We start from the raw sequence: 72,089 nt of genomic DNA on the forward strand, positions 1-72,089 counted from the left end.
GGATCTCCAGGCTATGTCAAGATTAGGGCCAACCATAATAAAATTTTAAAACATCGTAAGTTGAAATAACCATAGATGGTACTACTGTTTCCCTTGAGACTCTATTCCAGAGGGGTCACCCCTCTATTCCAGGGGGGTCATCCCTCTATTCCAGGGTCATGGTCTCATGGCAGCATCATGTGACCTATGGGGACTCCCCCCCCCCTTCGCTAAACCGTGCATGGGCATGGGCAGTGCATGACGCATCCGACCAGGGCCCCGGAGTTCGACCTCTCTGCTCTATTCCAAATCCCCATATGTTAGGAAGGAGGTGTAAACTAAGGTTCTGCAAAGTATCCCAAGTGATTTTTCATAGTGAATATTAATGGGCATGTAAACTTAAAGCTATAAACTTGTTTTTTATAATGTATATTTCATTTTTGCTTTGATCATCTCTATTTTTGTAGTATTTATACATGTGCATATATGTGTATGTATGAACACACACACACACAATGCAACAAAGATGTTTTTGTATTATTGAAAGCAATATATAAACATTTACCATTTTTGCACATTTCACAAATTAAAATCCAAACTGCTTTTTTATCCCTTGGCTCATGTTAAAATCTGTCAGCAACATTTGCTGACAAAATGCACTTGTTTGTAGTTAAATTAAGACAACTGGCCTGGGCAAACCTGCTTTATAGGAAGCGACATTCTAATCAGTTGGACTTAGCTTGAGAAAATATACATATAATTCTGAATCAATACGATTCAATCACATAAACACAAAGAGTAGAATTGAAAAATATTCTGTGTTGCTTTTTGTCCTGCGAAAGTTAATAACTTGGTCATAAATATGTTTAACAGAATTAGAATTTTAATAAGATATGGATGAAGAGTACTAAGCCCATATCTTGCTTCATATATCTAAATAGAGCTGTCGTTTTCCCACATACGTAAATCCTTATGCAGCATCTAGAAAGAGAATTCATGCACATATAGCTATTATTTTGAAGAAGATTTTTCTTAGTAGTGTTCCTTACCATGTGTCAATGAGTTGTCCACCATCAGCATCAACAAGAATAGCAGTAGTACCGTGTTGCCTATGTACATGGCCTGGAGGTATCTCACTTCAGGGTCATTGTGGAAATGGAAGGGAATCTGGGGAGCAGAAATATTGTTTTTAGCATTATTGGACATTCTTAAGTCATCTTTGAGTGCTCATAAGCAGCGAGATCATGAGAAGTGAAAGAAAGAAGGCGGTGGAAAAGGGCTTTATCTCACACGAAACAGGTTTTTTTTTCCAGCCTAGATCTTCCTGCAGTAGAATTGCTGCTCTAGGTTTCCAAACACAACCTAACTGTTTTGCTATTGCTATCTTTTAGCATCTTTTTCCACCTTGTAAGAGGAACCACTGCCGAATAAAAGGAAGCAAACCCAAATCAAAGTAGTATCTGTGTAGTTTCAGATAACTGTTTAAAGGTATTTTAAAATGTAAGGCTAAAATGGTTTAAAGAATTGCTGCAATACTTTGCTGAGATGTATCCTATTTGTTAAAACTTCATTTCAGGAGGTTCAGTATAAACTCTGGTGGTCAATGCCAACAAAATTGCAGCTAAAAGGAAGTTCTGAAAAACAAGGCAGGTATATCAGCATCTTCCAAATCCTCAATTAAAACCAAAGTGAGAATTGATCGTGCTTGGTGATCCAGAAATATTGACCAACATTTGTAAGAGAAAATGTCTATCCATTTGATAGAATACCTGAACAGATTGGGTGATGAAATTGATTTTTGATGCTGTGCTGTGGTCCCACTGGAAAATGTATTAACATACTACCTGGTGCACACATTGTATACACCTATTATTTCTTTAATCATGTTCTATTAAACAAAACACAACAGACATGAAAACCTACAAACCATGGTTTAGAAATCACATTAAGGATTAGCATGTTGCATGAAGCTAGGCCACGGAAAAGAAACACAATGGTTCAACAAGATACAGTAAGACAAATGTCTTAAGAATTGTTCTTAAATAACCTTCCTTTTGGTCTTCTCGGTAGATTTGGGAACTGAAACTTTTGTTAAGGTAGCAAACCTAACTACTATTAATAACAGTGAAAATTTCACAACTTACTGTTGTTCAGCAATCATCATGAGCCCATGTTCTTCATCTATTCTTCAATATATTAGAGGACGTTTTGGAAACTTGCACAAAAAAAGAGAAAACTGAGGAAGGAACTAGGTGCCCACAGACAATCCTGATCTTTTAATCACAGTTGAGGCTCAGAGGTATTACATCAAGATTATGTTAAGCAAAAAGGAGAGTTTCAGACAGAGTGAGCAACAGTTTCGGAGCATCGTGTTCAAGGTTTGTGGTTTCATAATTGAAAAAAAATAATAATAAGCAAATGAGACATGATCAGTCAGAAGATATTTCTACTGGGTTTTTCCAGACAACTAGCCTTATTTGCCAAAACTTCTGAATTCAGCATGACAAATCCAATATAAAATGTGCACAAAATAAATATGGGCTGGATCAAATACTTTAAGAGTATTTATCTATTTATATACCAGAATGCTATTAATGAAGGCATGTTTATACGTTTCCAAATCTAGCACATGGAACTGTCAGCCAGCTGTTGCTTACCCTTTCTGAACTATACCTGAATTCAGAGTGTGGTCAGCAATCAGTGCTTTCTTCCTGGCCATTAACGGGATATGTAATTCTACCTTTGCTGTTCCGTGCTTAAACACACATCTCTTTCCCCACTTCTCAAAAATAAAATAACAGCTGTTGTTTTGTTGGTCACATTAGTAGACCTCCATTGTCTTTCAAACTACTAATGCTAATGCTAATGCTAACTACTAATGCTCTTTTACCTTAATTATACCAACCTGTTCCTAGGAATTGTACAGTACTTCCAGCCAGAAATTCATCAAAAGGGGACACAAACACATCAAGCACAAGGCTTCCATATTGTATAGTTCTGCGCAGAGGTGGATTTCACATAATTTTGCCACCAGCTCAATGCGCACCAAAATCTGAGCACACATGCATGCTCGCTTCCGTGTATGCATTTTGCTCATGAGCACCTTCCACACATGCTTGTGGCTTAGAAAACGTGGCTAAATAGGACAGCATTGTGCTTTCCTGGGCCCACCTGCAGGTCGCCAGTGCCGGTTTGCCTGAACTGGTCCGAACTGGCTGAATACCACCACTGGTTCTGTGCCCATGGATATAATGTCACTTGTACAGGAATGAATTACAACAATTTGTAATTGCAAGCCTCCACTGTACCATTAGTCATTTCATTGATTCACTGTGTTAGTATTTCCACATGGAAGGCTGTCAGTTAGAAGGGCTAATGATAAAAAAAATGCCTTCTAACTTCAAAATAATTTTTTTCTCTAGATGGTACCACCTTCTTCCAATAGAAATCTCAACTTTAATTTGATTAAATATCAAATGAATGAAAGTTGTGAGCCCTTCATCTTTGTAGATTTTTAAGAAGAGACTGGGAAACATTTGGTCATGGCTAGTTTAAGGGATTTTCCTGTACATTGCAGTAGGTTGGCATAGATGATTCTCTTCCAACTTTTCAATCCCCAAATTCTATCATTACAAGTAAAATCTGTCTGCATGGCATTATGAGGATGCCAAATATGTTGTTATTATCAGCTATGGGAAATGGTTCACCATCTCTATGTACAGTATATACTTAGATACGAAAGGTGTTGAGATGTATTGCCTAAAACAGCGATGGCGAACCTTTTTTCGCTCGCGTGCCATAGGTGGGGGGAGTGCAAGGGGGGTCGTATGTGGGCGTGCCACACCCATAATGCAATGCACGACCCCCCCAGTGCGCATGCATGCACTACAGGTACTCCCCCCTATTTTTACATGCTTTTTTCGCCCTCCCCAGGCTCCAGAGGCTTTATAGGAGCCTGGGGAAGGCGAAAACAGCCTCCCCCGCCCCCCCCAGACGCCCTCCAGAGCCGTCAGGGAAGCCTCTGGACAGTCCCTGAAGCCTTCGGAGCGCTCAAAATGATCTTCCGAGCAAAATGGACTTCCGGTTTGCTCGGAGGGTCGTTTTGAGCGCTCTGAAGGCTTCAGGGACTGTCCGGAGGCTTCCCTGCGTCCGGGGGGGGAGGCTGTTTTCGCCCTCCCCAGGCTCCTATAGAGCCTCTGGAGCCTGGGGAGGGCGAAAAATGGCTTTTAAAAAGGGTGAACTCAGCTGGCCAGCCTGCGCATGCACGCTGGCCAGCTGACAGGGCCTCACGTGCCCTGACAAATGGCGCCGCATGCCACCTGTGGCACGTGTGCCATAGGTTCGCCATCACTGGCCTAAAAGTTCCAAAGGAGGAAAGTGAAAAGGCAACTACTGTATAAGGGAAAAAAAACTATTCCAAAACTGAAAGAACAGATGCTTTCCTTTGGTATTTTTATGTATGTTGCCAATTACATAGAAGAATATGTACATACATTCTTTTATTCCTGTCTATTATTAAAACTTTTCTCTAGGAAGAGCAAATTGTTATAGTCTATCTGAATATTGAGAATAAAATGATGAGGTTAGAAACTATAGAAATGACAGGAAAGAATACAGGGATTGAACATGGATGAAAGCAAAATCTCATTTGCATTTTTTAAAAAAGAGTTAAGAAATTGCTGCTGCTACACAAATTGCATTGGTTGCCAGTCGGTCTCCAATTGCAATTCAAGATGTGGTTATTAATTATAAAGTCCTGCATGGCATAGGACCTGGCTATCTGAAGGACCATAGTCCTCTCAAGGGAATTGACAAGCTACGTTATATGAACTATTGTCACTAAAACAAATAAATATTATTTTAAAACAAATGGAAAATGTTTCTAGGATCCTTTCTATGTGGGGATAATTTGCAGGAAGAAAAAAAATCCATCTGCGAATCTAGGATCAGCTATGGACATATTCTTTTCACGCTAATGTTGTAATACTACAAGAGGTAAGTTTTGAAACTCTTTGCATAATGTGGCCTTTCAAATAATTTCATACTGGAAAAAGGAAGTCAGTTCAAAAAAAAAAAAGTGCAATTAAAATGAAGACATTATTTGGAAAACAGTGCCCTCTATAGGCAGTTAGTTATAATTTCATTCATTTTAAAAAAAAATCTTCTGTGAAGGTATGCAGTGTAAAATGCAGTGTGGAATTTTCTGTGCTTTTTATTAAAACCCCTAGGCTAAAAATTGCAGTTTGAAGCTAGATAGTGATCTGAAAGAATTTGGTCTCAGGGAATCTGATATTTATGGATTTTTTTGAACATGTGAGAAATATCCAAAAACCAGGTTGCTATTCTTGCTAATTCTTACAATGTGCGGTAATTACAGGAATGTGCAAATAATCTCTATTTCATGAATAATCTTAGATATCGTTGTGTTCAGGGAGAACCACCTGTTTTCAAGTTTCGAGGAAACTAGGTACTTTCCTTTGGCTGCACATGTACAGACCACCAAAAGCTTCTTGGCAGAAAAAAAAGGCAATATCCTCAAAATAGTATTGCTTTCCAGAGGAAGGGTCCTTGTTGGCCATGCATAATATTGCTTCTGTTTACTCTTGCAGCAGTTGGTCTAAGAAGGAGGCAATGGCAAACCACTTCTGAAAAACCTTGCCAGGAAAACTGCAGGGACTTGGCTGGGCAGTCTTGGAGAAATGGACACAATAGAGCAGAAGAAAAAGTAGCTACCACCTTCAGAGAGACAATTAAAAAAAGAATTTAATGTTGGGCTATATGAGAGGTGGTATTCTACCGGTTTGGACCGGTTCTCACGAACCGGTAGCGGAAATCATGGTTGGCCCATGTACAGCATTCCATTTAGGCCTTTTTCGCTAAAAGCACATGCGCGGAAGGCTGTGCGCATGCACGGAGGTGGCATGTGCGAGCGAAGAAAAAGTGTGTGCATGCTCACATTTGCGAACCGGTAGGGAAGTTAGTACCACCCCGGGCTACATGTAAGGAAATCCGTGTTCATGCCTACTTCTTTTTGAGGCTCCCAATCTGCCTCAGACCAATCACTAACTCTCAGTCTAATATTATAAAAATAAAACTTGCAGAGCACTGGGATGGAAAAAATCCATACATATTCCCCTGAACTATTTTTTGAAGGAAGAGCAGTTTTAAAATGCAATTCAGGGTAGTGTCATTATATTCAATAATTTGACAACTTTTTCCTCATGTAACGAAGCAAAGCAATTAATTATACTAAGACATTCATTCTTAGTATAAAGAGCAAAAAGCAACAGAAGAGAGGAAAAAAATATCATTAGTACGTTGATGCTTCTGAATATAATATTCCTTCAAGCGGTCTTTGCTTTAAAATGTTTTATTCTGTAAAGTTAACACAGAGCATTAAAAATATAAAGACAATGAATGCTCAACATGCATGAGCAAACCAAAAAACCAACCAAACAAAAGAAAAATCAACCTAGCAGCAAATTCAAAGATAGAATAGTAAAAAAGGGTAGCAAGGTTATCAATACAATATGCATCTATAAATTAAATGCAATTATTACATTATAATTATATTCCTTATTTTGTTCAAAGGAAAAAAAAATGTTACCAGAGAGACACAGAATTAAGAATTTAGCAATTAAATTTTGTATGGTTGCAATCAATTAACTCTTAAAAACGTAAGTGTTAAAATCTTGGATGTTGTTGTAAGAACATTCCTTAGCTAGAAAAAGAAATACTTTATATAATAAACTAGACTGATTTTTTTCAATCCAGTATTAGGATTAAAAATTGGCATTAGAAATTAGTTTTTTTTAAAACAAGATAATCAGATAGGCATCAAATATTTGAAGTCCAATTCAGAATAGTTCCATATGGAAGGAAGCTCATCTAAATTTATTGCAGCTTAATTCTCATTGGCTATACTTAAATTCTATTGAAATTAATGTGAAAAGCAAACAATGACCAAGATCCATTGATCTTCGGGGAGTAAAGCTAAATCTATATTCAACAGACCATTATTAGTATCTTTATTCGCCCATTCAGGATATTTTGAATCTGATGTTTATATCCAACATTGATTATGAAATTGCTTCATTCAATATATTTTCAAAAACCCTAACATTTGTCTTTCCCACGCAGATGTGCACATATGCACCCACTTCAGTTCTAAGAAAACCTGAATACAAGTTTGTCTTGAACACATATTAGAGTGAACCACCATAAATACTGAGTTGCCATTTATAGCCTTATGCCTAAAAATTACATTTATGTAGCCTGATTTTATGCAATTTATTTAGAAGCACGTTTTACAGAAAATCCAAAACAAGTTACTTTCAAGTACTCAAGTAGAAGACTGCAGCCTTGGCTTTTTCTGTCCATATAGTTGCTCAGTAAATCGGTTTTAACAATATTGTATTATCTTGGCTGGATAGCATTACTGATTTCCTTGTTCACTGTATATGCACAAATTTTATTAAAATAATAAAAGCAGGAGCCTTGTTTGCTCCTCTGGATCTCATTTGCACATTTAAAATTGTGATTTTTTAAAAAAAGTGTAAGATATGTGGACTACTGTTCTGTACGTTAGCTGGAACAGTGAAAAGAAAACATACAAACAAACACAAAAGGCTTGTGCTGATATGTCCTTCTTAATGTACAAGATGGCAAATGGAAGTAGCGATGTAGCAGAATGATATAATCTTATGAAATTTAAAACATGTATTTTCCATTGCATTACATACAGGGCCTCCACTCTGTTACTAACCTTCATACAAAACAGGCTTATGAATGAGGCAGACAAGAAATACACATCTATTGATGATAATGCATTACAGTCCCCTATTTAAACTAACACACAAATTTCATTATATAAGCAAAGAAAAATCTCTACAAAAGTAAATATCAGTTAAGTCTGCAAAACAAAAACAAAATCCTATATATTGTTTAGATAGCACTCTTTTAGATAAAAATTGTGACATTTTCCTAATTTTAATTTATTATAGCGAGCTTAGTTTGTAGGAAGAGGCACTCATCTAATCCTAAATTTTACGATGACAAGGCCTGTTTATAAAATTGAAATGCACTTCTGCAAATTAATATAGTTATGGACTATATTAAAAAATTAAAACTCAACAAGTATGGTAGTCTTAGGAATTCAAAAAATACCACTAGCAGGCCTTGTTTATGCTGCCATATGACTTATGCACGCTAGCACTTTGTTACGGAAATTGTGCTTCAGGTATAGGTAATTAAATTAAGGCTTACTAATGTTTAGCTAAGGAAGAACAATCTCATTTCCCCCCAAGCTTTGATGGATAATTTGAAGCAATTTTACATTTTTGCAAAATTTAGAGTAACTTGACAAGAAATAAAAAAGCACAAACCGTAGAAAAGGAAATGTTTTTTTTGTGAAGAAAGCTAGAAGCTTCTCCAAAATTAGAAGAAACTTTAGGCGATATTCAGACTTAATAATACTTACAAACAAAACTATTGAAATTAAAGGATAAAAAATTAATGATGACTTATTAATGACTCATTCCACAGAAAGACTCTTTCTGGGGTTTACTCTTACAAAAAAAGATCTGCTCAATTTTTGTACACAAATCTGTCAATTAAAGATGAAAGTCGCAATTTTTAATATGCCAAGCAGTTCCTTGGAAAAAGTCAGAGAACAATTTGTATAAGCACCAGACTTTAATAAACCAAGTAGAGCTTAGACCTTTATTAATTTTAAGCTTTGTTATGAATTTGATGGACATTTCAAATGTGCAACAGTGTAGCAGCCTAGCTTCCTGTCTATCAATTTGAATTCAAAGAAAGATAAATATGCAAGACTAAGACAATAATGCATGATCTAATTCAAATAGGATCTCAATAATGAAAAGTTCCCTTGTATTTTCCCTCACTGGAATGGAGCTTGCATTTCACTGTAGTACTTGTAAGCATACCAGTCATAAGAAACTGCTCGCTTCTTTTGCTAATTTATTATAAAGTAAAGTGTTAATTAACTGGGGCATGATCTTAAGGAACATTAACTTTTTAAAAACAAAATTTAGCAGATATTATATAATAATTTAAATCATTAGGCTTTAAGCACTATTTAAATTAACCATGCTTAACTTGGGCAAAATTATACCTTGCAGCTAAGTAACACATGAAGAACATTTTAATCAAGAGTTAAATTATCAATAATCATATGCTCCCAGCATAGAATTTCAAACAAGAAAAGGAAACATGTATTTAAGTAAAGGTTATCAGCAAATCTGTTTCACACATGTATTTACACAGATCCAAACTGAAGCAATGTTCAAACATTCAGTATTAAATATTCAAATGGATTAAAAATATTCAGGACAATTCTATTTCCTAATTTTAAGAAATAGAAACAGCATGTCAGAAAATAACATTTGAGAGAGGCGTTATTTGCAAACCCCCTCCATTGATAAGAAACTGCTTATACTATATAATGCTGTTCTCGGAGCCTATGACTTCTTCTGATTAATTATAGTATTATTAAAACCTTGCAAAACCATTCTTTACTCCTGCCAAGTGCCTAATACATTTTTTCTTTCAGGAAGTCCATTTATATCCAAACAGAGGTCCATGGAAATAAAAATCTAAATGCAGGTACTTTGCTTTACCTTCAATGTAAAGTGCATTGGCACTTAGGTGGGTTTTGCAAGAGTGAATTACTTTACACTGTATGGAATTACAGAGAATCAAACAAAAAAGCAAGCTTTGAATAGCCGTTTGCACAGCAGAACTGAGACAACTCCACTGGAAATCAAAGTTCAAGAATACTGCAAAAATTCTAAATACAGTTAAAATGAAGATAAATTTATACAAAGAACATGGGCCTAATAAATAAGACACATATAAGACACCTTTAGTACTAAAGCCCTAAATTAAACACTTGGGGGGTAACCATAACTAATTTGTTCACTTACAAATATACTGTAAAAGAAACAATGGAAGTTTTCTACGGTATTAAGGACTGGGATTACAAACTAAGCAATATGGCACCTACTTACCACTTCCTGCCCGCCCTCCCCCCTCAAAATTCAGCAACCTCTTATTCTAGCCATCAACTCTTGGTTGAACACCATTGCATTCCGAGACAGATTGTCATTTTACAATACAAAACCTATTGCAGGTGCATGAATATAAAAATAAACCACATCACTGCTATGCAATTGTAATACTTGACACCTAGAACCACGTGGCTTTCCTCTCAGTGTTCTTCAGATTTAATAAGCTGATTTGTAAACCCGTCAGACAAGTAGATTTTCCTCAACTGGTCAGCCTTGGGTATGGAGTTCCCATTCTTCACATGGCGAGAGAGAAATGCTCGTACAGCGGGGTGATCAGCCTTCTCAAGGGGAATGCTAGCTTCCAGAAACATTTTTACAAAGTCCTGGACTACACTGGGTTTCTCTGTCTGGGTTGCGCTGTTGCACTGCAGAGAGGCAGTCAGGGTCCGTGGTTTCTTTCTGACACTTTGCTCTTCAAACTCTCCCTTACGTTTGGTGTGTGTTTTGGATTTGAGATGATCATTGATTGCAGACTTGCGGACATGATTCAGGACTACATTGCAAAAACTGCAATAGAGTTTCCCCCCGTCTTCATACAGTTCACTGCCAAATTCAGTCACACGATCCTGAGGGGTGACATATAAAGCAGTCTTTGAACGGCTCCGGGAAGGAGGTGGCTTTACATCAAATCGTTCCATTGCTGCTTTTAATAAACTGGGGGGAAAAAGAGAGAGAGAGAGAAAGTGCGTGGTTTTGCATTTATATTCAATTTGTACAATAGAATTTAGTCATAGTCATGTGAAATAGTAAGTCCACCCTCTTTGAGTTCTATGGTTTGACGTATTATAATAAAAATCATCTGGCCTTAGCAGTTCTTAAAAGTAGATAAATACAACTATAGATGAACACCACATGACATACAACAGCAACACCATGTCATCATTTATTTTGTAAAAAGAAAGCCAAAATGGAGAAGCCATGTGTGAAAAACTAAGTACACCTTGTGATTTCATAGCTTGCAGAACCACCTTCAGCAGTCATAACTTGAGGTAAATGTTTTCCGTATGATTTTATCAGTCTCTCACATCGTTGTGGAAGAATTTTGGCCCATTCTACTTTACAACATTGCTTCAGTTCATTAAAGTTTGTGATCATTGGTTTATGCACAGATCTCTTGAGGTCCCGCCATAGCATTTCAATAGGGTTGAGGTCTGGACTTTGACTGGGCCATTGCAACATCTTGATTCTTTTCTTTTTCAGCCATTCGGATTTGCTGGTGTGCTTGGGATCATTGTCTTGTTACATGACACAAGGTTGGCCAAGCTTTAGCTAACAATCAGATGGCCTCACATTTGACTCTAGAATATTTTGGTATATAGAAGAGTTCATGATCGACTCAATGACTACGAGGTGCCCTGGTCCTGTGGCTGCAAAACACACTCAAATCATTACCCCTGCACCACTGTGTTTGATGGTTGGTATGAGATAATACAATACAATCCAATAGTAGAGTTGGAAGGGACCTTAGAGGTCTTCTAGTCCAACCCCCTGCCTAGGCAGGAAACCCTATACCGTTTCAGACAAATAGCTATCCAACATCTTCTTAAAGACTTCCAGTGTTGGGGCATTCACAACTTCTGGAGGCAAGCTTTTCCACTGATTAATTGTTCTAACTGTCAGGAAATTTCTCCTCAGTTCTAAGTTGCTTCTCTCCTTGATTAGTTTCCACCAATTGCTTCTTGTTCTACCCTCAGGTACCCTCAGGTGCCTTGGAGAATAGTTTGACTTTCTCTTCTTTGTGGCAACCCCTGAGATATGGGAACAATGCTATCATGTCTCCCCTAGTCCTTCTTTCTCTTAAGCTAAACATACCCAGTTCCTGCAACCGTTCTTCATATGTTTTAGTCTCCAGTCCCCTAATCATCTTTGTTGCTCTTCTCTGCACTCTTTCTAGAGTCTCCACATCTTTTTTACATCGTGGCGACCAGAACTGAATGCAGTATTCCAAGTGTGGCCTTACCAAGGCATTATAAAGTGGTATTAACACTTCACGTGATCTTGATTCTATCCCTCTGTTGATGCAGCCTAGAACTGTGTTGGCTTTTTTGGCAGCTGCTGCACACTGCTGGCTCATATTTAAATGGTTGTCCACTAGGACTCCAAGATCCCTTTCAGATGCTTGTGCTGATATGCTATGTTTGGTTATTGACAAACATGGCACTGTGCATTAAGGCCAAACACCTCCACTTTTATCTTGTCTGTCCAAAGGACAGTATTCCAGAAGTCTAGTGATTAGTTCATATGCAATTTTGCAAAACGCTGCCATGTTCTTTTTAGAGAAAAGAGGCTTTCTCCTGGCAACCCTTGCATACAAAACATTTCATCTGTTTTTAATTGTACTGTCATGAAATTTAACATTTAACATGCTGTGAAGTCTGAGATGTAACTTGGATTTTTCGCATTTTCTCTGAGCATTGCACAATCTGACTTTGGGATGAAATTGCTGGGATGTCCACTCCTGGGAAGATCAGCAACTATCTTGAATGCTTTCCACTTGTGAGTAATCTTCCCCACTATAGAATGATGGACTTTAAATTGTTTGGTAATGGCCTTATAACTCTTCCCAGTATGATGGGCAGCAACAATTGCTTCTCTAAGATCATTGCTGATGTCTTTACTCTTTGGCATTAACACACACTACAATGCTGGAGACCAGAAAACTCTAAAACATTGGCTTTTATAGAGGTAATCACACCTGCTGATGATCAATTGATCAAAGCCCTTGATTAGCAGCACCTGGCTGCTACTTAGTCTCTTCATACATATAAGGGTGTAAGGGTGTACTTTTCCAATTTGGCTTTCTTTTTGTAAAATAAATGATGACATAGTGTAATATGTCATGCATTGTCCATCTGCGGTTGTATTTACCTACTTTTCGGAACTGCTAAGGACCAGATGGTTTTTATTATCTCTTGATAGATGAAGGTGTACTTTTTTCTTCACATGACTGTATACTATAACTGATGCTTCAACCAAAGTACAGATAATACATATTGATACCATTTCCTGTGATGAAACAAACAGAATATTAAAAAAAGGACAACACACAGCAAAACAAAAGGATTGCTTTTAACTACTTTGCTTCAGATATGTACAGTTTCTTATTGCCTCCTCTTTTGTGTTTGTATTTTCTATTTATTGATGTGTTTTTATTTGACTGTACACCGCCCCGAGTCCCTTTGGGGAGAGGGGGCGGTATAAAAATCTAAATAAAAGTAAAAAGTAAAGTAATTGCTAAAGTAAGGTATTTCAGAAATATTGTTTTGTCCTTGTGTAGACAGATCCATTCTTCCTTGATGGAGGAAACTATTTTCTAGTGGAGCTTTCCTATTGAAGACGTAAATTTTACAATTTAACTCTGCAGATTGCAGAAAGGAAGGGGAATTGGTGAAAGTTGCCTTCTCCCTCAATTTGCAAGTTCAGTGAGTTCCACTGTATTTAAAGACTCAACCCATTATTTAGTATGCTGTACGTATGTACTACATGTGCACATGAGTTCTCTATTGGATCTTTTAAAATCATGGACAACCAAAATATTTCATTTCAACCCTTACTTGAAATGCAAGAATACAGAGCTTGAATATTTCATGGTATAATATGAATACTATCAAAATACTCATAGAACTGCCACGCAAAATATTTTTCTTACCTGATACAGATCAAAACATATTTTGTACACAACTATGTGAAACTAGTTTTTATTTTTAAACAGCTTGTAGATCAACCATTTTAATCACAAAAAAATTACTTGACTGGCACCTTCCCTAATTGGTCAGGAAGCACATATCTTTAAAGCCTGTCATGTCTACTATCATTGGATTTCTTGGTTTTCTTGGGAGAAGAAGTTTTTTCCCCCAAAGATCATATAAGCACAAATGGCTTAGATGTTCTAGAGTTCTTTATCCTCAAAAGACATTTCTGTTCAGAAACAGAATACAAATAAATCCTAACAGAGAGGTTATTATTGTACTGTGCTGACATCTAGTAAAGATGTGAAGCCTAGAAAAATTAAGATGAATAGGGGTCTTTTTCTTACTGTTTTGTCCTTATGTTTCACAGAATTTATTGAGAAGCTTTTTTTTTTTTTTGCAATTGTGTGTATGTTGTTTTAGAAATCACATTTATTATATTAAAACAAAAGATAAAAGATCCCCACTGAAGAAACCTTGGAGGAAGAGCACACCTATTCTGGACAAACATGAAAGCGTGACAAAGTGTTGAAAAAGGAGTCTTCATACAGTATCAGCTTAAGTCCACTCAGCTGTCAGATCAAATTTCAGCCTCATAGTAAAATACCAAGCAGACATTTTTGACTGCTTTGAAAACCTAACTCACTCTTCTTTTTTTGGAAAATTAGTACTAGAAATTCACCGCAGCTCAAACATTGTCAGATTACCTTCTGATTTATTACATAATTGTTGCTGTCAATTAAAAAAAAATACTTTTATGAGCTAGAATTCTAGCATGTTTTCCACAGAATCACCATCACTAAATTTTGTTACCTATAAAATTAATGGAATATTTCAACATTTTATTTTATAAACTATCTATATCTTAAATTGTTAACTTCAAATTAAAATATTTAATGATTTGGGTTTAAATGGCCCAGACAAAAAACTAGTTTAAAAATTATTGTATTAATGGAACAATTTTGTTTGTTGAAAACCTTGCCAAAAGGGAAGAGAGGTTAACTGATGAATTAGGAAGGTTGAAACAATGTGCCTTTCTAGTAGTAGTGGAGATCTCTAAAGTCTTATACTGATTCTTGATCCATTAGCAGCTGCATGTCCAACTAACATAGACCACCAACAAAGGTGCTTTAATAATATTATGATAATATTAAGAAGGAAAAAATCATGCCCAAAGTGAATATGTATTTTAATTTCTAGTTTCTCAATAGCAGTGCATACTTGCCAAATTTTAGAGATAATCTAATTTTCCTAATGAACTTTTTATGGCTAGCTTTTAGGCAGGAATCAGAGAAGATAAGCTCTTCATAGCTCAATTAGTTTAGTGTAGGTATTTAAAAAATGCATTTTAGTACACCTAAAGTGATTTAAGAAAGTTCAGAATAGTTAACTATGCAGAAGCTGTTATCATTTCTGGTATTTATTATAAAATTTGTGATCATAAACTTGAAACAACTGAAACCACCTGAAGATTGTGTATCTGTCTCATCTCTTCCTGAATTTTGAAGAACTTTTTTCTAGAATGCAACCACTGTGGCAATATCAACTATAGATAAATATGATATTAATCTAATCATTTATTTTTCCTGGCAGTCCCTAATTTAAATTTGAGGTCAATTTTTTTTATACCACTCCCATTTTCTTTCCCTATCTCTTCCCCATCTCTTTGTAGATGCTTGAAAACCATATTTTCTACATTTGATGTGTTAATTACTTGATATTTGGGGAATATATGCTTAATACAAATACATAATCTCTTACAAATTAAAGCATGCTTCTATTTAAACTTTGTGATTTGATAAATCAGATTTTGTAGCAAAACAACACAAAACTGGACCATTAAAAAAAAACACCATGGTAAAGAAGTTACTTGATCTGTGGAAAGTATAAGGTTCTCTGATGATTGAGGATATGTTTTTTCATTAATGGTCATTCAACCTGAGGGTATATTTTGTTGTCAGTTAAAATCAGGAAGATTAGGGGTACCCAACCAATGGCGTCCAAGCACTTGGAGGACAGTCTCTCCAAAATCTGTGTTTTTTTAATGTAACAAAGGAGAAAATTTATTAAATGCATGGATATTAATTATGCAAATTACCTAAAACAATTTAATTTTAAAGTGAAAAACCAAACTTTGTCACACTTCTTCTAGGTTTTGCAGTATATACTTTGATAGCCCAAACTCTTATTCCCAAAATGTAACAAATCTGTTTTATACATTTTCAAGAATGATATTCTAGAATGGTATACAATGTTTATGCTACAATGTGCACAAGATCAATTATAATGTGTAAAATTTATTTCACCTGTGAGGCATAAAAAGACTATTTTAACTTGGTGTATGATTGCACTGGTGGATCCCACATTTGGCTGGCTAGAATGAGCTATACTTCAGATAGGATTCATTCAACTTTCTTTTGAATTAAAATTGAGTCCTCTGTGCAGTTATGTTCCAAGCTTTATCAACATCCCTACCTGCAAAGTATGTGAATTGTGGCTAAAGGTGAACTATGGTTTAAGCAAACACAAGTGGAAGTCCTATAAGCTTTACTACCCAACATGATACACTCAAGAACAGCAAAAGTAGGATCAGTAGGAAACCGTTTTTCTCGGTTTGTGTATTTGACAATAACACAGCTTCTTGTTTGAACAGTGGGGGATAATAACAATTTTTATTTTGCAATATATGAGTAACAATAAGGACTGCGTCCCAAAATTAATCTTGGGCTAGAAACAATTAGTGGCATCTAGTGAAATAAACTATTGGCATTTAATTTTGGTCACAAAATAAAGGTGGATACTCTAGAAAGAGTGCAGAGAAGAGCAATAAAGATGATTAGGGGACTAAAAGCTAAAACATAAGAACAATTTCAGGAACTGGGTATGTCTAGTTACTAGGGGTGATGTTATAGCAGTGTTCCAGTATCTAAAGGACTGCCACAAAGAAGAGGTGTTCAACCTATTCTCCAAAGCACCTGAAGGCAGGACAAGAAACAACAGATGGAAAATAATCAAGGAGAGAAGCAACCTAGAACTAAGGAGAAATTTCCTGACAATTAGAACAATTAATCAGTGGAACGACTTGCCTCCAGAAGTTTGTGAATGCTCCAACACCTGAGGTTTTTAAGAAGAGATTGAACAACCATTTGTCTGAGATGGTGTAGGGTTTCCTGCTTGAGCAAGGGGTTGGTCTAGAAAGCCTCCAAGGTCCCTTCCAACTCTTATTCTTTCTTCTGTTATGTAACATTAATATTGATAATCAAATTATTATTAATAATCTGAAATTCAGTATTGCAGATTCAGAACACATACTCAAGCATATTTGCTCAGAAGTTAAGTGGGGCTCTCTTGAATGGCTCTTATACTTAGTAAGAGCATTCAGAGATGCAGTCCTATGCACATTCCCTTGGGCAGAAGTAAAATTGAAGACAGTGGGATTACTTGCCAGAATACATACCTATTCTGTCCCACACTGTTATCTACCGGGAACGATCTCAGAATTGCATCTCTACTTTTCCTGTATATTTAAGGGACGGCCAACAAAAGTGTGTATAGTCAAGGCTATGGTTTTCCCAGTTGTAATGTATGACTGTGAAAGTTGGACCATAAGAAAGGCTAAGTGCCAAAGAGTTGAGGCCTTTGAACTATGGTGCTGGAGAAGACTCCTGCAAGTCCCTTGGGCTGCAAGGCAATCAAACTGGTCAGTCCTAGAGAAGATCAACCCTGACTGCTCTTTGCTCCTGAAGATGAAACTCAAATACTTTGGCCACCAAAGAGAAGGAAGGACTCACTGGAGAAGAGCCTAATGCTGGGAAAGATGGAGGGCAAAAGAAAAAGGGGATGACAGAGAATGAGGTGGCTGGATGGAGTCACTGAAGCAGTCCGTGTGAGTTTAAATGGACTCCAGAGGAAGGTAGAGGACAGGAAGGCCTGGAGCAGTGGTTCTCAACCGGTGGGTCACGACCCTTTGGGGGGTCGAACGACCCTTTCACAGGGGTCAGCTAGACCATTGGAAAACACATATTTTCAAAAAAGAAATGGAAAACATAAAATATTTTTATGGTTGGGGGTCACCACAACATGAAGAACTGTATTAAAGGGTCGTGGCATTAGGAAGGTTGAGACCCACTGGCCTGGAGGAACCTTGTCCATGGGGTCGATGGGTCAGACACGACTTCGCAACTAACAACAAAAAACAAAAACCCCAAACCTTCGGCTATTCTAAAACCAGATGAATCCTTTCCCATGTACTTTCAAGGTGGCAAACTTATCCCCCACCCCAATCCCAATGTCTCTATAAACCCTGATCAGCTGTACAGTTGGCTGGCTCAGAAATGCTCATTATATTCACAGAAAACGTCCCTCTTACCAGGCGCAACCCCTTTCAAGCTGTGTCCCCAGCAGACACTCTGCCGTCCCTCCCCTCCTTTCAAAGGAGAGCCCTCTCCATCGACTCTGCAAGGCTTTTTTTCTCCATCACCTGAAATTTTCTGAGCCCGCTCCCCCTTTCTGACATTCCTCCCAACCCCTCTCTCTCCCCCAACTGAGTCTCCTTCCCTCCCCATCAATCTCGTTCCACACAACCGAGACTCGTATTTCTTCCCCGCCTGGGGGAATGCGGTGGGTGGAGGGGGGGAGAAGAGAAGGTGGGTTACAGTGCTGCACTTGATGCAACGAAAAACGTCTCTCTCCGACTCGTCCTTACCGATCCTGACAGCGCGGAGTTCGGCTCCCACATTGACCGAGACCAAACCTCCGATCTGCTCCCGTGCTTGCCCCCCCAAAAAACTCCGCGATGGCGTGGGTCAGACTTGGCGGAGCCGCCTGCCAGACAGACAGGCAGACGGAGACGCGCGCAGGGAGGGGGGGGCGCGACGGCGGATGGTAGGGCTGAATAGACTTGTTTCCTCTCTTTGGTTCGTCGAGGAAGGCGGGATGTAGCCCCCTAGCAACACCTCTTCCAATGAAGGCGTTGCTAAAAGCGAGTCAGCTCGTGCGAGGGTAGAAAAAGTGAGCGCCGTTCTGGGTGGCTCACGAGGAAGAGAGTGACAAACCTTCCCACCACTCATGCGAAGGAAAGAACGGAAGTTGTACCGCTAATTGTGGCCCACTGGCAAGGAGTGGGCGGAGATGTTTACTTTGAAGGATGAAATGTGGGCCCAATCGACAAGGGTAAAGGCGGGGCTTAGCTCATTTTATCGATAACATTCTCCACCAATCAAAAAGTGCTGCCGAATGTTCAGCTTCGAACAGGGAATCCAGCTCGGCCAATCGGGGCCTCAACCACCGGGGTTGGCTGGAATGAAGGTTCTGTAGGTCAGAGGATGAGGGATCGGCGCCTGACTGACAAGCGCGCGCACCACTAACAAGGCACTGCGGGGGCGGTGCCGGAATTGAGGTATGCGGCCGAGAGGGCGGGTCATCCGGCAGATCGGGGCGGGGGGAGGGAGCTGGGACTCGGTACGCGCAGGGCGGCCAGAGCAGCATGGCGGAAGACGAGAGCGACCAGGAATCGGAGAGACTCGGCGAGGAACTCAAGGCCATTAATGAGCCGCACCTTCCCGCCGGATTGTCTCCTGCCCTGAGCAGCCAGTATTATTGCTACCGCTTCTGCCAGGTGAGTGGCTAGTCCCGCCCCCTGTAGACTGACACTCCGGGACTTGCGGGGCGAAGACAGCAGAGCGATGGACGCCAAGGAATTTCGGACCGATCTTTCTGCGGCGAAAACGTCGGAGGCTCCCCTCCCTCCCTCTCTGTCTCGGCCTTTTGCAGAACTAGCGGCTGTAGGGGAAAAAAAAAAATAAGAGGGCGAGCGCTCCCAGAGGCGCTTCCCCCTTTCTCCGGGCGAGGCGAAGGAACCCGATTTTCTTTCATTTCTGCCTTTTCTCTTCCTTCGCTCCCTTCTAGGGAGAGCAGTAGGACAGTCGCCCGTGGCCGAGCAGGCGGCTGTCCGTCAGGGGGGAGTTGATTTTTCGCGACGTCAGTTTTCCGTTCCTCGAGCGCTCTCTCATTTTGTCCTTGTCACTGTCACCCTTGGTGGCTTGGAAACTGGCCCTGGCCCTTTCCTTTTACCTCACGGTCTGACGGAATTGGGGGTTCTGAGGTGCAGCAAAAGGCCTCTACCCCGTCTTCTCGCGGGCCGCTCCATTTGCTGTTACCTGGGTGAGGGGCCTGTGGGGAAGGGTCCGTTCCGAAGCTCCAGGAGTTGGTGGCCCTCTCGGATTTTTTTTAAATTGACGTTAAAAGTCTGTGGAGATTCTCAGTCATCCATTTCATGGTTGTCTCAGTGGTGCTTTTTTTCAGGAGGCAACTGGACTTCCTTGCTTTTTTTTCTGTGAAGATGTTTCGCTTCTCATCCAAGAAGCTTCTTCAGCTCTGACAGGATAGTGGGGAATGGAAGGATGTATATTCCTTGCAGACAGCTTGTCATTTGCATGAATGTTGAGGCAATAAGAAAAAGCTAGTTCTTTAAAGGGGTTAGGGGAGGAGCTCAGTTCTTCCCAGACCGCCGCCTTCTGGTCTTAAAACTTTGCATTTGGTGAGCATGAATGAGGGTTGCGGAGAAAACACCCCACTGTTTATTATCTCGTTGCTGCCTTATTGCTATTACCGGTAGTTGTTCAGTTTCCCATTAAGAACCTGCGGAAGATATTTTGCCAGTGCATATCTTTTTCTGATGGGATGGAAGCTGGAGGGAAGATCTCGATGGGTTGTTACAGGTGTGTTGACTTCAGTTTGCCACTTCATTCTAACCCTGCCATGTATTACTTTGCTGGCATTTTATTTTATAAGATCCCATGATCTTGAATTCTATCCAACATGGCTTGGGGAATTTAAAGGTAGTTCTGTGACGGGGTTGGAATAAAGACCCAAATGAAAATTAAGATCATGCACATTTACCTGAATTAACATATTCAGAAAAAAGCCACATGTTGAAGTGTTTGGCATCTGTGATGTATGAAGAATCTTCTGATTATATCATTGCTTTCTCATGATTTTTAAATGGTGTTTAATTGTTTATGTTTGAGAGACTTAGAATATAAGTGAACTTGTCTAAACATGATTTTTACTTTTATGCTGTGCTAGCCTTGTGCATTTCTACATTATTTAGGTGGAATCCTATCCTTACCTAAAAATAAGTCTGATTAAATACAATTGTTTTGTGATTTTTTTAGTGAATACATTTGCTTTGTTATTCAAATAAAATTGTACTAAAGCAGTGGCTGGATTCATATATCAAATTAACCATTTAGCCATAGTTTATGACATAAACCACAGTTTACTATATTCACACAAAGCTATGCCATAAAGTATGATTGAAATACCTCAGTGTCTGGATCCCTTTACTGTATCACATTTACACAAAATGAAGAGAATTATGATGTAAATTGATGTGTGGTTCATATTGACTTTTGATTTAGAAATAATATATTATATATGTTTCATAGGTTAAAGTATATCTCTATAATACTTCTGAGAATTATTAATATTAATGTATATATCTGATAGAAGCTTACCTCTGTGGCCATATACTGGATGTTTTTCTAAATCCAGAATAGGAAATACACATAAAAATCTACAAATAAAATCCTGTGTAAAAACAGGTTTGAAAACATAGTATTGTTACATTTTCCATGCCACCGATATAAAGACTTCATTCCAGTTCTCTATTCCTGGCTTTTTAAAAAAGTCTCTTAATTGAATTCAAAACAAACATTTTGAAAAAGAATGATTTCATACAGAGTACATATTAATAAATTTTCATATAAATATAAAAGTTCTACATAACTTTTAATGAATGGTAACTATATTTTATTATAATTATAAATATCTTGATAAGTCATTTATTGATGACTTGCTAATAACAAACTGCAGTTTAATGAATTGGGGCATATATTTTTCTTTCTAATACTGAAGAATCTTTTGGTTATAAGTAGAACATGGAGTACCCTTTTCTTTGTCCAAGCTTCAGTTTCCATGCTGTAGGTATAATTCAGTGGAATATTTATATCTGAAATTATTGAGTCTTGTCTCAGAATAAGATTAATATGTGTAATAATTTTCTTCCTAACTGAAACATTTATAGAACGATGAAAATGAAGCATTAATTTAATTGCGTGTCTAAGTTTTTAGTATATAAATGCAATGTAATTTAGTAAGTCTGAAATATTTTTTGTTGAATAAAATGTACTATAGTCTAAAACCTATTAAAGTTTTTGATGTGTTAAAATTAGGAAGTAATTTTGGGCTGTTTTAGTGTCATGAGATGCATAGATAAGATGTGTCTATATTTAAAATGTAAGTCAGTATATGCTGTAAATATAAACGTAAATAATACCACTAAGTTATTATGCAGATAATATTTTTATTTTACTGCAGAAAATTATTTTTAAAAATAATATTTAATCCTATAAATGAGCTGAAGCATTTCCAACACATTTTCCTTACATATCAGTTTATCCCAAGAAAAGAGTCAAAAGCCAGTTCCTACAAATCATGTATCACAGTTTTGAAATCAGTGTGATAGTGATTAAAAAATAATATAGAGCTATCCAAAATTGGTTATATTTTGGTGTCAGCAAAACAAAAAATAAGAATTAAGATTTAGGGTTAATTTATTACTCATAATCATAATGTGTTTTTGAACTTGACTTAGCAAAAAGTGTAATAATCAGCCATTGTTGTTTATTTAGCAAACTGATTTTGTGTATACATGCAGATAATGTATTTAGATTTGTGTGGCATTACATTTAACTACCTTTCTGATCTTCCTATTTTATATTAATCATTTGTTTTTAATTTGACAGTGATGTGCCTCTCTAATCGGTGTTTTACCTTCCAAAGTAAGGTGCATTTTAAAAAATATGGAGAGCATTTCATGTGAATGACTTGCTAACTTTGAATTGACATAAGTGTACTCATACTGTAATCTTACGAATAAGTAGTTTTTTTAATGGTTTGAAGGTAAAGATGTGACATTCCAATTTTTTACTATAACTTGGGGTGTAAAGATAAATGTAATATTTCACTTAGACATTTCAATGGGAGAAACAGGTGTAATTATCAGCACGTTGGAGTGAAGTCTGATGTTATATACATTTATTGACATTTGACAGCTTTTCCAGTTGAACAGATCCTTTCATACAGGGCAAGCACAAGCAGTATTTCTTTTATTTCTTGTAATTTATAGTTATATACTGTTTGGTTTGGTTTGGTTACAGTGTAAGTACATACTCCAAGCTTTGATTTATGTATTGAATTGAATGCTATGTGGCAAATATCACATTGATTATTGATGATTAATCATAGGATTGTGATTAGGAACTGGTTTTTAATTTTGGGACACTTAACTTTTTAAATAAAATTTGATACTTAAATCATACTTTTATGGATATTTTTCTTTGCAGTTTCCCCCCCTATTATACCAATATATTGGGAGATGATGAGTTCTAGGCCTTTCTTAGGCATGAACGCCACCTGGGTAACTTTCTCAGTGTAGCATACCTTACACAGTAATTGTAGGAAAATAGGAAGCAGGAGTATTAAATATGTTTAAATATATTTACCATCTTGAGTTAATCAAATATATTATAAAAAGGGATAAAATATGATTTAATAGATGGATTAAAATGCCAAAGCTAGTCTAAACATGTAGCTAACTGCCACTGGGCCTAATAATGATAATTATTAATAAAAATTCAAAAACATCTGGAGCACCATTTGAACACCATCAACATTGAAAACTATCAGTCAGTTGCAATAGGCAGCTTCACTTGGACCAGCTTACAAACTGTGACAATACCTTTAATATAAAGCAACAATATCTACTTATTCCAGGTCTTTGGGAAGGACTCAATAGATGAATTAAAATGCTGGATCTAATCTAAACATCTGGCTAACTGTGCAACCAATCATAATAGCTAGTAGCATGTTGATACTGAGGCAAAAATCCTTATGGCAATTGTATTGTGTATCTTGTTTCTAAGTAGATGCTATGTTTTATCTGTAAATCAGAGGGCTAACAGGCCTCTTAAATTAGGAATGTTTTGAATTGTAATTTTCTATTATTTCTCAGACATGAAATGATGCTACTTTTTTTTCCTTTTAACAAAAGTAGATATACATTTCTATAGCATGAATTGTTTTCTTGGGGAGAAAAATAAGGCTAGTAAATCCACATTTAGCCATTGCAAATGGGAAAGTCAATTCAATTGCTAAGCAACATGCCAACTTATGATATCACTTCTGCCTGCAGTCAATAAGCAAATCACCTGTGGTTAAGTGCAACATCATGTGACTGCAACTTATGTCTTCTGACGTTGACTTTATTTGTTGGAAACTGGCTGTGAAGATTGTAAATTGTGATCAAGTTACTTCCATATATTGTGACTATTATAAATGCATGCTGGTTGCCAAGCATCTGAATTGTGATCATGTGATTGCAGGATGCTGCAGTGATTGGACCTTTGAGACTAGTCATAAAGTTCCTTTTTCAATGTTGCTGTAACTTTGAATTGTTGTTAAGAAATCAATTGGTAAGCGGGGACTATTTGTAGAAGCAGATTGTAAAGAATTACCTTCGCAGTACTTTTGTTAGCTGTATCAAAGATTTCTTTTCTCTCTCTGAGAATCTATTGGAATTAAAAGTCAAGTAGGTTTCCCTATTGGAAATTAGTCCTTACTGAAATAGCAGTTCTTTAAGTTACATGATTTTGTATATAATTTAAGAAGGTAATCTAGAGATCAGACTTTAAAACGTTCTTTCATGTAGTTTTATTTAGTGTAATTCACTAATAGTTCTATTTATATAACTTCATTATATACTGGTTCAAATAATCTTATGTATTTATATTTTCTCTACATATAAATATGATATACAGCCTTTCTGCCACGTTTAATTGGTGTATCTGTAGAAATACCGTATATTTATTTTTTTAAGGAAATCAGCTGATTTAAAAGTTACCATTACTTCTTATTAGACAATTCAATTTAGCTTTTTTGTAAATAAATCAGTCACTGTCGTCCAAGGACAATTTCAGAATGTAACATTTCGAAAGTCAAAATGATGGAAGTATGATAATCTGTTTTATAATAAGATGTTTTAAGTTACTAATATAAAACAGGTTACTGTTCTTGTACATGGTCCGTCTAACATTTTGAAACTTGTTTTCTATTATTTTGAATGTGATAGTTCTGGAGTGAAATAAAAATTCTGTTTATTATAAATCCTGAAATATAACCATATAAAAATTATTATAAATCATAAATTCCTGTTTATTGGAAAAGTTCTTGCATATTAACTCAGTGTAAGACATACTTAAATACACCCCTTTAAGAATTATTAAGGTATAATACTGAACATATTGTTTACTTTTTAAACAAAGCTTGAAGCCAAAATCTGACAGCTAATCTTGGAGGAATTTAATACATATAAATATACATAGGAAACAGACTTTCAACTGATACTACAAATTAAGGTTAAAAAGTTGATGAGCCGGAAGTGGGATGCATTATATGTGGGTAATGATAGAGAAATGTTAGGATAAATGATGAAATAGATAATAAATTGATTTATTTCCTTGTATGCTATATTCCTGCTTATATGCTGTTTCAGATCAAGTTTCATGTGTACTGTTTTCTCTCCAAACAGGTTGTTGAAGATTATGCTGGAAGATGGCAAGTTCCTCTGCCACAGCTTCAAGTACTCCAAACAGCTCTCTGTTGTTTCACATCTGCATGTGTATCTTTTCCAGATGAATGTGAACATGTACAGTATGTGCTAAGTAGCCTAGCCTTGTAAGTAGACCATGCTCTTCCTATTGTAAACTCTTTAACTTTCTGGATAGTATAGGATAATTTGAAAAATTAATCTTCAAAGATATTTTTTAAGCTTTGGGAATAAGACTATTGTCATAGTTTTCCAAATGTATAAAATGTGAGAACTGTTTAAGAATTTGTGTGGAGTACACTAATGGACATACGGGCTTTATAAAGAACACTGCTCCAAACTAAGATATCTTTGTTTAAACAATTATTTATGGGATAGGAATAATTACCATATTTAAAACAAAGTTGTAAATGATGTTACAATTGACAAAATAAAATATAAGACATGAACTAATTTGTATGCTATGGCAACAAAACATTTTCAAATTGAAAAAAAAAGTTTTAATCATTTATTCAAACTCAAGTCTATCTTTATACAGACTCCGATACTAGTTTGAAATATAGGAAATTCAATCCAGACTCTCTTGGATATATATCAAATAGTGCATTGGCCAGTGCAGAATACATATTTAGGCCAGTGCAGAATACATATTTGGAATCTGACTGGAGGCAAGTATTCTTATCTAGTGAAGGGCAGGTTGCTGTTGGGTATCATCATCCTTCATTTTTAGGCAAGTCAAAGGGAAAACCGCATATCTATATTTAGGCAAATCTTGCCAAAGCAATTCCCCAATATAAAAATGTAATAAGTTGCAATTATTTGCACTCAGCATGGCTAGTGTGGTATTATCATCAAGCTGCCTTTTTATCTAATTGTTTCTACAAACATGGGAAATAATTGTTAGCACACTTATACATAAATTACTGCAAAATCTCTCAGATCTTGTGGAAAGATTTGATAACTTCATTTAAGGCACTAGACTTGCAAGCTCTAGTGAAGGATCATCACAAGAATGCTGAACAACGGACTTCCGGTTCCGGCTGCGGATCGCGACGGGCATGCCTTGCTCGCCCAGCGCGCTCCTGGTGGGCTCCCCCTTGATCGGGGGGGGCACAGGAAGCCTTGTAGGGGCTCCTGCCGAGGGGGATGCTTGGCGGGGGACCCCCTGTGTCGGCGGCGGCCGGGGGGGGGGCTCCCTGCATCGCCCTAGGCATTGGGAGGCAAAAGGGGAGGCGCTTCTGCGTCTTCGCGTTGAGGCAGCTGGACGAAACTAAAGATTTGAAGGACGCAGTTACAATGTGGTGAGATGGAGATTCCCCCCGTTCCCTTTTATGACTGAAGGAAAAACAAAAAGACTGTCAGCTCTTTAGAAAAAACTTTCAACTTGTTCCTGGGAAGTGTGACTGGAGGGAGGGGGATTTCCCCCCCCCTGGATAAGCGGCTCTAAACTGCTTTCTGCCCCCTGAGGGGGAGGAGGGGGGGAAGCGCTGGAATGAAGTCACGCTCATAGCAAACAGCAGATTTATTTTACTGCAATTGTGAAAATGAGGTGGTGATCTGTTTCTTTCTGAAAACTTTGAAAACTTTTGGTTTGTTGCCTTCTGATCCCGGAGCTGGCAGGGCAAGATGGCACACTTCCGTTGTCACTTCATGTACTTTGAAATTTGACTCCACCCACAGAAACTGCTGGCATTTTGTCTTTGTCTCCGTGACACTCAGAGATATCTCTTGTTACACTTTATCCTGGACTTGGAACAATGGATTTTATTGCCTGGACTTAGAATTGAGAAAAGGTCTTTATTTGTCTGGACTCCCTGCCTCGCGATCTCTCTTGGCTATCCACCTTTACAACTGTTTCTTCTCTGCACTGACACAGTCACCTCTGAGCTCTTCTTACTACAATGCCACCCAAAAGACCACCACCGGGGAAACCGGGTTTTGCTGGCTCCGCCCCAGCTTCTTCAACGTCCAGCCCCAGTGGACAACAAACATTAACGTCTTTGTTCCAGCCTAAGCCCCCTGAGGTGGACTTTCAACAGATGTTTCAACAACTCTTAAAGGGGCAGGAAGACTTGAAAAACCAATTGAAAGAAATGAACGAACAGCTCAGAGAGAACCAAAACCGAACGATTCAAAATTCACAGAGACTGGAACTTTTGGAGGAGGGGACGGCTGAGATGAGGGGGGAGGTGAAGGGGGTTCAGAGAGGAAACCAAGAACTTGAGAACCATCAGATAAAAATGGAATTTGAAAGGATGTCTTTTTTTCTTAGATTTCAAAATGTAATTGAGGCTGATGATGAAGACCTGAGGGATATTATGACAAGTTTACTGGCTGAATATATCAAAAAAGACAGACAACAGTTGGGGTGGGATATTGACCTGGTCTATAGAGTAAACTCAGCATATGCCAGAACACATAACGTTCCAAGGGAGGTCTACATTAAATTTCTCAGAAAGACTACAAGAGATGAGATTCTGAGTGCACAAAGGGGGCAAGCATTAAAATACAAGGATAGAGAAATAGCCATTCTGAAACAAATCCCAAAGAAAGTTAGAGATAAAAGAAAAAATTATTCGCTTCTAGCGAAGAAATTATACCAGAAAGGGGTGTGGTTCAGATGGCTTATGCCAGAGTGTATGCTAATATTCTGGGAGGACACGAGAGTTAGAATCAACACAACTATGGAGGCTGAGGCCTTCATGGAAAAAAAACAAAGTCCTCCTAGATAAACCTGATGACACTACACGGGACATACAGGACACGGGAGGTGCCGGAGCTCTGCTGGAGGGGGGAGAAGAGGCAACATCGAGAAAACTCAGATCACAAAAATGAACTAGAAAATCTGTTTGATATAAAATGATTGAAATTATTTGAAGATAAAAGGTTATATGCTGACAAAATACTACTAAGTAGCAACAATTTAATGTATTAATAAATGAAAGTTATGAGAATGGGGGGGAGGGCCATTTCCTGCATAATGTAACTGTCAAAATTTGTAACTTTATCCACCATCCCTTTCCCTGATTATTTTTCTTAAAACCAATAAAATTTTTGTTTAAAAAAAAAGAATGCTGAACAACAAATAGCTAAAACCTCAGGGTATCAGAAATTAGCACCCTCATACATATAGAGGTTCAGTTCTGATTAACAACAATTTTAATTTTATCAAGCCAACAGTTGTAGACTGGGACTTAAAGTTCAGTTTCATTAGACTGCTTATTTTTTTTAATCTAATATGGATTTTGAGAACAATCCATTGTCTTATAATGATGTGGAATAATATGCATGGGTACAAAAACTGAAAAAATGCAGTGTTTACTGAAAAAAAACCTTGCTTTCTGTTTGGAGATAGAAGAATTAGCACCAACTGTTGGTTCATCATTTAAATCCCCTTGAATTTATAAAGTATTTCTTCAATTATATGATATGGAAGTTTACATAGACTCTATAATATACTAAAAATCCACTAATATATAACATAACATACCACTTCAATATTGTATTAGGAAGAATATCACTCCAATATTTTACCCTGTCAATAACTTTCTATGCTGCAGTACAATTAAATGAGCTTGCCTGATTGAGAATGCACAGGGCTTTGTCAACATTGCTCCTTCATTTAAAATTCTTTATTGAAACCTGTGACGTAATATGCTTGCTCTGCTTATTTTTTTTTAACTTCAAGTTGCTTTGATTTATAGGAGCTTTTTCGAACTCTTGCTATTCTTTGGAAAAGATGAATTCTATGAAGATCCTTTAAAAGACATTCTTGGATCAATCCAGGTAATTTGCTAGTGTTCAAATAATTAAGTGTTAACAGGCATAATGCTACCAGTTTACAAGTAGTCCTTGATTTATGACCGTTTGTTTAGTGACCATTCAGAGCTTTGAAAGCACTGAATGAATGGTAGTTATATAGCTGATTTGCAAAGTGCCAACCATTCCAGCACCCCCTTGGTCACATGATTGTGATCTGAATGGTTAGCAATCCATTCATACTTATAACTGGTTCCCAAGTGCCCAATGATCATGAGTGTCATTTGCAATCTTCCATCTCTAGAAAGTCAAAGGGGAAGCCAGCAGAGAAGACTGCAAGTTGCTGGGGCAACTCTCCTACTTGTGCATCCTCCCCCAGCCTCTTTGAATTTGCACTGCACTGGTCACTTGGACAACCCTGTGCACATTCCCTGACCTATGCAGTGCCTATCACAAACCCTCACACACCCTTCCTGACTTATTTAGTGCCTTTCGTGCAACCCCTCCTACACCTTCACCCACCCATCCACCCATACTCATGTGGCACTTTTCGCAGATCTTTACACACACTGTCGTACCTATTGTGTACCCTTTCTGATCCTTCCCCACAACACCTTTCCCTTTTCTTCTTCCCTGATCCAGCAGAAGCTGTTAACTTGCCTGTGAGTGTGGGAATTGTAACTTCTGCTGGCTTCCCCCATTGATCTTGAAGCAGCAGGAAATTGCCTTGCCTAAAGACCATGGGATTCAGTTAACAACAGTAAATGGGATTGCAGGGATTGCTGTTGCCAAGCAATGTGATCATGTTTTCTGATGGTACTACTTAGTGACAGGAAATTTTGGATCCAGTTGCTGTGGCGTCACAAACTACCTGGATAAGGAACTTTATCAAAAAGAAAAAAATCAGTTTCTAAATAACTTAAAATTTAAGTACGAAATTCTGAGTCAATGCATAAGGCTGTGAATTGTATATAAATAACATGATTAATTGTTAATATCAAATTCATGTAGGAATCAGTTTGTGACTTTAGAGTCTGTTATTGTATCAGACCATCTCTCTTCCTTGCACTCTGTAGATGTTCCATAAATGTTTAATGGCAGTTGACAAAATGTTAATTAGTAAGGAGCAAAGCTACATAATCCTTGCCAATTAAATTCATAAACATTTTCCTATAGTTTATATTTCCCCTGTTGAAATTTTCAGTAGCTCTTGGCCTAGTGCCTAATACACTATTTTTTAAGTACTTCTTATTTATGATATCTATATACTACTAAAATTCTCATTGTTAAGGACTTAAACTGGATGAAATGGTGTGTTATAGGGCAATAGTTTTTGAAGCAAGGTAAGGTAAATGGCTAACATACAGGATGTGTCTAAAATCTGGGAGCCATGACTCCCAAGGGAATCAATTTTGGGGGAGTTGTGCTTCATGCTGCTGACTGCCTCTGTGCTGCTGCAGTCATGTTATCTTTGTTTTCATGTTCTGTGACAGTCACCCAGCCAGTGTCTCCCTTCCTCATCCAGCAGCAGCCCTTCCTTATCCAGCAGCGGTCATTTATTTGCCTGCTGGAAAGAGAAGGAAGGAAAGAGGAAAATAGCAGAGGGTAGTGGAATAGAAAAAAAAACAGGAGAGATCACAAAGTATCAAGATCTAAAATCAAAATTTGTAAAATGATAGCATAAATTGGCCACGGTGATCTCAGTGGTTATTAACACACTGGGTGCCATACCAAACATACTTGGACAGCACTTACAAAATCTGTGAATTGACAAAATTTCTATCTGTCAATTGTAAAAGGTTATGTTGCATGGATCTGCAAATGTACATAATGACATCCAAGGTTTTTGAGAAGAGGTTGATCAATATGAAGCCCAACACCAGATAAAGAATGGCAACTATGACTTTGTATTATTGTGAACAGATAATAATTATATTCCAAATTAGTTCATCAGTTACATTTTCAGTTCTGTTCATTTTACTGAATTCTTACTGTGTTTCCCAGAAAATAAGACAGGGTCTTATTTTCTTTTGACCTACAAATATGGGTTGGGGCTTATTATTTTGGGGTTGCGGGCGGCTGCTCTCTTGCAAGCAGGCTCCCAAAGAGCCAGGTACAGTCTCAGAGGCCAACGGTTGTGTTGCTCTGTTGCAGCAGCGCAACCCAGCAGCCATGAAGTGACCATGCTCACGAGCAGCCACCTGGCAAACCCCCTTTCAAGCCGGGTACAGCACCATTCAGTGACCTAGGGATATCGCCAAGCCGCGTGAGCGCCTGTTTGCCGCCGTTCAGCTCCCGCAGCTTGGCGCCTTCGAAATGCCAGCGAATGACGCTCTGCATGGCTGGAGAGGGGGTTGTGCAAGCGGCTGCTCCCCCTCCCGCACCTCCCAGCCTTACGATGCCCTGGCCCAGCTCTCCCTGCAGAGCCAGAGCACCTCTGCTGCCGCCACTATCCAGCATAGCTTTTTCGGCAGCTTCCAAACTGAGTCTTCCGGCAGTGGCGGCTCTGGGCGTACGCTTTATGGTTGTGGGCCGGCTGCCGGTAGAGCGTACTCCCAGAGCGTACAACCATACAGCGTACGCTCAGAGCGGCTACTGCTGGAAGACTTGGTTTGGAAGCCACCGAAAAAGCCATGCTGGGATGGTGGCGGCAGCGGAGGTGCTCTGGCTCTGCAGGGAGAGCTGGGCCAGAGCATTGTGAGGCTGGGAGGCGCGCAAGCGGGAGCGGAAAGCCGCTTCCGCAACCCCCATCTCCAGCCGTGCAGAGCACCATCACTGGCATTTTAAAGGCGCCAAACTGCGGGAGCCGGGCAGTGGCGAACATGCGCTCACGCAGCTTGGCAATACCTCTAGGTCAGTGAATGATGCTGTGCCCGGCTGGAAAGGGAGTTGAAGCCATCAGCGTGGTGGCTTCATGGCTGCTGTGTTGTGCTGCTGTGACAGCGCTACACAGCCGTTCACCCCTGAGGCTGTGCCTGGCTCTTTGGGAGCCAGCTCACAAGACAGTAGCCACCGTTAACCCCCCCTCTCCAACTGGGCACAGCACCACTCACCAACCTAGTAGTATCCTGAAGGTTCTAAGCAACGCAATCACCTTTGCCCCGCCCCCCACGGTTCCCACGGCTTGGCACTTTCAGGATACCGCTAGGTTGGTGAGCGGTGCTCTGCCTGGCCGGAGGGGATGATTGTCCAGGAGGCTTATTTTTGGGGGAGGTCTTATATTTTTGCCCACCCGAAAAATGTGGCATGGCCCTATTATCAGGACATGTCATATTTTCGGGGAGACACGGTAGTTAACTCTCCTCAACTTTTCACTTTTAAAACATTTCCTTTGGGACAAGTAATAAAAAAGTATGGTGCAGTCAGTTTTGGTACCTTTTGGCAAATATGCAATTAGTGCTGTTGTAGCCCCTAACTTTATGCTAAAAATGGTGAAATCTTTGCTTTAGGTTAACTCCAGGCACTACTGCTCATATTCTTAAAAACTAAGAAGTATATGCAGTGTACTGATACATTCCCAGGTACATTCTAAGTACTTTAATGTTCACTATTTATTCCTCCATAGGATTGCCAGAATCGACTCAGCAGATACAGAAATGTTAACTTAGAATTGGTGACTCGAATTACCAAAGACGGTGGACCTTGGGAGGATCCTGTATTACAAGCTGTTCTTAAAGGAAGACCAGCTTCTCAGGAATTAGGTACAAATAATTTTCCATATGTATTGAAAATAGCAAAATTTAAATTAATGTTAAATGTAGGAAATTTTTATTTCATTTCTTTATAATTGTTTCCAGGCAGTGAATGTTGTAATGTATTTCTTAATAACAGAATAGAACTAATTCAATTAGAGACTAAAGTTAGGCAGAACGATAAGAAAATTTAGTGTACAACATATTATGGATTTTGAGATTATTTCTTATGCATGGAAAACAATTTACATTGATTTTATAGTTATTGGTCCTGAGATGGGCACAGGATTAAAGAATAATTTTATGTGTGCATCTTGTTACATCATGGACAAAATTTATCACCTTGCCAAGAGTCAAGCTGACTTGATGGCACATAATAAATCATTTTATTGCAATTACAGATATGTTCTCAAATAAAATGTTGTGTTACTTTCATAGGAATATATTATGAACTCACTGAACAGCATTCTAATTTAAAGTATTTACGGTCTTAAATGAATAGTTTCAAGGATTAAATTATGTGTGCATATTTAGGAGCAGTGTTAAAGAAATGCTATTTGTTATTATTGTAGAAGAAGGTTGCACTTCTTTACATTAGGATTTACATGTTTCCATTTTGGAAGGAAGTTGTAAGACTCATAATGGGTGAAATGGCTATCTTTAGGATATGTCCTTGAAATTCCCAAGTACTCAGTCAGGAAGAAAGATCTTAAATTTATGGTCTCACTCAATTGGGGCGGGGGAGGCAGCAACAAAAGGAAGATAGTAAACTGCATTTTTTTGCATTGGTGTCATAGTAATTTTATACTGGCCACATTTTCTTATCCATGTTTTTAAAAGAAAACCTACATAGATTATCCACTTTTTAATTTTAATAAGTTTAATATAATGTTTCCAATATTTTGCAAAAGTGATTTTATATAACCTACTGTTCATATTTTATAACTGAATTATTTGTTTTCTTTTACCAGTCAACAAATATTTAAGCTCTGAAAATCCACTGTTCTTTGAATTACGTGCCAGATATCTTATTGCCTGTGAACGCATCCCAGAGGCAATGGCTCTTATCAAAGCTTGCATGAATCATCCTAATATTAGCAAAGATCTTTACTTCCATCAAGCATTTTTCATGTGTCTTTATATGTCTCCGCTAGAAGATCACCTATTCCAAGAGGTACAGTTTGTCAGCTTTAATGCAGTTTTATGATACATCTTGATAAAGGGATAGAAATCTAATTCATATTAAGCAAAATAAACTACAATTTCTTTTAAAAAAATATTCCTGTATTATGACTATATAGATTAATCACAACTCTGTATTTATTTTTTGAATATTGGACAACTATTTCCTAGTATTAGGATTTCATTAACCCTGTTCTAAGATTGCCAAGTAACAAGTAATGTAATGGGAAATTTGGTCATGAAAAATAGGAGTAACACTAACTATTCTGTTCAAATTAATAAAAAACAAATATGCCATATATAAATTCCTGTTATTGTATATACTTCCCTTCTCCCTTGTGTTATTAGATTCCTATATTGGGTAATACAACTAGTAATAGGAGCTAAGAATTCCAATTATTGTAAAAGGTTAGCTTCTTTCTTACTACACTTGCCTGAGTTATCTCATTTTGATTGCATAGCATTTGCTGAGGACTGACTGCAAGAATGGCATTGAAATCATCTGCAACATTGCAAAAGAAGGGAAGATTGCTGTAGCATTGAATCTTTGTGAATTGTTTCTTATTCCACAGCTCAAAAAAGGGGATATGTATTGCATCTGGTAAATCTTTTCTTTCAATAATACTGCTTTAATAAAAGTAAATTACGAGTAAATTATAAAGGAATGGTCAGCGCCTAATTAATTATTAAGAATAAATAGTGCTTCAATGTAATTTCATTGACAGTAAAATCCATCAATTCAATATATTAGTGAAAACTAAGTATTGGATATTTTTGTATTGTTATAAATTGCTTAAAATATTGGATAATCTTAACTGATTTACTTAACTGACAACTAGAAAGTAACTTATTTTTTTCTAAGTTAATTTCTTACAACTTCTCATTTATGGCTGGGGCTTTTATGAAACTTGATCAAAATTTCATTAATCTGTACAAACTATACCTTACATTTTAATTGTTTAAAAAATTCAAAAATGGAGAATTATCTAAGAGAGTGCAAAAGTGCCTTAAGCTGACTACCTAAAAATGTCACATAGATTGGTGAAGGCTCTAGAGCCATGATGGCGAACCTATGGCACCCATGCCTGAAGTGGCATGCGAAGCCATGTTGCCTGGCACGCACGGCATCACCTGTTCCTCTTTTGGGTTTTTGGTGCGCATGTGTGTGACAATCAGCTGGCCTTTGTTTGTGTGGCAGTACCAGAACTGGAAGAGCTGGTCTTCCGGCATGAGCTGATCGTCGCGGATACATGCGCACAAAGTAACCAGAAGACTAGCTTGTGGAAAACAGAAGTTCATTTTACAGTGCATGCATGCCCTCTGGGCAGCTCCTCTTCCGAGTTGCAGCCCCAACAAGCGTACACACTCTCTTTTCGGCATTTGGGGCCCAAAAGGTTCGCCATCACTGCTCTAGAGATTTGGAGTTTTCCTGTTACATTTATAGATGCTGGAAATTGAACCTTTGGTCTGCAGACAAACTAGGCTCAACCACTTATTTATGACTTCTCTCAAATAGCTTTTTGAATAATATAAATATATTGATAATATTATATACATCCTCATGTAGAATTTGCATACAGTGAAAATTTATTTTAATACACTAATTGGAGGATGTGGCTGGTTTTAATAAATGGCCATTGAATTGGAGAGTGCATTTCCTAGTTGATTTGCATAATAGTACCATTATGCAAATGACACAAATTATGTCATTATTTTTATAACTCTGAATTATATCTACCATTGATATTAACATGATAAATAGCATATGATTGGTATCTTGGTTCCTAAAATAATAAGCTTCATTTTGTTTTACAGGGAGCTGATCTTTATTTGGAGTAAACTGCAACTTAGGTCTAACCCATCAAAGCAAGTATTTGTAGATCAATGCTACCATCTTTTAAGGATAGCTACAAATTTACAAGTTATTTTCCCTTTCATGAAAGTCATTAGGGATGAAGTAAGTAATAGCATTTGCCTCAGATATGTGTTTTAAAAGTACCAATATTAAATGTTGTATAAGTTATGTTATTATTTAGTTAAAGAATATATTGATACTATCTAAAATATTTTATTTGCATATTTAGCATAGGAGAACAGTAAATAGTACCCTAGCCGTACTTATGAAGTTTGGGTTTTGAAGTTTTATTATAGGGCAAGAATAAAATGTGCTGTATATAGGGATCTGCAGTACACAGGAACATTGAAATAGCAATCTTTTTATAGGGCTCATGCAGCTGCTTTGGAAACTGCTTCCAATTTTTCAATTTGTGTATTCGTGAATTGCCATTTTCCTAGATACATTGATGTGGAGGTACTTCGAGCACTTTCCAAAACAACTTTGCAAGCCTTTGCATTATTTTAATCATTTGAAAAGGAGTACTTGTTTATGCTCTTGCCTGAACCTTAATTTAGTAATTAAATTACTTTTAAGAATTACAACAAATTCTTTGTCCTTGTGTTTTAAAAGATATAATTATATGTTGCACATGCTTTAACTGTATTTCGAAAAAATGATCAAAATTTAGTCTTCTAGAATTGAAAAAGCCTCCATTCATCAACTGGCTTGACTCAACTGAGTGAACGTACTGTTATAGGAAAATATAATGTACAATGATAACAGTTTAAAATGAGTGTATATTTTAAAATTTTTGCAATATTGTCTCTTTTCTACATTGACATAATGCAATACTTTTAAGAATATTTATGTCTGTTCACCAATTCTCCTGTGTATTAGGGTTTGGGTTTTTTTGTTTTATATCCAGTTTCTCCCTAAAGATGCTGAGAATTGTAACTTTGGAATCATTTCTTGTATAACTGAGCTATAATTTTGAGATATGAAACTCTGTGGAAGGAAATGCAAAGACTCAGTATTCTGAATTTATTCTACCTTTCCTTTCTTTCTCACAGATTGGCAAGGAAGGTCTACAGATTTGTGTAGAGATCTGTGGAAGTGCTCTTCAGCTAGATCTTCATGATGATCCAAAAATGAAATGTTTGATATACAAAACCATTGCTCACTTTTTGCCAAGTGACTTAGAAATAGTGCGAATATGTGCTCTTTCTATATTTTTTATTGAGCGCACCATGGAGTCCTATTATACTATTGAACAGCTATATAAATGTACAGATGAAGACTACAATGAACAGATAAGTTCAGTTCAGAATCGTGTACGTTTTGAGTTGCTCCCAATTTTGAAAAAGGGATTGTTTTTTGATCCAGAATTTTGGAATTTTTTGATGATCAAACAGAACTGTTTAGCACTGCTAAGAGAAAAAGCCTCAGTTGAACTGACTGAACGTCCACGTGAGCTTTCTTCTGCAAATACATCAAAGACACGTCGAGTGCTGAGGAGTGATCAATCTTGTATACCTGAGATAAACAATGGAGATCTAGGTCATGAAGATACTTCTGAAGCACAATTGGAAAATGATGGTAATTGCAAAAAGAACCATGTAGTTCTTAATTCATCTAAAACTGATCACAATGTACCAAAACATCGTTGCATATTATGTAACAGAGAATTTGTTGGCGGCCATATTGTGAGGCATGCCCAGGCTCATCAGAAGAAGGGCAGTTTCTCATGTGTAATGTGTTGTAGAAAATTCAGACAAAAAAGTATAATGCTTAAGCACTTAAAGAATCACATCAAGAAAATGACACTGCATCATCTGACTGCAACTTCTGTTGATAAAGAAACTCTTATTGTAAATGAAATGAACTGTTCTAGTGTTGATGTTCCCCTTCAAAATGGGGTCTTGGACAGTACTAAAGAAAATGAAGTGGAGCTAGTCATTCCAAGTACTAATCAGGAGATGCAGAATTCTGAACTTGCACTGGATGTAACCAAAAATCATGTTAGTAGCCAGGATGATGTTGTTGAAAATGGTAGTTGTGATAATGATTCAAATAATATTCCTGAGGTGGAAATTAAAGAAGGATCACCAGAAAACAGCCTGAATAGAGAACTCCCTATACTTCACAAAGTAAATGGTGCGTTCTGTCCTCAAAATGATTTTGATCACACAAGTAATTTCAAGTGTCCTGCAGATGGATGTATTAGAGTCTTTAAAAAAATACGGTTTCTGAATAAGCATGCACGCAAGGCTCATCCTACTGATCTGAATGTGCAAGAGCATATAATGAAATGGAATAATGGAAAATGTAGATTTTGTCAGAGAAAATTTTTGGATTCCCATCATTTTATTGATCATCTGAAACAACATGTTTATCCAAATGTATATTTCTGTTTGCATTTTAACTGTAATCAGAGATTTAAGCTGTCTACTGAGCTTGCAGAACATATGAAAAGTCATACTGAGTTTAAAGCTCAGTGTAACTTTGCAGAGTGTTGTAAACTTTTTGATGACATTTCATTGTTATATGAGCATGAAGCTCAACATTACTTAAACAAACCAAATCCTTCTGAAGTCAGTGAAAATATTTCTTCAGTTGTTTTGGAATCTGAATGTGCTATTCAAGAAATAGCAGATAATGGTGGTGAAAAGGAGCCTATAATGGACTTGCCAGTTCCTACTTGGAAAGCAAGGAAAGATTCTCTAGAACCAAAGACTTATATCCAGACTGAGAAAAAAGTAAATAGTCTAATCCAGAATGGGAATGAAAATGCATATGGTAGTGCTATCACAGTTGTGAACGTAATAGACCAAAAGATACCTGAAGAAGAAGAGCCAAATTTAGAAAGCTGTAAACTTAATGATCAGCTAGTCAATGGGCATGGTGAATTGGAACAAACAACAGCCACACTGGATGCTGATTTGGAAAGAACGAGTGCCAATACTAGGACAGAAAATGGATCTATTCTACCTGTTCTGCAGAACTGTACAGATATATCAGATACTACTCTTGTGGATTCTCAGACACTTTCTAAACCAAATCAGATAACAGAAAATACATCATACGGCTTAATTTTAACAAAGCCTTATATTAGACCATTGCCTCCGAGTTACCTTGATGAACGATATATTAGCATGCCAAAACGAAGAAAAACTTTGACTGATAAAGTAGATGCACATTCAGAGCAAGGCAAAACGTGTAGCAAATCAGAGAGACTAAGATGCAGCAAATGTTTGACCACCTACTGTAACTCAGAAGCACTTCAGCGTCATCTTGCACAAAAGAAGTGTCGGACACTTTTTGGATTTGATTCAGATGATGAAAGTAAGTTTTACAATTTTACTAAGTATAATTTTAGGTATTTGTACAGCAATAAAATGTTAAACGAGATTTAAACAAATGGATGCAAATACTGTTAGGTAAAGGATTAAAAAAACCTTAAAAATGTAATAAAATTATATTACATATAATGTTAAATAGTAGCATCTAGTGTTGCCTTAGCCCAGTAGTATGAAAAAGCATTATATTACACGTAATAGAATGTTTGCTAGTTTTGACAGCACTTAACTGCAACATTGTTGAAATCATTACTTGACCAGGTAAAATTATGAAGCTTACTCTACAGTGTTTCAATGTTTTCATGAAGTCTTCAGAAAAAAAAGGTAACTACTGTATTTTTTCAGACTATAAGACGCACTGGAGTATAAGAGATACCATGATTTTGAAGAGGTAATTTTTTTTAAAAAAAGGTTTTGTACTCTGTAGGCCTCCCAAGCTCTCTGCACGCCTCATTAAAAAAAAAAAAAGACACGCAGAGCTTTGGGAGGCTTGTAGAGTGGTCCTGGGGGCTGGGGAGGGGGGCAAAAAACAAGCAAAAAACGCCAGTTTTTTGCTCATTTTTGCCCTCCCCAGCCCCAGGAGCATTTTTCAACCCTCCCAAACCCTCTGCACGTCCATTTTTGCAAAGGGGGCAGGGTTTCGGTAGGCCAAAAATGCTGTATTCAGAGTATAAGACGCACCCAGATTTTCACCCTCTTTTTTGAGGGGGGACGACGACAAATGTGCGTCTTATACTGGGAAAAATAAATCAAATATTGTTTGATCTCACTTTTGTTTAGGAAAAATAAATGACTGAATCTCAGTATGATATTAGATTCCAAAGGACTAACCAACTTAATTTTTTTTGCAGGTGCCTGAACAAATGATGTATGAAGACTTCTCCATTTGAGGAGTAGTGATGGAACACTACAATATTCTGCATCAACCTGCTTTTCCCTTCTTGGCCTTAATTATAAAGAAGTCTAAAATTACTAAAGAAAATCATGATCTTTCTGATAATTAAAGCACACGGGTCACAACTAAGTGATAGTAGGAGCCGTGCAGTATTAGTATCCAGAAAACAAGCAAACTTTGTTTAAACCCCCAAAGTACCAGTTATCTAAAAGCCACAAGTTCTTGCATAGTTCTACTCTTAGGTAAATTCACTGGGTGGCTGTATACAGAATAGGTTTCATGCTGACTGAAAACAATTGTTCCAGAGAAAAATGCCTATGGGACATGCCTCTTTCTGAATCTGTATGTTCAAAGGAAGCCATTCTGTATGATAAAACTAGTTTGAGTCACATTCAATGTTGCTGTGCATTAAAATTGGATCAATTAAAAATAGATCCATGTATAGAGGTTGACTCTTCTTGCAATGGTATATTTTGTACCTTGGAAATGGAACCGATGAATGTAAGAAAAAAACAGTGCTGGGCAGTGTATCTTAATAAATGTTTTAAGGCATACAATAAGGGCTAAAGTATGTCTTTGATATTTCCAAATTCACCTACTTAAACTGCATTCAAATGCACCAAAGTTTTTCAAGACCTGATCATGATGAATGTATAGATAGAATTCACTCCTAACAAGAACTAGCTAATCCACACAGCTACAATATTTGATATCAAAAAGCAGTTTTAGGCTCAGTAGTAAATTCATATGGTTAGAATTTAACTGAATTCAGCTGGTGTATAAATTTTAAGCATAAACTTTTTAAGGTTGTCTGTATGAGTTACATCTGTTAAAATCTACTTTAGTATTGAAAATGAATTAAAAAGGGCCACACTTGATTTAAATTGACATTAAGACACTATGGATATAACTTTATATTCATATTGCATCAACATTGAAAAGTTGCACTTAATTTTCTTTATGAAACAATTGCATTCTTAAGAAATCCATTCAAATGCTATCATGGCAAGTGCATGCTATAAAAATAATTTGGAAGTAATTTGAGCATAGAATCTGTTATTCATTAAGCAGTCCTGTCAGGCTTCTATGCAAGTATAATATTATGAAGTTCAAAGCATTTCTGAATATTTTTTGAAGTGAGCATACATATAAAATCCCATGACTTAACCAGTAAAAATAAATTGTTTTAGTTCAGAGTACCAATAAAATTATTTGCACTGTGCCTTGCAAAGTTAAGCTTTAAAACCCTTATTCTTAAAATAGTACACATATAAAAGCAGAGTATTCTAATCCCAAAATATCCAAGAAATCCCTTTCTTTAAGAACAATGGTGTACAAATATTTATTATGAAAAATAACTTTTTCATAATAAAAATTAAGATCTTTCTTGAAGATCATTGGAGTTTGAAAGTGAGTACAATTTTTTTAAAAATGGAAATTATTTGACCTTTTGAGCTATATTTTCAATACAATCCTACACATTTCTACTCCAAAGTCAGTCCCATTGAGTTTAATGGTACTTACTCTCAGGTAAGTGAGTAGATTTTTAAAAAATCATATTTTATTCATAAAGATTAAGGACATTTTTTTCTCAAGAAACAAATATGAACCTTTGACACAGATATGCTTAAATTATAATTATATTTCTAACCACTTTTAGGTCAATCCTGATATCTAGGCACCAAATGATATTTTTAATAACTACACAGATGAAGCTGTGCTTGACTATGCTAAGTATCAAAGGCTACTGTTGAAACAATTCGAATTATAACTCGAACAGACCTTTTTCAATTTACTTTTGTAAGTCATGCAAAATTGCACAAATATGGTACCTACGTTATCTACTTTTGAGATAATTAAAATCCAAAAACATATATTTTGTAATATATTTGTACATCTTACTATATAGGAGATTTTATTAAAATATTTTAATACTTTATATTATTAAATGGGAGTTATTTGCAAATCTCAGTCTTCAATTGTGTCTTAATTGGAATTTATTTAATTTGGTCAGATTAGAGAATAGGTTTTCCTTGTACAGGAGTCCTAAAATTGGCAATATTAAATGACAGCATGTTTTAATATATCAATACATGAAACTGACTTTTTTCAAAAATAAAACATTGATTTTCTTGGACCTTAGTATGTATTAGCAGCTTTAGTGTTTCATTTCTTAATCTGCATTAGGGGTGATGTTTAAAGATAACATGCTAAGATTGACTTCTAGTTATTACATAGGCACAACTGTGCACTTTTCAAAATGATAATATAAAATGGTTTGCTATTACTTTATTCAATGTTTTTTGACTAGCTGAACCTGTTATTTCCTATGGATCTGTCATCCAGGCTAAATTCAAGGTTATAATCTAAGCCCAAGTAAGGCGTGCCTGGTACTGACACTTGCTGGATAATTAGTGCTGTGGGTATGAATCGGTAACTATACTTCAGTATTCCCTAAGCTGGGTTTTAATTTTCTAGAAATGAAAAACATTAGTTTTTCTACCAACTTTATTTTTAGTGTCTTGCTGCACTCTTGATTTATAGGCATTTAAGTATCCAGACTTATATCCAAGAAATATAAGCCTTTTCCTCAGGAAAACATTCCATTTCAAATTAATTCCAAATTATGTAACATCATAAATATTTAGTATAAAACTGAAAGGGAAGATTAACCTTCTGCAAAAGGTTCAGTTTCTTACTTGCTATGCTATGTTTTAATAAAAAACAGTTGAGTGGAATTTTAAGGTGCACCATTTGATTTATTGTGCTTTACCACCAAACTAATACGTAGGATAAATTATACAAATGGCAGCATTGCTAGGACGCCAGTCTTTCGGTGTTGACTTGTCAGGTACTTTAAAATAGATTTGCAATACTTAATTTCAAGGTATTCCCAATTGCTGTTAAATACTATTATGAGTTAGTAATTAAATTTGTGAGCCTAACTCCATATTCTAAAATACATACTTTTGGAAAATGTGTTGACTGCCCTTTGTAAGTGATTAGTATTTTGACTTTCCACCAGCTTTTAAAACAGGATACTGATTGATTGTTTTTATCCAGAAGAAGAGTTACATGAGTGACTTCAATCAAACACTTGTTTGTCGTTGGCACGTTTTCATTATTGCAGGAAATAATGTTCTCTTTTCTAGTTAATTTAGAATTGCCATTGGTATTACAAAAGTGGTATTTCTCAAATGGCTTGTGTAATGCTCTCTTACCTCCAGTCTGAAATGAGAAATACAAAGCCAGCAGTAATAATTATGAAGTGCTTAGGGACCCAATTGAAAATGTGCTAGGGTTCCCTTACCCCACCTAAAGAATAAAAATTTCCATAGCCACAAGAGGATTATTGCTGTATTTAAGATTATGTCATCTTGAAAATAAAAGCTTAAAAGTTGAATGATTGTTAGTGTTGCCCCATGTTTTGCCAGCTAATAAACACTTGGTATGCTACTCAATTAATCTTCCTATTCAGTAAAGAAACTGCATGGCTGACAGTTTTTCTAACTAGATACCAGATATATAAATAAGACATTACATAAAAATTATACTGTACTTACTTCAAGCATCTCCATTAAATCTGACTCAAGCTAGGTACAATTTTTATTTTATTTTTAAGGATAGCTTGTAGCACCTACAACAGATCCTCTACTACCCTAAATATTGACAGTGGTTCCCTAGTAATAGCCTTTAGAAGACTTGACTCTTAAAGGATGGCTCAAACTTGTTTATCCATTTGGTTTGTCACAAGACTTTGTGCATCCTCAGTCATGCAAAAAGTATTGATTTGGCTATTTTATCTCTGCCATCTCTTATAAAACAAATTTGAAATGCTCATCTGTGGGAAAGGTTACTGGTACTTTGGTCTAGCCATATTCAGTTAAACATCTAGAACTGTATAGTTCGAGTCATGTAGGACAAGATTCAGCATTTCTTGTTTAATGCAAGGTGTAGGATGAAATACTTCAAAAAAAATTTTAATTTATTTTGCGCAGTATAACACCTTGATTACATGCAGTGTGTGTATTTTTGAATTATGTTTAATTTGTAAAAGCAATTACAGATTTAACAAGTAAGGAAATTTGTGCTTCCTTCTTGATGGTTAAATTATTTTATTCTGCATTTTATACGAGTACAAATAAAAACTGAGCCATCAAACTGCAATAAATCAACAGTAGTATTTCATTTAATTTTTTTGTATTGTAAATAGATTTGTTCAATAAAATGTTATTGTTCAATAAAATATTAAAGATATGTCTGAAATTCTGAAAAAAAAAGATTTGATTTTGTTAGGTACAGCAGCTAGCAAGACATTTCGTATAGCTTTAATACAAAACTATATCCTGAAGCAGGTGATAAGTAAACATGCACTTAACTTGCTTGAATGCACAATTTGGTAATATGAAAAACTGCACAGTATAGAATGGCAAATTTAATATGAATTGTTAAGGTTTTTATTGGAAACAAAAGTTCTAGTTACCGACTGATTTTAAAAAATCCAATAATATTGAGCGGACAAATGGATTTTGAGAAGCCAAATTGAACCATGTTCTTGTACTTACCTGTGTAAAAGTATTTCTTCTGCTTTCTTCTGATCAGTGTCTTTTGAGGTGAGCTTATTTGCTCATGGGAATATAAGTCCTTCTTGTGAATTATTAACAAGATTTTTATATTCTTCTGTTCAATCGTGCCCAGTTTTCAAGAGCCTCGAAGTCCCATCACTTTTTTTTGCATGTTTTTTTTTCTCAGAAGTGGTTTGCCTTTTCCTCCTTCCCATGGCTGTGAGAAAGTGACTGGCCCATGACCTGCAGTCTCCCAGTTTCTACTCTGATGCCTTAACTACTGCACTAAACTGACTCATTCACAAGATTAATTTGCAATGAAAGAATCTTATTTTGTTTTCCACTTTGTGTCCTGAAATTCCTTTTGTTAAAAACGTTAGCCTTACATTGTAACTCATATTTGGGATATTATATATATTCAAAACGTGTGCGAAGTAGCCATTTAGTTCCTTTTGTTACATTCATGTATTTGGGGAAATGTATGTTGGTTAACAATTTTGTTTTTGGTATGACTTTGGAAAATGGAAATTTAACTTGGAAATATCTTAATAGAGATATTCTCTTGTTTTTTTAATGAACCAATTATGATATCGTGATATGTCTTAATATCGTCACATTTGACATGGTTCTCGAAGAATAATGTACAAATAAGTTGTGGTCAAATAAAATAGCTGTATAGAAGAGCTTCTTTAAAAGAGTGGAGAGAAATAAACGCGCGCGGGCACGTACGTTTTATAGGTTAATATTTGGAGTTTAGTACCAAAACAAAACTTAGACAAAGCTTACAACAAACAGCTACGTACATTTATTCGGAAAAAAAAACGAATTGTAAAACGAAAGCACAAGATACAGAAAAGTTTTGTCTTGCAGAACCAGAGCTGGTTTCAAAGGACCATATATCTTACCGAATAGTTGAAGTACTGAAATTAATTAAAAAAAAAAACCTCCACGAAGATTAATAATAGAGCATCCAATCCAAGCGACGGAACTACAAAGCCTGCTTCTGTTCCAAGCCGGACAGTTTTCACCCGCGCTCCCCGTGTAGATTGGTCGATTTACTAAAGCGCGGAAGGATTGGAGGGGCGGGGGGGGGAGGAGGAGGAGGCGTAAGACATAACAGGCGGAAGTGGCGTTGTTCCGCCCTGCGTGGCTAGGTTGTCAAGGTTTCAGGCAGCCGCTCCAGCTGCGCGCTGCTGGTCTGGGCTTCCCGTCTCGCGCTCGAAGAAGCAACGCTCCTCCCCCCCCAACAATATGGCTTCGGCTGGGGCGGGGATGACCGAGCGCGAGCGGGACGGCTGCCGGGAGCTGTTGGAACTGCTCCAGACCGACGACCTGCTGGCTCTAGCGGACACGGTGACCAGCCGCCTCGTGCAGCCCAGCAACCGCCAAGGTATATTAAGGGGCTAGAAGGACCCGGTATCCTGATGAGAGTTTGAAGGAGGCCTCTGCTGGAAAATACTTCTTGGCTTGAGGTTCATTAATTCCAGCCTGGTGCTTCCTTGTGACCACTTATCAGAATGAGATATTTGTTTCCTTACCCCTCCTACAGTCTAAATAAGGGGTTCTTCTTCAGCTGTGCCAGAAGTATTTTGGCCCTGCGACATCCTTCAGCTGAATTCATACAGTGAGGTTTCCCCCCCCCCCCCCCCGCCTACTGGCGTGGCACAGGCGTTTTGCCATAGAAATCGCCTTATTAACAGATAACTTCGTTTGAAAATAGCTTGAAAACTGGCGCCAGGCCCTGTGACTTCTATTCATCAACGATACTCGCTTTTCTTTAAACCTCTTTGAAGAAAGGCTGATGGTGGCACATGATGTGGAACAAATATTTTATCGGATATAATTTCTGGCTGTTATGGTTAAGGTTAGCCAGAGAATACCTATGATTCTCTATATTTTTGAAGCACTCTTTCCTAGTATTGTGTTTTGGTTACAGGAACAAAATGCCCATACCTTTTTCAAACATGTTTTAAAAGTAACATTTTTCAAAACAATGTTCATCTTCTCAGTGTGAAAAGAGTTGTAAAAGCGTCGTGATAGGAATTTCCAGAATGTGAAGGCAATTTATCATTATGCTAGGGCAGGTTTTTCCTTTTAAAAATAAGGTGTTTCAATAAAAAATCTTACATGGAGAACTATTGCAACTAAAATTGCAGTAGTTTCCCCATCCTGGTACAACGTGAAAAAACTGTCAAAGAAAACATTAGCTGTACATTTGTTTGTAATCTGTTTTTTTCTTATAGTCTTCTGACAAAATATTTTACTAATTAAATATATTAGCAGACAAAATTAGTGCATTATGTCAATATAAAACAATTTCTTTGTTCAGATAGTATTTATAGATCAATGGGAAAGCAATATGCCCCAGATATAGAGCAAACCATTATGATAAAATCATATGCTGGATCTATTGTTACTTGGCTGATGATTTCATACAGCTTTCATATAAGTAATAGTAGCACATCTACAGCACATTACAGTATATGTTAAGAGTTGCCTTAACTTGTAGGTAAATAATAATTTAAGTATTTGAACAATATTAAAGTTAGTGGTGTTCATGATCTTGCAATCTCTGAGAACCTTCTAAATTCTATTTTAATGTGTTTATTTTTATAATTAAAAATGCACCAGTTTTATTCAATTTTCTTCTGATTGCCAGACGAAGCAGAAATATTCACTTTCCATTCTATCTTTACAGCCAAAATAAAGCTTCTTAAAATGATCTTCTCATATTAACGATGTGTACTATTGGTCTATATTTCAAAATATAGCCAAATGAGTAATAAGCTTATGTTCAAAACAGTAAATATGATTGTCTTGCTACAGGAAAACTTCAATTTTTAGAAGGTTGAGAAAATGATAATATGCTATAACAAAGAATCATAAGTATAAATTGCTGACAAGGATTCAGAGTAATGTGTAATTCTTAACTAATTATTTTAATGAAATATATACCTTGATCCAGCCCTTTTCTAAAAAGTAATTATATGACTGTATATCTTTTTAAATTAAGTTTTATTACAAAGCATAATATAGGAAGTTGCTTTGTTTGTGTCACACCATTGCCCATTCTAAGCCAATATTGATGCATTGATTGCAAGTGGTTTCCAAAAGATCCAATCAAGAGTTTTTCTAGACAGACAAAAAAATGAGCTACAGAATTATGGATTATGAGTGGCAGTTTTGTTTCTTATTGACTAGTTCTTTTACTTGTGGGGCATTTCATAGGCATGGGCAGTGGTCGGCAAGCCGCGGCTCGCAAGCCACATGCGGCTCTTTACACATTTTAATGCGGCTCTTCTGTGTGCGGGGCGCCTGCTCCCCTCTCTCCTCTCGGGCACTTCAAAACAAGCGCCCCTTTCCCTTTTTTCTTTTTGACCCACAATGATTAGGGAGGATCCTGAAGTCGGGCGGGGACGAGAAGCGAGGAGGCAGAAAAAGAAACGGAGGCTAAGGAGCTTCCCCCCGCCTCCTCCCAGCAAAAATCTAACCCGGGAGCCGGGCGGGCAGTAGCAAATTAGCCGATCACGCCGCGTGATCGGTTAATTTGCTACTGCCCACGCGGCGTGATCGGCTAATTTGCTACTGCCCGCCCGGCTCCCCGGTTAGATTTTTGCTCTGAGGGGGCGGGGGGGAAGCTCCTTGGCCTCTGTCTCTTTTTCTCCCTCCTCGCTTCTTGGGGCTCCACCAATGGGGGAGCAAGGCCCGCCCAGCGCCAGGCTTTGGGCTAACACAGAGGTCTGCAAAGTTGGCTGTTTTAAGACTGGTGGACTTCAATTCTCAGAATTCTGGGAGTTGAAGTCCACCAGTCTTAAGAGCCAATTTTGCAGATCCCTGGGCTAATATGATTGATGCCCTTGGTGGACTTCAATTCTCAGAATTCTGGGAGTTGAAGTCCACAAGTCTTCAAGCTGTCAGGTTTGAAGACCCTGGGTTTTTTTTTCTAAAGGGTTGGGGGTGCGAGGGTCTTGCAACTTGACAGCTTTAAGACTTGCATGCTTCAATGCCAGAGTTCCTGAGCCAACATGATTGGAGGAGGAATTCTGGGAGTTGAAGTCCACAAGTCTTAAAGCTGTCAGGTTTGAAGACCCCTTGGGGTTTTTTTCCTAAAGGGTTAGGGATGCAAGGATCTTGTAACTTGACAGCTTTAAGACTTGCGTGCTTCAAATGCCAGAGTTTATTGAAACTAAAAACAGTGTACCATCCTATGTATTTTCGGTTTTAAAAATGTGGCTCTCAAAATAAATTTCAATCGTGGTTTTGGCGAGATTTGGCTCAGTTGAAAAAAAAGGTTGCCCACCACTGGCCATGGGTAACATATTGCTTTTTTCACTAGGGATGATGAGACTTGATTACAGGATTTTTTTATTTTTCAGTGAGTGAAAAAGTTCTACATTTTCAGCAAAAATCACAGGAAGTTGATTCTTTAATCCACAATTACGAATAATTATGTTTAACAGATCTTTATAGAATGGCTTTTTCTGTGCTATGTCTTTTGCTATCTTTTCCCAAAAATTCTTGGAGCAGCTTCAGCAGCAAAAGTGCCATCTTTATGTTACATATTTAGAATTCAGAAATATATTTTCAGAATTTTAGATTTACAATCAAATTGCTAGTTGTGTTTTGCAATAAAATTAACTTTAGGTAATATATCTATTTCTGAATTTGTTTATAGAAGCCATAAATGTCATCTTGCTGTACAGTCAAAGTACTGAAGAGCTGTTGAAAAGAAAGAAAGTATTTCGAGAGATAATATTCAAGTACTTGGCAATGAAAGGAGTTATAGTGCCACCTTCTTCTGAAAAACACCAGCTTGTTTATCGTGCAAAGGAGTACTGGTGTGAAGAGCTGAAAGTCTGTGCTCCAGAGCAAACATATACTAATCTTAGTATACAGGTGAGGTACATAAATAATATTAGGAAATGCCAAAAATATTTTTATAATTATATTTAATTATTGAAACAATAATACACTTAAACTGCTGTTCAGTGATTTTCAAAGAAAATTTATGATTTCTTTTTTATTCATTGCTGGAGTTCATTGGCATCTCTCAGTTGGCAGAGAGGTCTTGGGAGACTTCAATCTGCCTTCCATGGGAGTCGGGTCTCAGGTGATCCAAGAGTTCATAGCCACCAGGACAGCCAAAAGAACATCCAGAGTCTGACACTGGACAGTGGTCACACATGGATCTGGTATTCCTGTTGGAGCAGTTACTACGTGATCTGAAATTGAGGAAGCTTTTGGTGTCCCTTGTCATGGCAATATCACACCCTGATTACCATGGGATTCTCTGACACTGTCATCCACTGCAAGGAAGTTAGACCCATTATATTAGTCTATGCCTGGCAACTGATGGACCTTGATGGGTTTCAGAGGTATCTGTGGGTTTCTGCTGCTCTGCTGCATGATCCATCTGAAGACATGGCCACCACTTGGAATAAGAGGGCAATTGATGTCTTGATCTGATTGCAGGAATGCAACCTCTAATGTCTTGTGGATCCTGGCACTCACTGTAGTTCATGGAGGAGTTAAGGGGGTTGAAATGAAAGAAGAGACATCTAACGTGTTTCTGGCATTTTATAGGGATGAACCTGACGCAGGTTAGAGCTGCTAGTAAGACCTACATTGTGATGCTAAGCAGCAAAGCATCAATACTTTCCCACACATTGTGTCCCTGATAACCATCCTGCTCTTTTGAATTACAACATGCCTTCCTCATGCAGAAGAATTTGCTCAATGTCTTATTACACACCTGAATGTGCTGAGAGTTGAATGCTGGCCTTGTTGCAAGTATGACAAGATACCTGGGCAGGAATCTTTCCTAGTTATCTGGGAACTATTTGAGCCTAATGAGCCTAATGAGCTGATTAAGTGTACATAGTCCTTAGGATTAGCTGAGCTCAGCCACCAGCTCTTTAGATCTATGCCCCTCTTGGCTGGTTAAGGGGTCTGGAAGATTTTGTGTAAGTGGGTTCAAGTGATCATTTGATTGAGCGGATTGTTCCATTATCTCTTTAAAAGGCTATGGTTTTCTCCCTGCTCAGGAAGCCTTTGCTGGACCTGATTGTATTGGAGAATTTCAGAAGGCCCTAGATAAATTGGATTATCGATCCAGTTCTATCAGAATTCAGACCCAGATACAAGATTCAAATGGCATTGGTTGCATTATTGAACGATCTCTAGCATGAGCAGGATGAGTTTTGCATCCATCCTTACTCTGCTTGATTTTCTGGTTGTTTTCAATGCCATCAACCATGATAGCCTTTTGGATTGGGAATAGGTGGTGTGGTGTTGTGCATTTGCATATTTTCCTAGGGAGCAATTCCAGTTGGTGATAGGGAAGAAGCCCTTACTGTGTGGAGTGCTGCTGGGTGAGATGATCTATTGCCCAGGAGTGAGATTATCAGTGCTGATGATATCTAATTATACACCTCCGGCTTTGGCGAACTAGGCAATTTTGTGGCTGTCTTCTTCTGCTGCCTAGAGACTATGAGGGTCTTGATGGGCAATAACAGGCTTCAACTGAACCCTGGCAAATCTGTATGGGTTTGGATTTGGGGTCACCAGTTCTAGAATTATGCTATATTTGGTGCTTGATGTGGTTGCACTGCCTCGCCCAAACCCTGGGAGTTTCCTTAGTCTTACAATGACTGTAGCAACTATGGGTCATGGCTAGGAGAGCCTTTATTCAACTTTATTGTGCATCAGTTGTTCCCATTCCTAGATCAAGTAGCTTTGTTCATCTCATAATTATCTCGTGGTTGGACTACTGTACTATGCTTTATATTTTTCTTCAGTAGCAACATGGCGTTTCTCCTGAAGAATATCTATAATGGGTAGTTATTGGTTTGAGCTCCGAGCTTGGCAATTTGGTTGCAAACATTTTGCCACCATTTGAGGAGACATTGTCAGTATATTTTGAATTGATGAAACATTTGCAACCAAATTGCCAAACTCAGAGTTCAAACCAACAGCCTAACTACCAACCTGAGCTACTCATATTCAAACACATTTCAATGGATAGTTATGCGTGGTTTCAGAAGAAGACATGTTACGTTTCTGCTCCATGAGCTCCATTGGTTACTAGTCTGATTCTGAATCCAATTCAAGGTGCTGTTTTTGACTTTTAAAGCTCTACACATAGAATGGGATCACATTATCTGAGGGGCTATCTCTCCAATACATCTACTTATCCTACTAGATCAACCAGAAAGGTCATCATGTGGCTACCATCAGCTGGCGAGCTTCATGGAACATCCTTCACACTGAAGTGACACTAGCTTCATCTTTTTTAATATTCCTGAAGTCGCTTATGACCTGATTGTGTCATTGGGCATGAGGACCCTAGGGGACTAGCAAAATATGATGATGACTTCAGTGTAATTAGCATCTGTTCTCCATTTAATCTTTTTAAAAAAATTGTTTTAGTTATATAACTTTTATGATTTTAATTTGCATTTGTATAGTTTTTGATAATATTAGTGTATGTTATTTTCAGTTTTGTTGTATGCCATCCAAAGTCAATTGTTTGTGAGATGGACAGCCATGTAAATATGACAAATAAATGAAATTGTTCACTCATTTTATTTTTATTATTGTATCCTACTTAAATAGAATTCAAATGTACCTGCTTGTTTTATTAGTTTCTAATAACTATCTTTTCAACTACAGAACAAAGAGGATTGATATATAAAGTTGTATATCTTATATGTAATTCTGAAAAGATGAAACACATTCTTTTCCTGCCTTGATATTGACTTTTAAAGCCCTATGTGGCATGTCTTGATATATTACATACACACACAAACACTATAAAATGTCACTATTAGCAATTAACAGATTAAAAATAAAAATATTCAGGGTCTTCAAATAAATAAGAATATATAGCTCACAATATTCTTCAATTAATCATTCACATACCCTACACAAAATTCACCCAAGGTTCTCTTACTTAATTCTAAATTTTCATAATTGAATAAGATTTTTCAAATGATGTTAAAAAGGTGCTGAATCTTAACAACCTATCTATATATTTTAGAGATATATTTCATAATATATTTTATTGTGGCCTTATTAATTTGAAAGAAGTAGAAAATGTTTGTTTCCTCAGTTATAACTCACCAGGTTTAGGTATGAAAAACTGCATTTTGCCTTATTAAAATCACCGCTTTTTCTAGGAGAGTCATGTTGAGTATTAAAAGATTAAATTAATTCTGATACCAACTGGAAAATACTCAATATAATTATTTGAAAGGGTTTTTAAAGTAGAATCTTTAAGTTGCTTTCCAAGCTTCTATTTTCTATTTTTTTTTTTGTCAGAAGTCATAAACATTGATTTCTATGATAGAATTAATTTGAAAAAACTGACAAGTAGTTTTATCACGTTTTATGTAATATAAGTAATAGTGGATGGGTAGCAAACATTCTATGAGATCTTTCACAATTATCCTTAACCAGTTTTGAACAAACATGTTTGAAATGTTTTATGAAGTAATTTGCAGTGCATCACACTAAATAGAACATAGAATAGAAACAAATTATAAAAAGAAACATAAATCCTCCATTTGTTTTATAAAATGGCTCCAAGTAAATTGTTATTCAGGCCCTTAGTTAGTCCATAAATAAATCATATACATTCATAAATACCGTTTCAAAGCAAGGACCGTTTTCCTGTCACCATTTCATTCCACTTTCTCTGAATTTTTAAGGATCTTTTTAATTATTTTTTGTTATTTTATAAAGTAAAAGTGATTATCCTATTCTACTTCATGTTTCTTATTTTTCAGCAACAAGAAGATGGAAGAACACGAGGAGATCAAGATGACAACAAAGAGTGTCACAATCTGGCAGAAGAATTTTGTCAGTGGTATTTTAGAATGCTAAACTCTCAGAACCCATTGATTGGAGAACCACAACAAGAATGGGGACCACAACATTTTTGGGCTGATGTAACGCTAAAATTTTGTTACAACACTTTGGAACAAAACATGGAAGAGTACTCAGGTGCAGAATTGGTGAGCCTTCGCTTGCTGTCATTAGTGAAAGAAGAATACCTCTTTCTGAATCCCAACTTGAACGCAGGTGGCCTGAAGTGTACCGTTTCACGATATGGATTAGTTGTGGTAGCCGTAGCTGGCACAGTTCATAGAAGTACTTGTTGTTTGGGAATCTTTGAACAAATCTTTGGCCTCATACGCTGCCCATTTAGGGATAATACATGGAAAATCAAGTTTGTCAATCTAAAGATTGTTGGCCAGAATGCGATAGAGCCTGGGACCCATATAGAAAGACCACGCATAAAATACGAGCAAGAAGAACTGCAGGAATTTTATGTGTCCAAGGAACTTGCCTTGATTGAGCCTCAAAAATACTGACTGTTCTGTTTTGCAAAACGAGGGAGAAAAGTATGTGGGCCTTGGAAAATACAGCAGGAGAGCACTCAAAGCATTCAGTAATTTATTTGCCTTTTTAAAAAAATCCATGCTTTCCTACTACGAGATAATTGTGACTACTGATCATAGAAATTTGCTGCTGGTAATTGTTGGCTTGATTCTTGCCCCCAAATTTACAATTTGAAAAATTACTTTGGCAGATTATTTTCTACATGAGAAGGGAGGGAAGGTGAGAAGATACTTCTACTTTCCTGTCAACTTCTGCAAAGTACTGATATAGAGGATGGGTGGGAATAGCCAGGAAGAATCAAGTATAAATGAGAAGCATAAACTAATTGCAGATGTAATATTGTCATCTTGACTGCTTGTAGCTTTCCTCCCCCCCCTTTGGGATAGAAGAATACAGAAGTGTGATGAATCTGTTAAGTTTGCAAGAGATTCTTTTGCCAAAGACTTAATTTTAAGTCTTAGTTAAATACCCTTCACAGTTTAATCTCAGGGTTGCACAAACAAAGCATTTTTTATTTTTGATAGAATTTTCTGCTAAGACAGCAACATCATTAAAATGATTGTTACTTAAATCAGTATATGCGTGAAAAGGTTATAACAGTGCTAAATTTAATAGAGTGTTTTCAGGGGAATTTATGAAATAATGTTACTTTTCTCCATAAAATCTTTTGAAATTTGTTATTTGTTATGTACAACCCTTATTCATTTAGCTATTTACATATAACAAACATACTTGTAAGAATACAAGACAATTGTAAAATTATAAAAAAGACGAGCACTTAATTTGTGGCAGTTACTACATCTAGTTTATTTCACTTATGCTACTTCTTATTGTTCCTAATAAAAATTGCAATCTTCAGACTAATTATAAAAAGGCAGTATTCTTACTACTTCAGATAATTGTGGAAGAATCAATTACTACTACTACTACTACTACTACTACTACTACTACTACTACTACTACTTACTACGGTACTTCACTTTATTGTGGAAAAATCAACAGTGAACAGCTACCAGGTTTTGAAAAAAACTTTCATGAATCCTTACAAGTAAAAATCAAATAGGTGGTGGTATTATAGAATGTAAAATAACTTTATTTTGTTTTTGGGTTTCCTGAGTGATAAAGGTTTAAGAGATATATGTGTCATTACAAATAGAGACTTTGTATTTTTGAACACATTTAATTTGATTTAAATTTTAGTGCATTTATGCAGTTACGTATCTACAATCATACATACCGTATTTATCGGCGTATAACACGCACAGGCGTATAACACGCACCTTCATTTTAAGAGGGAAATTTCAGGAAAAAAATTTAAATTTCAAATAAAGAACTTTGAAGCATCTTTTCCCTGAAGACTCGTGTTTAGTACATTCAGATGCTTTCTTTCCTCTTTCCCTCTTACTTGTATATCCTTCCTTCCACCCTCCCTTCCTCCTTCCCTTCCTTCCTGCCTCCCTTACAGTTCCCTCCTTCCTCTTTCCTCCTGCCTGCCTGCCTTCTTTCCCTCCTGCTTATCTATGCTTCCTTCCTTCCTTGCACCTCCCTCCCTTCTGCCTGCCTGCCTTCTTTCCTCTTTCCCTATCCTCCTATCCTTCCTTTCTCCCTCCCTCCTTCCCTGCCTCCCTTCCAGTTCCATCCTTCCCTCCTTCCTTCTGCCTCCTTCCTGCCTGCTTGCCTTCTTTCCTCTTTCCCTCCAGCGTGTCTGCTTTTCTTTCCTTCCTTCCACCTCCCTTCTGCCCTCCTGCTTTCTTTCCTCTTTCCCTCTTGCTTGTCTATCCTTACTCCCTCCTCCCCTCCTTCCCTTCCTTCCTGCCTCCCTTCCAGTTCCATCCTTCCCTTCCTTCTGCCTTCCTGCCTTCTTTCTTCTCTCTCCTGCTTGTCTGCTTTTCCTGTGTGTGGTGGGAGAGAAATTTGAAAGGTCTGCTTTTGGAACTCAGAAATACCCCCCCACTCCCCTTTTCCTCCAGCGAGCACGGAGCTTGAAGGAGGAAAAGGGAAAGGAAAAGCGTGAAAAGAAGGTGGGGGGGAGAGAAATTTGAAAGGTCTTCTGCTTGCCGTGGGCGGGCCGCATTTACATAGAGCAGGGAGGTCTGTTAAAGGGCTGTATTAAACTGTAAAAACATGGCTTCTTAACATTATATCGGCGTATAACACGCATACATCATTTGCCCCCTATTTTTCGGGGGGGAAAGTGCGTGTTATACGCCGATAAATACGGTATATACATATATAAGGATTCTTTCTAAATATAAACAAAATGGCCTACTGCTAGTAAATAGTTTTTTTAAAAATACGAGAAAGTTATTTTTAACAATACTTTGGTTTAAAATCTGGTATTTATGTCTGCATCCAGATATTTATTTTTCTGCTGGAAACTGAAAGTTTTTTACTTTATTTTTATTTATTTATTTATTACTGTATTTTCCCACTCTTGCTCCTTTTTAATTTGGATCCTTTTTAAGAGCTTGTTCTGACTTATTTTTATCATTTCTTTTTAAATCAAAATCACAATGTAAGAGTTGGAAAACTCCTTGTAGATTATCTAATCCAATTTTATGTCTGGTTCAGGAATCTACTCCCACATTATCTTTGTCAGATACATATCCACATGTTCAAATATTTCCAGCTAAAGAAAGTCTACCACTTTCCAATTATTACTATTGTGTCTAATATCCATTAAAAATTGTGTCTAATATCCAATAAAAATCTTTTCCCCTATAATTTAAGTAAATTGTTTGTTGCCTTCTGGGTATGTTCCAATTTGTTCATGTTCTTATTAAAATATGCCCAGAAATACTCAGTACTCTAGACATCAACAGACCAACAATGATATATCTTAATCTTGATACAGTTCTTATATCAATAAGCCTATGGTTATATTTGTACTTATATTTGCATTTTTGTTTTTGCTTTTTTTTGCAGCTGCGTCAGTGTTGTCTCATATTGTAGGAAGATAAAGACATTGCACATACATTCTTTTATTTTTCCTTCCAGCAAAACTGTGGTGTAGGCTGGACAGAGTATCTGTCCCAAATCACTTGGTGAACGGTGGATGAGTGTGGGCAAATCTGGATCCCACAGTGCTTGTCTAGTACCTAACCTTACACTAGTGTTCTTCAACCTTTTCACAGATGGTTCCACTTTTAGGATATGGCAATATCTGTTCCAAGTTGCAACAGCACTGAAAAAAGTGACATGACCATTTTTCACGCTTATGACGGTTGCAGCATCCTCAGGGTCACATGATTTATATTCGGATGCTTGGCAACTGATTCACATTTATGATGGTCACAGTTTTTCAGGGTCAAATGATCCCTTTTTGCAACCTTCAATGGGAAAGCAAAGTCAATGGGAAAACCAGATTCACTTAACCGTGTTACAAATTTAACAACTGCAGTGATTCACAACTAATATGGCAAGAAAAATCATAAAATGGGACAAAACTCATTTAACAAATGTCTCACTTAGCAACATAAATTTTGGGCTCAATTATGGTCGTAGGTTGAGGACTATCTGTACAATCACTCTATTAATGGGAAGCTGATATTAATCTTTGCACTGTTCTCTCCCTCTGCTCGTCTCAAAGAAGCCTCTCCTCTGTCTCTCCATTCCCTTCTCTTGCCCCATTGTCTTTTTTCCCTCTCCCTTTCCCCCCAAAACCACCACCTTTTATATCCTCTCCTCCAGTCCCCTTTTTGATGCGGCTCCAGCTGACTCTGCTCCCCAAGGCTACATGCTGCTCCCGGAAGTGCCAATCAGCTGTAGCCGTGAGCGCCAATCCTGGGTTCTCAGCAGAGCTGGCAACAGCGCAGCTCCAGTTGACTCCCACAGGCCTGTGCAGTGCTGCCGCCACTTCAATTCTTTGCCCTGCTACCCTTTTACATTTCTTTTTAAACAGTGCTTTTCAACCTGTCGTACGCATACCACCTGCCAGGTGCTGAAGTACCACCAGTGGTATGCATACCATGGATTGAAAAGCACTGCTCTATACCATACTAGCTCTCAAATTCGTAATTTGAAAATTCATAAGGAATTTAAATTCATGTTGCTGAAATCTTCCCATTGATCTAGTTTATCAAGATCTTCCTGAATCTTGGAATAGTCTTTGCTGTTCCATCACTCCTCTCATCTTTTTGTTGATCCCTTATTAAGTATATTTATAATATGTTGAACAATACAATGATATTGAACAGTACCTTGTAATATGCTGCTTCACACTTCCTTTCACCTTACCCAGAACCTTTGATACATACTTGTTGGGTACAGTATGATTGCACAGTCAGCTCTTAATAGTGTGCAGACCAGCTCATATTTTATATTTTTTATACCATTTTACCATTTTATATTTTTTTTCCCCTATTACGATAATGTGGAAGACTCTGCCAAATATACTGTTGAAATCAAGGCACACTACCGTGGTTAACTAAACCATTCACTCTACCAAGAAAGATCAGATTTGTTCAGCATGACATACTGTAATTTGGATAAGCTTGGTTCTGTTGAATAATGCATTATTTTTAATTGTTAAAAATAATCTGTTCCAAAGTTTTACTAGATAACAGTTTTGTAAATTATGTGGGTTCTTTTCACTTCATCATCAGCTTTTTGAAGAGAAGAGCTGTGAAATGACATCTGCATACTCCTTCAAGACTGATGTAACTGAGTTGGTTCTGTAGAAATTCATTCATGGTAGCTCAGTGCTTCCATATCTTTATTCAGCTTCAATTGCCACTTCCTCTTGGTATAAATTGTTCTGCTTAAGCCCACTTGAGCCCATTTGCCATCTGTTCTCAAACTAGAAATTCAATAACACCAATTTCTCCCTATCATCTGTTACCATCCTTTCATCTTTTAGCAGCAGGTCCACAATTTGTTTTTTCTTCTATTACTACAGGTATCGCCAAAAAAGATACTTTTTATAATCTTCTGTTTTTCTTTTAAGTTGTTTCTTTTATGTTTAAGCTTTCCTAATTTGATTTCTGAAAATATTAGACTACTTCTGATTTATCTTAGTTCTATCTTACATTTCTTACGCTTTTCAGTTCCAAGCTCAGTAGAACGCTTTCTCTATAAAACTGCAGTAGTATTTTCAGCTGTTCTCCGTGTGCTTTTCTTATTTGAATAGTGTACAGTAGTATTTCTAGTATCTTATTTTTGAGAAATTCCTAACCCACCTGCACTTTCTTTAAAGGATTTCTATCCATAAGATCCTACATAGTGCCTCTCTAAGTCTCTGGTGCCTGGTTCAGAAATTACTATGCATGTATGCTTCTGCTCAAAATGAACTTTCTTTAGAATCTGGCAGCCATGACATGATCTCTTCCTCCTAAGGTTCTATAGTTTTTACTTAATCAATTAACTCTTCCATATTAGTTATCAGATCTACGCAAGGCAGTTCTCTTGTCAGTTCCTCAAATTTTGAAAAATGAAACAGATTTTTTTTTTGCGACCATGCAGTCTTGGCAGTCTTGGCTTTCTAGATAGTTGAAACCTCTCTTCCCTAAAAGTTCTATAATCTAATACAGAAGGACGTTTATCAGTCTTCATCCTGGCTTGATTATAGAGCAGTAATTTCATTGATATTTTCCTCTCCCCTTTATTCTTCCCCGAATGCTCTTTGCTGGACTTTTATGGTCAAATTCCTAGATATTTACATGAAATGTTTCCTTCACAAATAATGCCACTTTTGTCAAAGAAGGCCTATTCATTTTGAATTTGGTATACCCTTCAACTCTTGCGTTTAAATCATGAATGTCATCCTGCCAGTTTTGAATAATGACTACTAAACCATATTTGTCTTTCTGAAAGAAAGTGTTTAATTCTTGCTGCTTGTTTTCCATACCCTAAGAATGTATACTGAAACACTGCAAATATTGGAATATGTAACCTGATATATTCTTCAATGCATGCCCATTATTGGTGCCTCCACTACCTGCATATTACTTTTAGTCTTCTCCCCAACACTTCTCCCCAACACTGCCCCATACATCCCTGCGACCAATTCGCTCGCACAGAGAGGGGCTCCTCCAGGTGCCGTCCGCTAGACAATGTCGTGGGGCGGCGCCTAGGAGTAGAGCCTTCTCCGTGGCGGGCCCAGCCCTGTGGAATGACCTCCCTCCGGATATTAGGAATACCTCTGACCTCCGCTCCTTCCGTATTAAGCTTAAGACCCACCTATTCCAAGCAGCTGGCCTGGCTCAACTTTGATTTAACCATATCGCTCCTGACGGGTTTTTAACTGGGTTTTTAATTACATTTAATTTCTAGGGGTTTTAAATACAGTATTTTAATTGTTTTTATTAATCGATCTCCTCCTTATATATATGTATGTATGTTTTAGTGTACCTTGTTATATGTTTGTTTTGTTTGCATATTTATTTCGAATGTTTTGTTGTACGCCGCCCCGAGTCCTTCGGGAGAGGGCGCGGCTAAGAAATAAATATATTATATTATTATTATTACTGTCACACTATTTTCTGGGCTATCCCTCCCTTCAGGTATGTTTGGCAGGTACTCCCTAATCTTTTTTTTGTACAGGTAGTCCTAGACTTAGTAGTACAATTGAGCCCAAAATTTCTGTTGCTAAATCAAGTGAGTTTTGCCCCATTTTACAACCTTTACAATTCTTAAGTAAATCACTACAGTTGATAAGTTAGTAACCTATGACTTTGCAAGAAGGTCACAAAAACTGGTCACATGACACCCCTCCCCCCCCAGGAAATAGCAACCATTCTAAATATGAGTCAGTTGCCAAGCATCTGAATTTTGATCATGTGATCACAGGGATACCGCAAGGTCTTAAGTATGAAAAATGGTCATAAGTCAATTTTTTCAGTACCACTGTAACTTTGAACTGTCGCTAAATAAACTGTTGTAAGTTGATGGCTGCCTGTATTTCCTAATCTGCATGAAGTACAGTTGTTCTCTTTGTAGGAACTTCTCATTAAAAAAAATACTCCACTAGTATTCAAAGGATTCAGACCATTTGCACTGGCACTATTTGCGTACTGACTTTTTTTCTTGCAGTATTTGCTCCATTATTGGGCTCTGTTGTGACCTAATACAGTCTGCTTATGTACAATGAAAACAAAAGGCAAAATACTTTTGAAAAACTGCCTGGATCAATTGCTCGGTTGAAGTAATTGATGGAAAAAGGTTGTGCAGTTCTTGCTATGTTTAACTCAAGGGCAACTTTAGTTTTTCCTAGTCCCTGATCACTCAATCTACTAGGCAAATTCCATCCTGCTACAAACCGATCCGGTAATCCTCTCCTCCATCTCCGCCAATCAATAGGACGGGGAGAGGGAGGGGCAGAGGTTAAGAACTGTATTTTATTTCTAAATGGGTAATGTGTGAATCAGAAGAAGAGGTAATGCTAATGTGGAGCTCATTTAACACATGACTTATTCATACAATCAAAAATGGTGAATGCATTTTAGTGAGGGAAGGGGAAAAAAAGGACTCCTCGGAATGTATTGCCTAAGCCATTTTGAAAGAATACATTCTTTCTGGATAGTGTGGGTATAAGACAGTCCCAGGGGATTTCTCTGCTAAATGTGTTGACTGTTTTAGATTGCCTATGAATAAATCATCAATGTGAGAGAGAGAGCACCACCTTGAGATTCACCTTGTGCTGGCTCCCCCCCCCCCCCAAGCTTGTTTCTTCTGATGCCTTTTTTAAAATATTAAATGGTGAACTGATGCAAAATGACTTCCTCTTGTGGTGGAGGTGCTCATAGAAGTAAAATACATGAAAAATGAAGGGAAGAATTGAATATCTTATCTAAAAAGTGGGGAGGAGAGACCAGAGATGCATTTCTTTCATGCGTGCAGGAAAAAAGTACTAATCTTTGCTTTTGGAACAGAGAACTGCTATTGAACCCATTCATCAATAATGCAAGTGCTATATATTTCCTCAGTCCCGAATTACCTCCCTCAGATGGAGACGATTCACCTGCCATTGATAAAAATTGAACGCAGCCTTGCTGTTTTTGAAAACTAGCCTTCTCCCAATTGGTCAATGATGTCAAGCTGTGATTTAAAAAAAAAATGAAAAAAAGACCTGTTAGAGTATACTGTACAGGGAAATGTTATCCATGACAGCTGTCAGAGAAAAAAATGAGAGCGAGCTGGCTGACAACAAAATTTCAACTGACCTGTTAACTAACCCCTGTCTGAGAATCTGGATCCCTATAGGCTTAGGATTCAGACTGAAATAGAGAGCACCAGGATAACAAAAGAATAGCCCACACACTTTACCTGACTACAAATTGTAACAATCATATCAGTGGGAAGATTGGAATGGGGATTGCTTTCCTTCAGCACCTGTCTGCCTCTCTCTACACTCACTCGAAATAAGAAAAATAATGTAATTATATTGTCAGGAAAAGTTATTGGCTAAAGTAGTCACATTGCCACCTAAAAGATGACAAGATGTTGGGAAAATTTTATTTGTGGCTTGTTAGGTATTTTAGAAATAGGAAAACTACCAGTTATGCAGACTATAAGAATGGAAGACCATGTAAAGAAATACACATGAATAATTCAGACTTTTAATTATTTGATTTCACTATTAAGCATTCACACTCACATCTATATCCTATATCTATTTATGGCAGTGTTTCTAAATCTTGGCAATTTTAAGATGTGTGGGCTTCAACTTTAAGAAGTGTGAACTAAGAAGTTCACACATCTTAAAAGTTTCCAAGTTTGAGAAAGACAGTTCTATGGTTTGTTGAATTGTTAGGTACACTCAACAGGTGCATTGCCTGGAATCGATTCCAATTTTCTTCTCTGCCTCAAGAAGCCAAGCATCTTGGCCACGCCTGAAGTAGTACCGTAGTTAAATAGTAGCCCTGGTGTCGCAGTGGTTAGAGTGCAGTTTTGCAGTCTAACTTTGCCTGCAGTCTGGAGTTCAATCCTGATGGGCTCAAGATTGACTCAGCCTTCCAACCTTCTGAGGTTGGTAAAATGAGGACCCAGATTGCTGGGAGCAATATGCTGACATTGCTAAAGTGCACAAAGAGTGTTGTAAAGCACTATGGGATGATAGATACAGTAAGTCTAAATACTATTGCTATTTGGATTAAATAGTAAAATCTAGAGAGTCTTCAAGAATAGCTTTAAATCTCTTTGTTCTGCAACCAACGTAACATAATTCTAATGAATATAAAACAACATTGACACTGTATAGGAAGCACTCCAGTTAATATGCCATGAAAGCCTCTGGATGTGAAAGAGGCCACTTAGACATCCAGATTCATTTGAACCTGCAAGTAGTGCTAAAGGTGATTCTCCAGAGACCACAGGTGAAAAATCTCAATTACCGATACTTAAAATCAAGATCTACTAGTTTTCTTGACATATGTGTTCATTATACATTCATTTTCATTTGAGATTGTGATGATATGATTGAAGTTTATTAACAGTGAGACAAGCATGTGAGCCATTGAAAGTGACACGTTATTTTTCCATATATGATAAACTTAGGAAGTCAAGCTATATGGAATCAGATTGCATACCCTTCTATTTCTCTTCCAAGGGTGGAGTCTCACTTTTATTTTAAAATTGATTTGGAATCTAATTATGTTGTAATATATTCAAGCATAATTTCAACCTAAATTGGGATTAGTCCATTTAAATTACATTTGTCCAACTATTTTAAATATATTATCTTAAAATGCTCAACATGACTACAGTCTTTTAATATAAGTCATAAGAAAATTAAATAGATAAGAGAAGCAAGCGAGAGAACAACATCTTTAACTGAAGGCTTTGCTTATTTATAGTAGTAAAGAAAGGACATACAGCTGAAGCGGTTAGGAGCATATTGTCAAGGAGAAACCTATATAGTCACTAAGATGTGACATCTACTTGAGGGCACATAATGAAAACAAAATCAAATTATTTAATGCATTACAACAATTGAACAGTAGAGTAGCTGTCAAACATTTTGAGTATAATGGTAAATTTCCCTTAAAAGCCAATTCAGTAGAATAAAAAGCCTGTTTGGTTAAAGAAGAACAACAATATAAATGTGGGTTACAAATATGTTTGAAATGGATTTTCATCTTATTTGGAAAATTTATTTAGTCACTCAGGCCATGTAGGCAGTATTCAAGTCAAGGTACGTACATGAAATAATTGTCACTCCTAAAATAATGCAATAAAAATGACAAAATATCAACAGCAGACAAAATCCATAAGCCAGTATCTCAACTACATCATAATTCCACCCAGAAGATGGGCTCATCTATCATTCTGGGCCAATGCCCAAAGACAAGAGAAAGACAAGTTTTTAAAGCTTTCCTGAAAGCTAAGAGCATTTCAGTCATCTGAATCTCAAGCTGAGGCAGGGCGAGTTTGATCAGAAAGGCAGGTTTCATAAGACAAAAGGCTTTCTTGTTAGGTCCCATCAGATGACATTGCCACAAGGAGGTGCCCATGATGACCCTGTGAGTATGTGAGGGGGCAGAAGTAACCATAAACACATGTTGTTCTGCAAATATCTAGGAGGCTTTTGATGCAATGTTCATTTAGATGCATTAACTGAAACAAATACCACATGCCATCATAACATTAGGTAAAGTTATGGGGAAGGCAAGCCTTTCATTAAGCCAATGTCAAGCAAGATACGAATGCAGTAGAAATCTCACATGTCCATCTCTATGCTGGTATTGCTAGTGAAAGTATCTAATATTGGAGAGCAGGAGGAGTCATCTGAATGATTGAAGTGTTCTGTAAGTATCCTGTTGAGATTATCAACAAAATGCAGTGTCAGCTATTGGATTCAATTCATCTGAAGCTAAACACACCGAAGTCCATTTTACTAAGTATGTTAAATTTATACACAGTGTGCTTAGCATTATTTCTCATTAAGATCTATGGGGCTGAAAACCCATTAGCAAAATAGAACATGGATTTTGTAAACAAAAAGTCTCGGGTTCAATTTTCATAAGCCCCAAGTAAATTTTTTATACTCTTTGTAGAAAATAATTCCATGCTTTGAGGCAATAAAAGATACGATGTTCTATTTGTTTTATGGTGGTACAACTGGTTTCAATGACGTTTTCACAGATTGATAGTAGCTTTGCATGTTCACGGCAGAGATTTCATCCATCATTTTGGAAGGAAGTTTTCATTGCATTGGCAACTCTCTTCCAAAATAAAGAGCAGAAACAAATGCTCTCATGCAATTAAATATGTTGCTTCACTGCTACAGTATTATTCAATTCATATATAGCACTAGAAGCTGTTCCAAACTGTTCGGATATATTAGACAATTTTACCTTTTCCCACCTCTCCTGCGAGATACAACTTGATATCAATACATCCATTAGAGTTTTAAGGGAAATTCCCATAATTGCCACTGTGTGGAGGTGTTGCACCATAATCCATGAAGAAATGAATTGTGTGCTCATGCAGCAGTTGAACTGTCATTATCCAAATCTATTTTTCCCATCAATTCTGTCTTAGTTTCTCATAAAAAGCTTTACCTTCATCTTATTGAACTAATATATTTGTTAACACAGAATAGAGCGCTAATGGAAAAATCTATAGTTCACCTTTAATCTGTTTGTGAGTACAGGTAGGGAATCCACAATAATTTATAAGCATGGGATTATGTTAGTATTACTGTAAATTGAAAAGATGGGGAAATATATATGTCTTTCTTCTCATGCATATGCGAACTGAAATGGTTAATATTTCAGTGTTGGTTTATTTCTATCAGTTCAACTTTTTATGCATTCCTTATGGACTTATTTTCTGACAAGTTTCCCTAAAGAATTCTTGTATGTGTGCTTGAGAGACTGATGGTCAGTGGTGATGGTCAGTAGAAGCAACATACTGAATGTAAATTAGTCTTACATTGGAACAAGTAAAGTGCTGATGACAGAGCGTAATCTTATGAAATATTTACTTGTATGCAAATCAGGGTCAGCATAATGACATAGAAGCAATGACATTTCCCCACCCCCCATCTGAGAACAACAACAAAAGCAGGTCATCATTATCACTATATTGTCCAAGAGTGGGGTAAAGGCAACTTTTCAGTGTGTGTGTGTGTGTGTGTGTTTGTTTGTTTGTTTGTTTTATTCATTCTGTTCTCCTTTGAGTTTGTAGTGTTCAAACAACAAAGCCACTTTCATGTTAGATATCGGTGCCAATTTGAAAATAACTTAATATCAGCAATGTCGGAGAACTGAACCTGATTGATTTCTGGCTCAGCTGCAGAGTAGATGAATTTGCAGTAAAGTTTTTTTTTCTTTCACAACAACGTTTGTATTTTCTTTTGTAATGCTTAGAAATGTTGCAACTCCACAGAGTTTCCCATTGGAAAGAATGTCTGCTTGATTCTACTTTCTGGCTCCTGGTCTTCAGATCGGGGGGCGGGGGAGGGTGTTCAAAAATTTCAGCAATGGGTTCTCTGCCCAGTTGCTGGGTGGGCATGGCCATGGTGGGCGTGGCCTAGTTGGCCTCCTGCATCATGGCATGGGACCGTTTTAGTCTTCCCCAGGCTCCGCAGGTTTTCCTCAAGCTTCTGGGAGGGTGAAAACTGCCTGCCCCGGGCTCTGACTGCCAGTTTCCACCCTTCTGAAACTTCCAGAAGGCCTATTTTTCCCCCTCCCCTAGTCTCTGCATAGGCCCTGCACTTACCTCGCATCCAAAAGAGGCTGCGTGGGGTCTCCTGGAAGAGGAGGGGCAGGCAGGGCCAACTAGGGATGTGATTTGGAGGTTTTCCAAACCACCCATAACGTTAGCTACGGGTTCTCCCGAACCCGGGGGACCTGTAGCACTCCACCCTGCTTCAGATGTCTCATCAATTCCTCGTCATGTTGGCTTGTCATCTTTGGCAGCAAAACTCTTCTCCACCTCCTCTTCCACCTGTGCCACAAAACAATATGTACTAGGGATATATGTGATGTTAGCCATTTAATTCTTTTAATTTCACTTTTCTATGGATTGGGCATGAGGACTTCTTTCTTCTTCTTCACATGATGCCTTGTTTGCATCATAATCTTTGCTCCTGGATTTGGCATTACAAGCAGTGATGCAGATGATTCTAGCTAAAGTTTAAAAACACTGGCGGTATAGAATAGACCTTAATTAACTAGTTAGGATGCCAACCAAATGATTTACATACACTTGTTTTATTCTTAAAGTACATGTATCAACTTTTTTCTCATTGTGCCTAAACAAGACAATCTACAGTACACTGGTCAATAAACCTTTTATGTTTTCTGAAAATGTATTCCAGTAGAAGCCGAAATGGAGAACAATAATTGTTCATTATATTCAGTAGAGATTCTATACATTACATGAAATATAAAAGCATACCATTGATGTAGTCTAAATATTTTATTTTGCTGATGCTTTAATTTATTTTATTACACATTTAGGGATGTTTTTTCTCCTTCAAATTCCATAACATCATTATTTTATTATAAAGATTCACTTACCTTTGAATGGGGGAAATGTACTGAAAATAGGTTAGAACAATTACAAAATTAAATTGGATTTCATCTAATTAAAATGTAATTTATTTAAGTACAGTTAATATGATTACTTTCCATCTATTAAATAATTTCCCAGTTTTTGTACTAAAAAAACTATTTGATGAGAACTTTTGGAGAAGCTTCCACCAAAGCTTTTGGGAAGACTTTGGGAGAAATGTAATTCTAAAAGCTTTGGAATTATTTATCTCAAAATATCTTCTAGGGATTTTTTTTAAAGAGCTGTTTTTGCACATTTTTGTAGGCTGAGAAAATGATTTTAATTTCTGGGTCTTCATCTTGCCATTCCTGAAGTCTCTTAGGAGTAAAACTCCATTCTTTTGCCTTAATAAAAAGAGGAATATCTTTGTCATATTTGACTCCACAGCTAGATTCTTGAAAACTGGTGCTTGATCGCCAATGTAAATGATCATTAAAGGAGATGAGCAAAACTGGAAGATTGAAACTGCTTACCTCTGGGAGTGGGTATATCCTCATTGTCCTTGCTTCGAGAAAATAGGAAGCAGGGGATTCCCCGGTTAGGAACATTGCTTGTAGATGTTCCAGAGTTGAAGCATCTCCAGATAATCTGGAGGTCTGGAAAGTTCCATCAAGAGTCAGGATCAGAAGTGGTATTCAGCCAGTTCTGACAGGTTCTGGAGAACCAGTAGCAGAAATTTTGAGTAGTTCAGAGAACTGGCAAATAGGCTGGCCCTGCCCCCGCTTCCTCCTAGCCTTCCAGCTGATCTACTTTTGTTGCCCATTCCAGGAGAATAGAGCTGGAAAGCAGGTTAGTGGGGTTGGGAGGGAATGGGGAGTTTGCAGTAAACTTCCTCTAGAAGTGGGGAGGGAATGGGGAGTTTGCAGTATCTTTTTCCTGCCATGCCCACAAAGCCACGCTCACAAAGCCATACCCACAGAACAGGTAGTAAATGTTTTTTTTAATCCCACCACTGCATAGGAACCATTGATACTTTCTATGGTTACGTCATCTTTCTTCTCTAAAGGGAAGAACAAGTTTCAATTCTCTCCAGATTGCTTGATGGACACTACCAAGCTTTGTGTAACATACTGTGGTCCAATTTTTTGCTGAAAATATTTAGGAACCAAGGATGGTGGCAAAAGTTATACTGGTAAGCCTTAAGTGTCTGATGGGGTACAGTTTTCGCATCTCTGCTGTATGCTTATTTTTATCCATTTCCTGTTCCCGGATAAATTGCTCCTAATTCTACTCTTGTTTTATAATGCTGGATTAAGCCCAAGTGATTATTCAGAGCCATGGAAACTTTAAAGGCCAGCCTCTAGGATTCTCAAGGACTGGAAATAATAGAAATTTTCAACCTGTTGCCTAGTTACATCATAAAGTCTGCATCTTTTTCTTTCCAGTTACATGACTTTGACCAACAGATGTTTCCTAGATATGGATTATGCCATCCCAGGTGCCATCATTGAGGACTTGACCAGAGGTGGTATTCAGCAGATTCTGACCAGTTTTGGAGAACTGGTAGCAGAAATTTAGAGCAGTTTGGAGAACCGGTAAATACCACCTCTAACTGGCCCCACTCCCATCTATTCTCTGCCTCCCAAGTACCAGCTGATCAGGAGGGAATAGGATTTTGCAGTAACTTTCCCTTGGAGTGGGGTGGGAATGGAGATTTTACATTATCATTCCCCTGTCACACCCACCAAGCCATACCCACAGAACCATTAGTAAAAAAATTTGAATCCCACCATTGGACCTGATCTAATTGTACTCTCACCCCTGCTAGACTTGATTACTTGATTACTTTGTTTGTTTGTTAGGTAATGTCATCGATGCAATGAACATGAGTTTGTGTAATCTCTGGGAGAAATGGAGTCATGCTGTGGTCCATGGGTTCCTGAAGAATCAGACATGACTTAGTGACTAAGCCTTTGTTTTCTGTAAGAATTTGGATTGATCTGTGACAATATAAAACATTTTATTTACACCACTTGGAATTTTTATATAATTAAAGAATTAGAAGGCACCTTAGAGGTCTTTGGATCCAAACTCACTGGTCAGTTAAGGAATTCAAATTAAACTATACTGACAGATCACTGCCCAGCCTCTGTTTAAATGCATCTACAAAAGAGAAACTAGTTTTATTTATAGATAATTATTCTATTACCCTACTTTAAATACTAATATTTTAATGTTTTAATATTTTGTTTTCTCCTAACTGTCAACCAAACTCTGACTTCTTGCAATATAAGACCATTATTGTTGACCTGAACTCTGGGTCTTTGCTCTCTTTTATATTATAGCCTTCTTGCTACATATATTAATTTTTATAGGCACATTATGATTTAATTTAAGAATTTTGGTTTAATAAGTAATGGAGATACTAACTGAGAAAGGCTCTTCAATGGAAAAATTATATAAAAATCCAAGACTTTTTTTAGTGCCATGTTTGGCTATAATGAGATGATGATGATGATGATGATGATGATGATGATGATGATGATGATGTTGTTGTTGTTTAATCACTAAATCATTTCTGATTCTTCAGGACCCCATGGACCATAGCATGCCTCCATTGTCTCCTGGATATCTCATGTTCAATGTGTCGATGACATTATCTAATCATCTCGTCCTCTGCTGTCTCCTTCTTCTTTTGCCTTCAGTCTTTCCCAACATCAGGTTTTCCAATAAGTCCCCTGTTCATATTTGGTGGTCAAAGTGTTTGAGCTTCAGCTTCAGTATCTGTCCTTTCAAAGAATATTTAGGGTAGATTTCCTTTAGGATTGACTGATTTGATCTCTTTGCAGTTCCATGGATTCTCAAGAGTCTTCTTCAACACCAACATAATTCAAAAGCAATTATGAGACATGGTTAAAAATTAATATTTTCCCTGACTGGTTTGGGTGACAGCAGGTTATTGGAGGGGTGATAGAAAATTATAAAAGTTGAACAGATTAATTGGAGGTGAGACTTGTCAGAGGGTTTCAAGAAAGTTTGTGGGTTTGGGTTTGGGTAAGGGCATTGAATGTTACAGGTTCGATTGATTTGATAAAAACATGGAGGGGTATGTGAATAGGACAGTAAATAGGGTTCTTTCTATGGACTATGGAAAATGGGAAGCCCAGGGATAAGATTGGAGTCTGAAGGAAAGAATGAAGATCAAAGAAGTGACTGGCAAAGGGAGACATAATGATAGGCAGGGGAAGGACTGTTTCTCAAAACCCCTTAATCTTGATCCGAAAGCCAGCTTACTGGATCTTTGGAGTCCCTGATGTTCAGCTGTTACTGCTAAATTGCAATGTCTGCCTGCAATAAATCCCTCATCCATGATTATATGGTGGATAAGAGGACAGATCTGGTTTCTATTAGGAAAAGCAGAACCTCTTTTTCCAAAGATGTGTTCATCCATTTTTGGACTTGGCATCAGCATAAAGGAGAAGGTATTATCATGAAGTTGATGATGGAAATCTTCAGGATTGTGGTTCTGGGGAATTTCAGCATGCCTTTTCTGGAATGGGAGTCAGAGGCAATAGGGGAATTCATGGCTACCATGGCCCTGTCTGGGATCATTCAGGGCCTGAAGCGTATAGAATGCCACATCCTGTATCTGTTTTGTCTCATGGCAAATGTGATGTGATCTGAAGGTTTGGTACATTACTACATGTCCTTTGTCATTGTCAGATTAACTCTTGATGGCTATGAAGTTGATTGGGGCCACCTGCCTCTTCACGGAGAATGAATATATTTGTCTAGTCCAGGTATCTTACGGAACCACAAAGTTTCTCAAAATTACAGTTGAGCATTTCTGCTGAAATAGGAGATTCCAAAAACCTTAAGTAGGATTGCACCTGAACAACCTTTGCTGGGTTGCCAATCTGGAGGATGCTCTTTGGTTTACTGATGAGCTGATGAGGAGTTAATTCAAGAGATTCTTAGAATTATGCTGAGACCAAATAGCAAATCAGACTGAATACAAGTAAAAGTCCATATATGGGTTTATACTGTGGCTGTAAGATTGGCAATACTTCCATATTTCTCTATTCCTCTCACATTTATAAAAAGGAATAGAGAAATAGTCACTATTTAAAGTGACTCAGACTTGTTAGGGCGGATTAGGTACTTTGGGGGATTTTCCAGGCAGTTCCCCCCCCCAGAAGAAATCAATTCAGCCAGGCATGGTAGCTGGTAGCTCAGAGATGACTGCAATACTTTTCTGAGTGGGTTTTGTGCATATGACTCCTGAGGCAATGGATATAGCTCTGTATGATATTGGTTCTGTCATCTACAATTTGGATTTCTGCTCTTCCTCATTGGGAAAAGTACCAGGTAGATTTGGTCATGATTAGAGGCATTTGTGAAGAGGATGATGTTGCTTGTCTTGAAAGAGACAGTGTTAAATTTCTCAAGAATCTATTGCTCATTTTAACCAATTTCAACTTTCCCTTCTTTGGAGGACCATTGAGAAGACAGTTTTTGTATATTTTAGACTGTTAGA

At 37.3% G+C, this 72,089-nt stretch overlaps 4 protein-coding genes across 5 annotated transcripts in view; 2 read left to right on the plus strand and 2 right to left on the minus strand.

The window, feature by feature from the left end:
* The window catches only part of LOC309392266 (B- and T-lymphocyte attenuator-like), a 13,227-nt gene extending 10,658 nt beyond the window's left edge, over positions 1 to 2,569 (minus strand). The window contains exons 1-2 of one of the 2 annotated variants that reach the window (XM_081953323.1): positions 2,124 to 2,569; positions 1,029 to 1,146 (exon numbers count right to left, since the gene is read on the minus strand). In XM_081953323.1, coding sequence (XP_081809449.1) covers positions 1,029 to 1,098 — 70 coding nt within the window. In that variant the 5' untranslated portion in view covers positions 1,099 to 1,146; positions 2,124 to 2,569. Of the gene's footprint in view, positions 1 to 1,028; positions 1,334 to 2,123 lie in introns of those variants that run through there. The other variant, XM_081953322.1, reaches the window with a different exon arrangement.
* A 3,770-nt stretch (positions 2,570 to 6,339) lies between these two features.
* Positions 6,340 to 18,597, minus strand: CGGBP1 (CGG triplet repeat binding protein 1). The gene is made up of 2 exons (XM_081953336.1): positions 18,465 to 18,597; positions 6,340 to 10,724 (listed from the first exon to the last, which is right to left on the minus strand). Exon 2 carries the CDS (start codon positions 10,706 to 10,708, stop codon positions 10,211 to 10,213), a length of 498 nt encoding a protein of 165 aa, XP_081809462.1. The 5' UTR covers positions 10,709 to 10,724; positions 18,465 to 18,597; the 3' UTR covers positions 6,340 to 10,210.
* Positions 18,598 to 19,189: 592 nt separating this feature from the next.
* ZNF654 (zinc finger protein 654) lies at positions 19,190 to 44,413 on the plus strand. The gene is made up of 9 exons (XM_081953311.1): positions 19,190 to 19,376; positions 25,410 to 25,555; positions 29,132 to 29,213; positions 32,752 to 32,887; positions 33,850 to 34,052; positions 34,522 to 34,661; positions 35,876 to 36,017; positions 36,968 to 39,239; positions 40,105 to 44,413. Exons 1-9 carry the CDS (start codon positions 19,245 to 19,247, stop codon positions 40,110 to 40,112), a joined length of 3,261 nt encoding a protein of 1,086 aa, XP_081809437.1. The 5' UTR covers positions 19,190 to 19,244; the 3' UTR covers positions 40,113 to 44,413.
* A 1,411-nt stretch (positions 44,414 to 45,824) lies between these two features.
* On the plus strand, positions 45,825 to 55,594 carry LOC309392268 (uncharacterized protein C3orf38 homolog). Its single transcript, XM_081953325.1, has 3 exons — positions 45,825 to 46,103; positions 49,389 to 49,609; positions 53,500 to 55,594. Exons 1-3 carry the CDS (start codon positions 45,965 to 45,967, stop codon positions 54,085 to 54,087), a joined length of 948 nt encoding a protein of 315 aa, XP_081809451.1. The 5' UTR covers positions 45,825 to 45,964; the 3' UTR covers positions 54,088 to 55,594.
* The last annotated feature ends 16,495 nt before the right edge of the window (positions 55,595 to 72,089 follow it).

Source organism: Natrix helvetica (assembly GCF_964273705.1).
Source record: "Natrix helvetica genome assembly, chromosome: 4".
NCBI lineage: Eukaryota > Metazoa > Chordata > Lepidosauria > Squamata > Natricidae > Natrix > Natrix helvetica.

Coding starts and splice junctions, on each gene's coding strand:
- ZNF654 (XM_081953311.1), top strand. CDS start 19,245: ATGGCGGAAGACGAGAGCGACCAGGAATCGGAGAGACTCGGCGAGGAA. Junction 25,556..29,131: donor GTGCTAAGTAGCCTAGCCTT/GTAAGTAGACCA, acceptor TTTGATTTATAG/GAGCTTTTTCGAACTCTTGC. Junction 36,018..36,967: donor TGAAAGTCATTAGGGATGAA/GTAAGTAATAGC, acceptor TCTTTCTCACAG/ATTGGCAAGGAAGGTCTACA.
- CGGBP1 (XM_081953336.1), bottom strand. CDS start 10,708: ATGGAACGATTTGATGTAAAGCCACCTCCTTCCCGGAGCCGTTCAAAG.
- LOC309392268 (XM_081953325.1), top strand. CDS start 45,965: ATGGCTTCGGCTGGGGCGGGGATGACCGAGCGCGAGCGGGACGGCTGC. Junction 46,104..49,388: donor GCAGCCCAGCAACCGCCAAG/GTATATTAAGGG, acceptor ATTTGTTTATAG/AAGCCATAAATGTCATCTTG. Junction 49,610..53,499: donor ATACTAATCTTAGTATACAG/GTGAGGTACATA, acceptor CTTATTTTTCAG/CAACAAGAAGATGGAAGAAC.